Here is a 60,948-nt window from a genome sequence, read left to right on the forward strand (position 1 = left end):
TTGTTTGGTGATGGTTTGATGGATGACATTGAACAAAGTAACTTGTTACTGGTGCTCACACTTATGATTATTGTAGCATCCCCACAGTTGTGTGATCAAAATTTGAGCACTTGGCAACTGGCATTATTTATGATGATTGCAGTATACTGGTGTTATATAATATTCTGTATCTTCCTCAAGTCCACTCATCTACCAGTTTCCTTTTGTTTTTCATTCCAGCACTACCAAAAAGCAAAATACAAGTCTCCATTTCAGGAAACTTCATTCACGGGCTGTGCAAATCTTTAGCATGGAAAATTTGATCAGATCCCCTCCCCCTTCTAATCAGTCCAGACACATTGAATCGGGGTGAAATCAGGGGTGAAATGCTCCCGGTTCGGACTGGATCGCCCAATCTTGGCTGGTGGTTCGGAGAACCGGTAGCAATTGCGGGGTGAGGCTCTGCCCACCTGCCTGGCTGTCGTTACTTCCTGGTTAAAATCAGTTTTGTACCCTCTGCACATGCGCAGAAAGGTTTTGTGCATGCGCAGAGGGTATGTGCGTGGCGCGTGCATTTCCGAACGGTTAAGGAAGGTAAGTAGATTTCACCCCTGCGCTGAATACTTATGTATCTGCAGAAACAGCCTTTATTTTCAAATTACATTGATTCAATTAACTGATTCGATTCAAACGGCTGCCTTTTCTGAATGATTCAAATTGGATTCTGCCTGATTCATACAGGCTAAAAAAGCACCCCTTTATTGGAAAGCAAACCAGTACTTGGTCTTCCTAAAGCGTTTTTCACCAGCTTAGCATGAGTTAGTCTTGTTTCCTCAACGGATGGCCTTGTTTTCAATCCAGACCCACTTAGAACATTTTATTTTCTAAGATTGCTTCTGGAGTTCGTGCATGGTTCAGAAATATCCTTATACATTCAAAAAAAAAATATTTTATGTATGTATAAGAATTCCTATGAATCACATATGTATGGTTTTTGTATATATCGCACCTCCTATACGTGGGAAACCATTGACAAATGTATTCTTCTGCCTTGAATTATTCTCTTGATTTAATTTTTTACTCCCCTTAATGATTTTCCAATAATTCCTGGTACATTAATCATCTGCCTTTGCCTTTTGTTTCTCTTCTATAAAGTGCTTCTTGTGTTGAAATCATAGAGGTGTTTTCAGGCAAAGTTTGGGTTTATATCGGGGTGAAAGCCAGCAGGTTCTGACAGGTTCTGGAGAACCGGTAGCGGAAATTTTGAGCAGTTCGGAGAATCGGCAAATACCAACTCTGGCTGGCCCCAGAGTAGGGTGGGAATGGAGATTTTGCAATATCCTTCTTCCAGGAGGGGAGGGAATGGAGATTTTGCAATATCCTTCCCCCAGGAGTGGGGAGGGAATGGGGATTTTGTAGTATCCTTCCCCCGGAGTGGGGTGGGAATGGAGATTTTGCAATATCCTTCCCCTGCCATGCCCAGCAAGTCATGCCCACAGAACCGGTAGAGGGGGAAAAAATTGGATTTCACCTTGGTTTACTTGGTTCACTCCATATTCTCAATATGGAACTTCTAATAAAATGGTTTTTAGAATCCACATTGACTTTAACCTTATCCCATGCCACGATTGTGGTCTTCCAACTCTCAAAGTTTTGTTTATTTGTTTTTTAGCTTCTCCCCAACATCTTTCCTTTCATCCAACCCAAGCAACGAGCCGTAAAAAAATGTCATTTCAAAGCAGGTAAATCCAATCCCCCTTCTTTCCTTTTCATCTTATAATGCTTTATATTTAACTCCTGATTTCTTTCCCTTGCCGTACAAGTTTCATCTTTGTTTCTAAAGCAATTATTGAAGCAGGTTTTTTAATTAGCATTTCCAAAAAAGAACTTCAGAAGAGAGTGTGAGAAATCTTTTACTATTTCTTCCACAGTCTTTTCCCCACCCCCACTTTAATTAGTTTTAAATGACTGAGAAGCGATTCATGCTCTAAGAACCTGAAACCACCAGCATCGGCTGACACCAACATTCCCCGAGCCTTGTCTTCTGCAGATGCTATGACAACTCTTCCCTTTGATGTCTCCTGAAGTTTCATGGCAGTCTAACTAAGACACGAGTGGTTTTTCTACAGATGAGCATATAGCCTCAGGACAGGCAAAGATGCTGGTTTCATAAATGCGAGAAATGTGCTGGGTACTTTAAGAATGCCAGAACCAGGACTATAACTTCCTAGAAAGTATGGAGTAATCACACCCAATTCAAGAAGGAAAAGGGACTGAAATGGATGAGAAATACTCTAGATTCGTCACAACTATTTGCATAGGATTACAGATCACAGGAAACCATGTTATATGGTTTATTGATCAAACTATGACTAAATGGGCTCACCCATCACAAGGAACCATAAACTATGGTTTTCAAGTAAGAATAGAATAGAAATAGAAAGAAATAGGAATAGGAATAGGAATAGGAATAGGAATAGGAATAGGAATAGGAATAGGAATAGGAATAGGAATAGGAATAGGAATAGGAACAGAACAGAACAGAACAGAATAGAATGTAGAGTAGAATAGAGTACAGCAGAATAGAATAGAATAGAATAGAATAGAATAGAATAGAATAGAATAGAATAGAATAGAATAGAATTTTTTTTTGTTTGAATTTATATCCCGCCCTTCTCCGAAGACTCAGGGCGGCTTACATTGTGTTAAGCAATAGTCTTCATCCATTTGTATATTATATACAAAGTCAACTTTTATTGCCCCCAACAATCTGGGTCCTCATTTTACCTACCTTATAAAGGATGGAAGGCTGAGTCAACCTTGGGCCTGGTGGGACTTTAACTTGCAGTAATTGCAAGCAGCTGTGTTAATAACAGACTACTTAGCCTGTTGAGCCACCAGAGGCCCTAGAATAGAAGTGTTAGAAGGGACGTTGATGGTCTTCTAGTCCAACCCCCCCTGCTTAGGCAGAAAGCCCTACACCACTTCAGACAAATGGTTGTCCAATCTCTTCTTAAAAACTTCCAGTGTTGGAGCTTTTACAACTTCTGGAGGCAAGTTGTTCCACTGATTAATTGCTCTAACTGTCAGAAAATTTCTCCTTAGTTCCAGGTTGCTTCTCTCCTTGATTAATTTCCACCCATTGCTTCTTGTCCTGCCCTCAGGTGCTTTGGAGAATAGCTGGACTCCCTCAACAGTCACTGGATTCCCATTACAGATCACAGCTTACAAACCGTCATACGGTAATAATGTTTAGAAGCTCAAGGTTCTCTTGGAGCATTTGACCTAGCATATTTTCCTGAAAGAAAGACTATGGTTTTTTTTCCCCCAGTAAAGGGGATTATCCAAGATTTGCTGAGAATATAATAATGAGACTGTTTTTTTTTCCCTTACCAATTTTTTTCCTTTGCAGTCTTTCTGTCTGTTCTGTAAATTTTAATTGAGGATATCGTCTTTGTCAGGAAAGGAACAAAAAGAGATTAATTGAAATCCAGTACCATGGAGAGTTCTATACAGAACTAAGGGGCTATCTTCCAGAAATAATCTGGAGCATGTTGATTGCTATTCTCAGGGGTGGGCTGCTGGGGGCTCGCAAGGGTTCAGGAGAACCTCAAGCTAAGATTCTGTGCAGTTCGGAGAACCCCCAAATCCCACTCCTGGCTGGCCATGCCCACCACACCCCATAGAATAGAATAGAATAGAATAGAATAGAATAGAATAGAATAGAATAGAATAGAATAGAATAGAATAGAATAGAATAGAATAGAATTTTTTTTTGTTTGAATTTATATCCCGCCCTTCTCCAAAGACTCAGGGCGGCCCCGTCCCTCCCAGGAGTCCCCACGCAGCCTGTTTTGGATGCAGGTAAGTGCAGAGTGTGTGTGGAGGCTCAGGAAGGGTGAGGCCTACCAGAAGTGTGGGCCTGTTTCCAGCCTCTAGGGGGGCTCTGGAGCCTGGGGAGGCCATTTTTGCCCTCCTGGAAGCTCCGGAGCCTGGGGAAGGCAAAAATGCCCCCCCTCCATGGTGCAGGAGGCCAGCTAGGCCACGCCCACTGTGGCCATGCCCACCCAGCACCAAGGCAGAGAACCCCTTTCTAAAAATTTTGAAGCCCACCGCTGGCTATTCTCCAACTTGATGTCTCTTAGCCGTGCAACATTACAGTTCCCATCACTTCCAATCCATAAATCTGATGGCCAAATAGACTGGGAGAGAGGGGAACTGCAGTGCAGTAACTAGAGGGTACCAGTCAGTTTATAGTCATGGAGAGCTGCCTTACATACCCTGGCAGTGTATGATTTTTGTTGAACTTTAACTACAGTCCTTAGGCTTCTTTGAAGGAAGACAGCTCGGCCATCTTTAAATTGGAGAAATGGGTTGTCATTGTTACTTCTCCTAAACCAAGAATGGAGCCTGATCATTACAGTCAACATGGACACCTCTGCCTACAATGTGGGAAATTGTGTTTCTAATTATCTTCATGGATCCACTGAACTTTCCTATAATTAAGGAGGCTCAAAATTCACAACTGTGGCAAAATCTGAGCCTAAGAGTATAGTAACCCTCCTTTCCAAATTGCTTTACTTTAAAAGTATTTGCATATAAGGTCTATATCAAACCATGTGTTCCGACCTAAGCTTCCTAAAAAACTAAACTGCACAAACTTAGCTTACAGCAAACCTCTTTAATTCATACGGCTGTAAATTACTTTCATTTACAGTCCACAAGGCTTGATAAACAGTCTTTCGGAGGAAGGTTATCAACACCCACCTATCTCACGTGGAACGCTGCCAAAGAGCTAATTTCCAGATGCAGGGCAAGGCCAAACGTGGCACAGAGTCACAAACAGAAGTTTCAAAGATTGAATCGGCCAGATGAACTAATTGCTTCCTGCAAGAGCTCACATCCTGTTCGCTTCTCTTTTATGTCTTATGGGAGGGGCCAATCATCTCCAAGCCTTACTCCCAAGTCGACCCTGTTTCCTTAATTGTTCCTGTCTCCTGGCAGCTCTGTGCACGCACACACTGGGAACAGGCTCCCGATGTTCTTCTGTCTCACTGATGTCAGACTCCAGAGGCAGCAAAGAACTACCAGATGGCCTTAGCCTCCTCTCTGCCTCCGACTCCAGGATTGGCCCATGTTCCTCCCTAACCACTTCAGTGTCCGAATCTGCTGCCAGCTGTGCTGGCTGTTGGCGGGCCACAACACCATAAGATCCCTATTGCTTTCTTTTATAGAATAATTAAATTGATGATGCCACCACCGTTTTAACACAATAAATTAAGCTCAAATACACTTTCCAAAGAAATGGTAAAGAAAAGAGATAGGAAAACAAAAGCCACCACAGCAAGGAAAAATAAATGCCAGGACAGATTTCTATACGATATTAATCACAAACTCAACACTACGTATTTTTCCTTAGCTCCTTGAAACCTAGTCAAGTTAAGAGCCCAGATGTCCACATTCCACTATTCTACACAACCAAAATGGACACAGCCAAAACTTCCTTGATATTAAATTATACAGAAGAGCCTCCAAAATGCTCCATTAAGTTTCTTTTGAATAATTAATTATGTCTCATTGGATTTTCCATACATTCTGTATCTGTATGTGTAAACACATGTTTTTAGCATGTACGTTTTAGGCAGTGGTGAAATCTGAACCAGTTTACTACCGGTTTGCTGGCAGCGCATGTGCTCTGCACGCCAAACGCACGCTTCACACGTGCCTGCGCAGTGTGCACCACGCACCAAATTTGAGGTGCGCATGTGCGCAGTGCACGGCAAAAGGAGACATGGGGTAAGTAGAACAGCACATGGGGGGTGATCAGCTGTGGTATGCAATATATGCAATCTTTCTTTTTACTTTTAAAAGCATTTTTTACAACCTATTCGGCCCACTAGGTTGTAAAAAAATGCTTTTAAAAGTTAAAAAAAGGCTCTGACAATCATGCAGCTCAGCTGTGATCATCAGAGCTTTGTTTTTTTACCTTTTAAAAGCATTTTTACAACCTATTCCTACCATTTGGGCAGGAAAAGTGAGTGAGCCGGAAAGAAGCGGCAAGTGGGCAAACGGGCGATTGGGTGGGCATGGACGGGGGGGCAGGGATTTTTGCTGCCGGTTCTCCAAACCATCTGCTGCCATCACTACCGAATTAGCCGATCTGCTCCAAACCAAGAGCATTTCACCCCTGGTTTTAGGGACAACTGCTAGGAGTAAGGAAAAGCTTGGCCATAATGACAAGTGAGGAAAATGGAGGTGCCATTTTAATGTTTTTCTTCCCCTTCCAATGATACTTAAAAGGAGCGATAATGCTTCCGACAACTTTTAGAAAAGATGATAACAACCTAAAAACTGTACCAGTTTTCCACAGTCGTCTTTGCTTTACAAAAAAATATGATTAAAATCCCAATAAGTAATACAAATACCGAAGCAGAAGATCACCACTGCTCTCCAGAAGATTTATTATTTCTATAGCCACTTACCAGGAGAAAGGATTTTAATCAGGTCACATAACAGAAGAAAAGTACGCTCTCTGCTAAGGGGGAGAACCTCAGACGAACTAAAAGCATTTGGGGGGGTAAAAAAGCTGCAATCAGATGTGAAATGAACTGGCAGTGGAATTAGCATCTAATTGCTGATTTCCCATCTGATCTGCAAACCCATTTAAGTCTGAATGCTTTGATTGTATTTGATTTCATTCCAAAGAAGTCAATCGAATTTCTCGGGGTTACATTTGCATATGTAACTGGTTTGCCTATGGGGTGACTGTATCTGTTGTGGCCTACCGGCGGCCAGCAGAACTGGCAGCTGAGTCGGATAGTGAAGAGGTTGGGGAGGAACTTGGGCCAGTCTTGGCCGAGGGTTCTGCCTTGGAGGCAGAGAGGGAGCTAGACAGCAGCAAGGCAGAGGAACAGCTGGAGCCCATTCCCCGTGTGCGCACACGCATAGCTGCCCGAAGACAAGAATAACTCAGAAAGCGTTGACTCGGGAGTAAAGCCACACCTTGGAGGTGATTGGCCCCTCCCATAGGAAACAAAAGAGGAGCAAACGGGGAATGGGCTTTTGCAGGAAACAATTCGTTCGTTCTGTGACTCTGAGAGACTGTGCCAAGTTTGGCCTTGTACTGCGGGTGGAAACAAGTTATGTGGCAGCTTGCCAAGCAAGATAAGGGCTGTGTTGATAAATATTCCTTTGAAAAACTGTTTGGACAGGCCTTGCTGACTGTGAATGAATGTAATTCACAGTCATGTAAATAAAAGAGGGTGTGCCAGGACCAATTCCTGCCTCCCGCTTATTAAGGGAGCCTAGGTCAGAACAGTATCGTCAATGTTTCTCTCTGTTTCCAACACGGTATAAGAAATACTCAACATGTTCAGATGTATTTCCATTCTTTTTAATATCCTATTCATCGGTTTTAGAATGTCCATTTTCTCTTGTTAATAGGGCTTGCTGGGAACTGTAGTTCAGCAAATCCAGGAAGGTCTTCTGTTTCTCCTGCTGCTCTGCAGTATTGGCTTGAGGAGACTTGGATTCTCTAACTCAGGAAAAGTAGTTATTACAAGGAATGGGGAGATAAGAAAAAAAAACCTTTCTCCGTTATTGTTAGAACTTCTACGTTGCTCTATTCAAATTTATTACATTTTACAAATAAATAAGATAGGGCAGGGGTGTCAAAGGCCCGGAGGCTGGATCCTGCCCATGAAATGCTTAGATCTCGCCTGCTGGGCTGCCCTGGAAACAGCAAAGGGCTGACCCATGGTGCCTCTGCCAATGAAAATGGAGTTCGGGAGGGCCACGGGTAGGCCTCCCGAGCTCCATTTTCACTGGCAGAGGTTTCAGGAGTCGTCACAGCCAAAAACGGAGCTTGGGAGCCCATTTTCACTGGCAGAGCGCTCGGGCCACCACAGGCACCCCCAACATGAGTGACATCATGCCCACGCCCCCCCACAGCCCCCCAAAGTCAAACACAACCCTGATGCGGCAATTGCGTTTGATACCCCTGAGCGAGGGTAAAAATAAAATTAATTATTGGATCAAGAATCGACTGAATGAGCTACTGCATTTACTCAGGATTCCCAAACACCCTGGAAGGAAAATCCAGAAGGAGACTGTGTGAAGCCTTGGGTTATTTGGGTTTTCTCCCGCGTAAAATTGGAAGTGTCTTGGTGACGTTTCGACAAAGTCTCATTCGTCATCTTCAGGCTTCAGCTTTGTGTTTCTGGGAGCAATGTGTGATCGCAGCTGTTTCTTCCTTTTAACTGCTAGTGGGGGTTTGAACTGATTGGGTGGGAGCTTGGCTGATTGGATGTGGGGGGGGGGTTGTGCTCTGGTTGGCTGAGGGTGTATCCTGTTTGGGACATATATATATAAATTTTATGCACTCTGCTTAAAGGTGTTATTTGCAAGACCAGTTAAACTTCATCCTTGAGTATTTGGGGTAAACATATTGTCACTTTTCCCCTACCGATTGCCTTCCAGAGGAAATCTAATACGTTGGTGCAAGATGAAAGGAAGTGGGGAAATCCATATTGTTCTCATCTGAAAGTAAGTGTATTTTCATTTGGTGCATGAGTGTGAGTGAGTGAGTGTGTGTGCGTGTGTGCATGTGCGTGTGTGTATTGTTTTGGCTCTCCTGTCTATAAACAAATATGTATGTGTTGATTTATTTGATTTAGATACACTTTTTATATGGAATTCAAGGCAATATACATGGCAGTCTGTCTTCTCTTTTCTCCCCAGCTCGCCATGGGCAACTCATCATGGGACAACTTGCCGTGGGACAATTCAACGTGGATTAACTCAAGAGAGGCACAAGTAGAACTGCAGCTCACTGAAGCTTCGAGGACTTCTAATTTGAGAAGGTTTAAACCTAAAGCAAGACAAGGCCCACTTCAACTCACTTGCCTCTCTCTTGAGTTATCCTGTGTTGAATTGTCCCAGGGCAACTTGGCCAGGGTGAGACAGCTGGGTTAAGCTGGCTGCGGCAAGTTGTCCTTAGACCCATTCTGTGTGGGTTGAGCTGAGAAAAGTAACCCAAAAATTACCCACTGAGCTTCTGTGGCTGAAGGTGGCTTAGAATCTGGGTCTCCTCATTTCTAGTCCAGCACTTCAGCAACTACAACATGCTCCCTCTCTCTCTCTCTCTCTCTGTGTGTGTGTGTGTGTGTGTTGCACTTGGGTCTTGTAAAGATTTCTTGCAGGCTATTGAATGGATAGCAAATCAAGCAGGGAGGGTTGCCAAGAAAAAGTGGAATTATTCATTGCTAACTAGAATCAAATGCTAATGGGAGAAAAGTATCCTTGAAGAGAACCTTGACTTCAATTCATTAGAAGGAGATCAAATCAGTTTTAATTATGCAGTTTTGAAAAACTGCACTTATTAGAATCAATTCCAGCCTGACCTCTTCAAGCTTTTGATATTCCAGGGATGCCTCCCGCTTTGACACCGTTGATTTCAACATGCAAAGTCCAAAGTTGTGATACTCTATCTCACCCCTTTTCAGCTCCCTTTGGATTCACTTCAGTGGTGAAATCTTTTTTTTTTTTTACTACCGGTTCTGTGGGCATGGCTTGGTGGGCATGGTGTGGCTTGGTGGGCATGGCAGGGGAAGGATATTGCAAAATCTCCATTCCCACCCCACTCTGGGACCAGCCAGAGGTGGCATTTGCCGGTTCTCCGAACTGCTCAAAATTTCCACTACTGGTTCTCCAGAACCTGTTAGAACCTGCTGGATTTCACTCCTGATTCGCTCCCAATACAGAAATCTAATTCTTCAGCCCCTTTTGCTACATTTGAAGGCCCGGACCATGACAAAGTGACATCAATTCACCTAGACATGTGCCAAGTTGGAAGCTGGATCCGTGGACGTAATTTGTCTAGATGTTCCTTCAAGCATTGAGACAATAGCCATGATAAAGTCAACAGGGTGTAGACCAATAGATATTGACAGCAAATTGAAACATATCAAATTCAGAGGAGACTTCATCACGAAGGACCGAGAAATTGCTGCAGAGGAGATGTTGAATATTCCAAACCAAGACTCTCCAACCTTAGAAATTTTAGGACTTGTGTCAGGGTTCCAAATAACACCCCCCAATGAAAGAAAACTCCAAGGCTTGAGTTTCCTCAAAGTTTCATTTGATTAGAGAGATCATATTGGCACATCTTGGAAAATCAGAATCTGAAAATTTTCAGGTTTTCCCCACCCAAAGAAAAGCTCAAATCCCTGCCTAACACCCACATGCCACATCACATGGTCCAATAAAACATCGTTCCAACTGGAGATGCCTCCAGTTCCAGCCATCCAGGTGCAAGGCAGACTGTCCTTGACTTCTTGAAAAAGGAATGTTACTATGACTATATATCACCCCTGCTCCATACAATCCCCCCTCTCAGTTTCCCACAGTAGTAAACATGGCAGGTCTGAAGGCCTAATACAAAAGATGGCTTCCAGGCAATGGTGAAATCCATATTTTTTTACTACCAGTTCTGTGGGTGTGGCTTGGTGGGCATGGTGTGGCTTGGTGGGCATGGCTTGGTAGGTGTGGCAGGGGAAGGATACTGCAAAATCTCTATTCCCTTCCCACTCCTGGGGGAAGGATATTGAAAAATCTCCATTCCCACCCCATTCTGGGACCAGCCAGAGGTGGCATTTGCCGGTTCTCCAAACTACTCAAAATTTCCGCTACTGGTTCTCCAGAACCTATCTGAACTTGCTGGATTTCACTCCTGCTTCCAAGCCTGACAACTTGTGGGCTTCAACTCCTAGAATTCCCCAGCCAGCTTTCTGGGAATTGAAGTCCACAAGTCTTAAAGTTCCCAAGGTTGGAGACCTAAACCATTGTCTTTCCCAGAGATAGGAAGGAGATAGAGAGATAGATTGAGAAAGAGATACTAAGAGTGAGACAGAGAGACAGAGAAATCGGGGGAGAGGGGAGAGGGAGGGTAGATGGATGGATGGATTGATGGAGTTAGATATAAAGACATGAAGACACAGACAGACAGATAGACAGACAGATAGACAGACAAAGACAGACAGACAGAACCCAATATATCACTTCAGAAAATCAGAACAATGGAAAGTTCTTTACATACCAACACGTAGCTTGTTTTTACAGAAGGATTCTTTCAATATAAATATGATTCAATATAAATCATTCTTACCTCCCCCCCAAAAAAACCCACAATACACATGGAAGTCTGTTTATTTCTTCTACCCCCTCGCATCAAAGGGAAGTGGGGATAGATTGTGGATTTGGACATTTCCATTGGTACCAACAATATATTGTACCTTTTGCAACTATTCCAGAGGAAAGAGGGGAATTTCATTATGAACCTTCATAGGAAGGGACAGATACATTGTCCATTTCCAGTTTGTTGAATTCCTGATTTTTTTTTAAAAAAATGTTCTCCGTTGACATATTTTATTTTGAACATATGAAATCTGAGTTAAACGCTCCTGTATAGTGAAAAATGTTACATCGAGTCTCAACTGGGCCTCTGTGGCTCAGACTGGTAAGACAGTCTGTTATTAACAGCAGCTGCTTGCAATTACTGCAGGTTCAAGCCCCACCAGGCCCAAGGTTGACTCAGCCTTCCATCCTTTATAAGGTAGGTAAAATGAGGAGCCAGACTGTTGGGGGCAATAAGGTTGACTTTGTATATAATATACAAATGGATGAAGACTATTGCTTGACATAGTGTAAGCCGCCCTGAGTCTTCGGAGAAGGACGGGATATAAATGCAAATAAAAAAATAAAATTAAAAAAAACCTGCAGAGGGATACTTTTGGCTTCTTCCTGTGGTTGAGCTGAATAAAAAAGAACGCACGAAAAAGTATGATAAAGAATGTTCGGATCGCTGTGAAATTCAGCACAAATTATCCCCTTAGGAGGGAATGAGACGTTTCTTAACAGAATTAATTGACCATTTTATTGATTCAGTGAACAGATCTCATACTAAAACTTATGCATCAATTAACACACTGAGGTGAATTTTTTTTTTATTCAAATTGGATAACATTTTTGCTCCTATTATAATTGCACTTCAGTCAGCCATCATCTCAACTGCTGTGAAATTCCTTATTTTCAAAAGCATGTTCAGATAAGAATTGGGATTAATTTTTTTTTCTGATACAGCATTAGGATACTGAATTTTCTCTATTCCTAGAGAAGGTAAGTCGGTTGATATCGAATCAGCTGATAAAAACTCTTCCCCCACTTCAGCCACAAATTATTCACTTTTTTATACCAGGTTGCTTCATCTCATAATAAGTTTTTAATCACTTGTAATAACACTGATGTTCGTACTGTAAATTGTTTTTATTGTGCTTCATAAATTTTAAGTCACAGTAGTTGCATCTACTCAAACTTAGCTGACCTTGGAAACCAAGCAAGTCCAGGTACGGATAAGAAAGCCGTTAAGAAATATTCAATTCCATGAGCTGGAATTAAAACAGTTAAAATAATTGTGTGTATTTTAAGAACTTTTTGTGTGTGCAAGCCGTTTGAATTTATGTTTCAAAACTATATTCTGAAAAATGAGACAATTTATTCCAAACTGTAAAGAATATTCCAGATTGTTTCTTGTCCACCTGATATTTACAGTAGTGGCCAAAATTGTGGAAACCTTTTGGGAAAAGTGTCTTTTCTAAAACTAGCTAATAACAGGTTTTTTTTTTGAAGTAGTAGTATAAACTTATATAACAATGGAAAGACAATTTAATCAAGAACGTAATGCAATAACTTTTATGAAGGATTTGCTGTTCGAAAAGCAGTTACTGTATAAAGAAGAAAAGTGAAACTTGTAGAAAAAATGAGGTATACAAAAATTATCAGCATAGAAAAAACGAGATATACAAAAATTATCACCATGTCAGTTAATCGTTGGGTAACCTTTAGCACAACATCTTCCCATGGAGTGAACCAAGTCTTTTAGTTCTGCAGCTGTTATAATGTGAAACCAAGATTGAATGATGGCTTCTATTAACTGAGTTTTATTGCTGGGTCGCTTCTGATTAACAAGTTTCTTTAAACGGCTCCATAGATTTTCAATTGGGTTCAGGTCTGGGCTATTCCCAGGCCATTCCAGCAGTGGAATATAATTATCTTGAAACTCCAAAAAAAAAAAAGTGGTGTTATTAGCCATCAAACCTCAAAAATACACTTTTCCCAAAAAGTTTCCAAAATTTTGGCCACTACTGTAGTCATAAGTCTTGACCATCTATCCCTCTGTTTATGCAGTATAAAATGTAATGTTTATTATAGCCAAAAGACCTCATTCGGAAAAGTATTGATATAATCATAGAATCATGGGCCTGGAAAGGACCTTGGAGGTTTTCTAGTCCAACCCCTGTCCATTTCAGAGATCTTTATACCATCCCGGTAAAATGGTTGTGGCATCTATTTTTGAAAACCTCCAATGATGGAGCACCCCACAACTCCAGGAAGCTAGCTATTCCATGGATTAACCATTCCCAATGTCAGGAAATTTCTCCTAAATTCTAGATTGGATCACCTTCTGTTGAGCTCCCACCCATTGCTTCTTGCTATTTCTCTTCATCGGCATTTCACAGTGATAATAAACAAGCCAAATATAAACAGTGGTTTAGTACTATATAACCAGAATTGTAGGCTGTAGCCTTCTTACATTATTTTTTCGACTCCTTCAACCTATTGTCCTCCTTAACTCCCCTGTTAAATTGATTGGAATGAGAATGGCTGGTCCAAAGTTTCAATCCAAGATTGTACAAAATTTCTTTTCTTCTCCTGAAGTTACTCGGTGAATTTCCATGATTCAGTGAGACTTTTTCTTTTATTTGCATTTATATCCCACCCTTCTCCGAAGACTCAGGGCGGCTTACACTATGTTAGCAATAGTCTTCATCCTATTTGTATATTTATATACAAAGTCAACTTATTGCCCCCAACAATCTGGCTCCTCATTTTACCTACCTTATAAAGGATGGAAGGCTGAGTCAACCTTGGGCCTGGTGGGACTTGAACCTGCAGTAATTACAGGCAGCTGCTGTTAATAATAGACTGCGTTAGCAGTCTGAGCCACAGAGGCTTGAATCTGATACAATACCTTCACACACTAGATCTCACTGCTTTCCACTGAATCTAGAGAGACTTATTTCCATGAAGGATGATATGGTGATAAGAATGTCACATCAGTTACAGTGGCGATGAGTGAACCGTTTGGGGTCTCTAGAAGTTAAGGATAGATGATCATGGAGGGGAAAAAAATCTATTTTTGCGTATAGTGGGATATAAACTGATGTGAGGGCAGCTAATCAATCAACCAAGAATGTCACTGCAGTCTGTACCTTTCTGAAAACTTAATTATATGTATAAAAAACTGCATCATAAATCTCTGTCTATGGGATTAGAGCTAGAATTCGATAGGTGTCAATGGAAGAGTAATCCAATGCAATATGAAGCATGGTTAATTCTATTTTTATTGTGGGACTTTATTGCAATAGGCCAGCTAAACCTTGCTTTGCTTCATGTGAAAGGGTTGGTCCACTCAAGCTTAGGATATCATACTGACAGCTCAGTTTCCAAATCAAAGTCTTATTTTTATCGTATCTCACCAGGCTCAAGGTTGACTCAGCCTTCCATCTTTCCGAGGTGGGTAAAATGAGGACCCAAATTGTTGGGGACTAGAGGCTGACTCTGTAAATCACTTAGAGAGGGCTATAAACTACTGTGAAGTGGTATATAAGTCTGTGCTATTGCTATAGTTAACTCTGCCCACTGCCAGCAGTTCGATCCTGACTGGCTCAAGTTTGGCTCAGCCTTCCATCCTTCTGAGGTGGGTAAAATGAGGGCCCAGATTGTTGGGGGCAAATATGCTGACTCTGTAAACCGCTTAGAGAGGGCTGGAAAGCACTGTGAAGCAGTATATAAGTCTACATGCTATAGCTACTTTCCTTCCTTCCTTCCTTCCTCCCTCCCTCCCTCTCTCTCTTCCCTTCCCTTCCCTTCCCTATCTATCCATCCATCCCAGTTTATGCTGACTCTGCTTAGAGAGGGCTGTAAAGCACTGTGCTTAGAACTGCTTAGAGAGGGCTGTAAAGCACTGTGAAGTAGTATATAAGTCTAAGTGATATTGCTATTGCTATTATTTTTGCCTCCGCAAACAGGACCTCTGTTCACACAAGCAAGAATTCCTTCTTTTTTATCTTCCCGACGTAACGCGATGCATAAAATATTTAAAAGATATGCTAAAACTATCCTTTTATATTAGAATGGCTTTTAAAAAAAATCAATTAGCATTTACAAATAGTGCTAATAGCATACATCAGCCCAGTCGGATCTGATTGCACTTAACAAAACCAAAAAAAAAACCAAAAACACCCCAAGATGATACTTAAAATTGAATACTTATCACTATGCTTGAAAGAAATTTTGAAAACAAAACCAACTTTTCAACCAATCTGCCATCAGGAACAATTTGTGTCTCTTCAAGTCACTTCACATTCATACATGTGCTTCAGTTCAATTTCAATCAGGCCAATTATTATAAGCATCTATTATGTCATTTTTTTCCCCCTTAGCTATTCCATCCCTATGAGATTTTGGCTATTCCGAAAGCCAAGAGAACATAAATTCTGTTGTGAAGAAGAAGGCACAAAGGAGAATATTTGTAGCTCAGGGTTGAAATGAGGGACCCTTGGTATTCTCTGAGCTTGGTTGTTTTCTTGCAGACATCTCATTACCCAACTAGGTAACATCATCAGTGCTTCAAGAAAGCAACCAAGCTAGACAATGATTGCTTGGGGGAAGAATTTTGGCCATGGGATAGATCTAGAAGCCTGGCAGAAATTATGGATGTATAATTATAAAATGACAATGCCTATAGCATATAAAGAAAATTTGTGTAAGATGTCTTATAGGTGGCATCTATTGCCAGAATGTTCAAGGATAAATCTGAAAAATGCTGGAAGTGTCATCAGACATCTGGATCATATTACCATATGTGGTGGACATGCGTTGAAGCAAAAAGATATTGGACTAAAATACACACATGGTTGGAGAAAATGATTAAAAAACATATAGATTTTAAGCCAGAAGTCTTTCTGTTGGGAATTATTCCTGAGATATATACTAGAGATGTAAAATATTTGTTTGTGAATATTATTACAGCAGCCAGGATTGTGTTTGCTAAAAACTGGAAAAATGAGAAATTACCTTTGCAGGATGAAATAATCAGGAAGATGATGGAATGTGCAGAGATGAGTAAATTGACATTTGAAATTAGAGACCAAGAAGATAAGCAATATCATGAAATATGGAATTTATTTTACCATTGGTTAGAAGGAAAGATATTTATTTATTTATTTATTTATTATATTTGTATACCGCCCTTCTCCCGAAGGACTCAGGGCGGTTCACAGCCAATAAAAAACACAATACATAGAATACAAATTAAAAACTATATAAAAAACTGATTCAATAACTGCCTAAAAATTTAGATACAATTTAAAACCCCATTTAAACCCCCAATTAAAACCCATAAATTTAAAAAACTAACCCAGTCCTGCGCAGATGAATAAATGCGTTTAAGCTCGCCACGAAGGTCTGGAGGTCCGGAAGTTGACGGAGTCCCGGGGAGTTCGTTCAGAGGCGGAGCCCCACAGAGAAGGCCCTTCCCCTGGGCGTCGCCAGACGACACTGTCGCGCCGACGGCACCCTGAGGAGTCCCTCTCTGTGAGAGCGCACGGGTCGGTGGGAGGTATTCGATAGCAGTAGGCGGTCCCGTAAATAGCCCGGCCCTATGCCATGGAGCGTTATGTTAGAAAAGACAATATATGTATATGAAAGAGATGTTTAATTGGAGATTGCACAAGAAGATATTTATTATTTATTTATTTTTATTTATTAATTAGATTTCTAGACCGCCCTTCTCCCGAAGGACTCAGGGCGGTGTACAGCCTTATTAAAACACATAGGTACACAATAAATTTAAAATACATTTAAAATGAAATATTTAACCGGCCAATTTAAAACTAAAACGGTCAAACGACCGATATAAAACCCTAAACTATAAAATCACCATTAAAAACCCATAACTTAAAAAACTAACCCAGTCCAGCGCAGATAAATAAGTAAGTTTTGAGCTCATGCGAAAGGTTCGGAGGTCCGGAAGTTGGCGAAGTCCTGGGGAGCTCGTTCCAGAGGCGGAGCCCCCACAGAGAAGGCCCTTCCCTGGGTGTCGCCAGACGACACTGTCGCGCCGACGGCACCCTGAGGAGTCCTCTCTGTGAGAGCGCACGGTCGGTGAGAGGTATTCGGTAGCAGCAGGCGGTCCCGTAAGTAACCCGGCCCTATGCCATGGAGCGCTTTAAAGACGTTCACCAACACCTTGAAGCGCACCGGAAGGCCACAGGTAGCCAGTGCAGCCTGCGCAGGATAGGTGTCACTCGGGAGCCACGAGGGCTCCTCTATCACCCGCGCAGCTGCATTCTGGACCAACTGCAGCCTCCGGATGCCCTTCAAGGGAGCCCCATGTAGAGAGCATTGCAGTAGTCCAGGCGAGGCGTCACAAGGGCGTGAGTGACTGTGCACAAGGCATCCCGGTCTAGAAAGGGGCGCAACTGGCGCACCAGGCGAACCTGGTGGAAAGCTCTCCTGGAGACGGCCGTCAAATGATCTTCAAAAGACAGCCGTGCATCCAGGAGAACGCCCAAATTACGCACCCTTTCCATCGGGGCCAATGACTCGCTCCCGGCAGTCAGCCGCGGACTCAGCTGACTGTACCGGGATGCCGGCATCCACAGCCACTCCGTCTTGGAGGGATTGAGCTTGAGCCTGTTTCTCCCCATCCAGACCCGTACGGCTTCCAGACACCGGGACAGCACTTCGATAGCTTCATTGGGGTGGCCCGGTGTGGAAAAGTACAGCTGGGTGTCATCAGCGTACAGCTGGTACCTCACACCGAAGCCACTGATGATCTCACCCAGCGGCTTCATATAGATGTTGAACAGAAGGGGCGAGAGAATCGACCCCTGCGGCACCCCACAAGTGAGGCGCCGCGGGGTCGACCTCTGCCCCCCCGTCAACACCGTCTGCGGCCGGTCGGAGAGATAGGAGGAGAACCACCGATAAACGGTGCCTCCCACTCCCAACCCCTCCAACCGGCGCAGCAGGATACCATGGTCGATGGTATCAAAAGCCGCTGAGAGGTCTAATAGGACCAGGGCAGAGGAATAACCCCTATCCCTGGCCCTCCAGAGATCATCCACCAACGCGACCAAAGCCGTCTCAGTGCTGTAACCGGGTCGGAAGCCGGACTGGAACGGGTCCAGATAGACAGTTTCCTCCAGGTGCAGGGGAAACTGATATGCCACCATACTCTCTACAACCTTCGCCGCGAAGCGAAGGTTGGAGACCGGACGATAATTACCTAAAACAGCCGGGTCCACGAAAGGCTTCTTGAGGAGGGCCTCACCACCGCCTCTTTCAAGGCGGCCGGAAAGACTCCTCCAACAAGGAAGCACTCGTAATCCCTGGAGCCAGCCTCGTGTCACCTCCTGAGTGGCCAGCACCAGCCAGGAGGGCACGGGTCCAGTAAACACGTGGTGGCATTCAATCTACCCAGCAACCTGTCCATGTCCTCGGAGTCACAGGGTCAAACTCATCCCACACAACATCACCAAGACCGCCTCAGATACCCCGTCTGAATCGCCACAATTTTGGTCCAGACCGTCCCTAAGCTGAACGATTTTATCGTATAGATAACCGTTAAACTCCTCAGCACGTCCCCGCAACGGGTCATCCCGCTCCCCCTGGTGAAGGAGGGAGCGGGTCACCCGAAACAGGGCAGCTGGGCGGTTATCTGCCGGCGCAATGAGGGGGGGGGCGTAGGAACGCCTCGCTTCCCTCAGTGCCACTAGGTAGGTCCTGGTATAGGATCTAACTAGTGTCCGATCAGCCTCTGAACGGCTGGACCTCCAGGAACTCTCTAGGCGTCTTCTCCGGCGTTTCATCCCCCTCAGCTCCTCGGAGAACCAAGGAGCCGGTTGGGATCTGCGCCGGGTCAGAGGCCGCAAAGGCACGACACGGTCTAAAGCCCCAGCCGCAGCCCGTTCCCAGGCTGCAGCTAGTTCCTCTGCCGTGCCGTGAGCCAGACCCTCAGGAAGTGGCCCAAGCTCCGTCCGAAACCTCTCTGGGTCCATCAGGCGCCTGGGACGGTACCACCGTAATGGTTCCGTCTCCCTGCGGTGTTGGGTAGCGGTCAGAAAGTCCAGGCGAAGAAGAGTGATCTGACCATGACAAAGGTTCAGTGACTATTTCCTTTAAGTCCAGATCTCTCAACCACTGACCAGAGACAAAAATCAGGTCCAGTGTGCCTCCCCCGATGTGAGTGGGGCCATCCACTACTTGAGTCAGGTCCAAGGCCGTCATGGAGGCCAGGAACTCCCGAGCTACCGTCGATGACGAGCCGGCAGATGGCATGTTAAAGTCCCCATGACTAAAAGTCTGGGGTCTCCACTGCCACCGGGGCAAGCACCTCCAGGAGCTCGGGCAGGGCAGCTGTCACGCAGCAAGGAGCCAGGTACGCGACCAGCAAGCCCATCTGACATCTATGACCCCACCTCACAAAGAGGGATTCACACCCGGCAATCTGAGGTACAGTGGTCTCCCTCGGCTCTAGACTCTCTTTAATAGCAACCGCCACCCCTCCACCCCTACCCTGGGCCCTCGGCTGATGGAATGCACGGAAACCCGGTGGGCACATCTCGACCAGGGGCACACCCCCTTCAGTGCCCAACCAGGTCTCCGTAACGCCTATAATATCCGTGGCACCCCCCTGTATCAGATCATGTATTAGGGGGGCCTTATTGGCCACGGACCGTGCGTTGCATAACATCAGACGAAGGCCCAGGCTCTGAGGGTCTTGACCATCCGGGGAACGGGAGAAGTCAGGGGATCGGGCACGCGATCGCCTGCAGACATCGAACGCGTGACCCCTATGTCGATCGATCCCCTTCCGCCATATCTGCCCCTCCCACTTACCTTGCAAATAGACTCACCTCACACAAAGGAACACACTCCCCCATAACCTCCGAACCCATTTGATAGTCGCCACGAGCATGCGCTGGAACTGGTTTCCTCCCGACGGGCTACCCCTCATCCGCCCTAACCTCCCACCCCACCCCACCCTCCTCCCCAACCCAAGCCCGCCGATTTCCACCCTCCCGTAAAGTCCCATTAAAACTCCCTTAAAAATCGGTTAAAACAATTAATTAAAATCCCTAAGTCTCCTATTCTTGGCATGCCATCTCGGGTTCCAAAACCCGTCCTCAAGATAGGCCCTCGATAACGAGGGCCAGACCCACGAGAGAGGGAATCAGAGGGCAAGAAGGTCCGCCGCTGAAAATGTCCGCATGATGAAAAACACGGCAAGCAGACCCATCCTGGTCGGTCAGGATATCTCCGGGTGGGAAAAGTCGATGGAAATCCATCTCAGTCTCAGTCTCGGGCAGTAGATGAAATAGTCACCGCCTTATACAATCACTCAGCACTGCAACGGCTCACCCCCGTCCATCGAATTTCGGAAATTGCAGCCCGATTTGGCTGCCGATGGTAACAAACTGAGGCTCGATGATGTTCTATGGACAGTCCAAGGGTGGTCGGGGGGGGGAGGAAAGGGCGAGTCCTCCAATTTCACGGACTCCATGGGCTCCATCTCGGCTCCACCTGGGGGAAACTCCACTGCCAACGTCCGAGCGTCATCTTCATCCACGACCGATGTCAGGGCCGTCAACACCGTCAAGGCCAATGTCAGGGCCGTCAACGCCGGCGCCACCTAACCAAGCCAGGGCACCGCCGGAACAGAAACGCTCTAGTTGGCCCCCCGACGAGGCCGTCCAGAGTCCTCCTTACTCTCCAGGCTGGGGGGCGTTCTCACCCAAAGTGGGGGGGGACCCAAGATCTCCACAGGGTCCCCACCCCCTGGCTCAAGCCGCCAACGCCGCCAACGCCGCCGCCGGCCACCGAACCAGGCCAGGCCCCCGCCAGGCCAGGCCCCCGCCAGGCCAGGCCAGGCCCCCGCCAGGCCAGGCCAGGCCCCCGCCAGGCCAGGCCAGGCCCCCGCCAGGCCAGGCCAGGCCCCCGCCAGGCCAGGCCGCCGCCGTCGGAAAGAGGCGCCACCGGAGAAAACGCCACCAGAGAACACTCTGGTCACGCTCCCCGAGGCCCCGGCGGGGGACCCAAGATCTCCAAGGGTCCCCCAAGCCGGCCTAAAAGGCCTGCTGCCTGCCGCCGCCGCCGCCGCCGCCGGCCACAACGCCGCCGCCGCCGGCCACAACGCCGTCAACGCCGGCATCACTCCTCCGGCTGCCAAGACGCCGGACCAGGCCGGGCCGGGCCGGACGAGGCCGGACCAGGCCGGACAAGGCCGGATCAGGCCGCCGGCGCCGGCGCGGGAAATGGAACGACGCCGCCGCCGCCGCGATGGGAGACCGCCCTGGGCTGCCCTAGGCCGCCCCGGGCCGCCCCAAACCCACCTCAACACCCCCGGGCTGAGGAGACACTCATCCACCCGGGCGGGGGGACCCAAGGTCTCAAAAGGGTCCCCCCTCATCCAGAAACGTCCAGGAGGCTCGCCGCCGCATCTCTCAGTCAGCGGCGCGACGCCATCTTGGACATGCGCAAATGTGTAAACACCCCTTCAGCACATGTAAACACCCCTTCAGCACATTGTAATTGTTTGATGAGAATGTTGTTGTTTTTTGTTATTGTTGTTGTTATGGAAAAATAAAAACTTTTATAAAAAAGTCTGTCATCTGTACCTCTATAATTGTCTGGTTTGGCTCTGCAACCCAACAAGACAGACACAGACTTCAACGGATAATTTTTTTTATCCGTTGAGCCGGTGTGGCTCAGGCTGTAAGAAGCCTGTTATTAAAACACAGCTGCCTGCAATTACTGCAGGTTCTAGTCCCACCAGGTCCAAGGTTGACTCAGCCTTCCATCCTTTATAAGGTAGGTAAAATGAGGACCCAGATTGTTGGGGGGGCAATAAGTTGACTTTGTAAATATACAAATAGAATGAGACTATTGCCTTACACACTGTAAGCCGCCCTGAGTCTTCAGAGAAGGGCGGGATATAAATGTAAACAAAAAAAAAAAAAGAAAGAAAGAAAGAAAGAAAGCAACCCAGCTCAGAAAGCACTAAGGATCTCTCACTTCAACCCTGAGCTACAAATTTTCTCCTTTATTGGTAACAACTTTGAAAGGAATCGATTTTAATTTGGGAAAATTCAGTACTTTCTTATAATTGTACGAGTTTTCAAGAAAACAAGTACAGGCAGTTTTTGACTTACAACCACAATCGAGCCTGAAATTTCTGTTGCTAAGTGAGTTTTGCCCCATTTTACGACCTTTTTTTTTTGGCCGCAGCTGTTAAGTAGAATCATCGCAGCTGATAATTTAGCAACCTGGTTGTTAAGCGAATCCAGCTTTCCCATTGAACTTTGTGAGAAGGTCGCAAAAGGGGATCCCATGACCTTGGGACACAGCCACGGTCATAAGTATGAACCAGTTGCCAAGCATCTTTATTTTGATTCATGTGATCATGGGGATGCTACAGAGGTTGTTAACTGTGGAAAAGCGGTAACAAGTCACCTCTTCCAGTGACGTTGTAATTTTGAATGGTCACTAAACAAACCGTTGTAATTTGAGAACTACCTGTGACCCAATGGTGAAATGTAAAATTTGTTACTACTGGTTCTGTGGGTGTAGCTTGGTGGGGGGTGGGTAATGTGACTGGGTGGGCGTGGCCAACTTTTTTTCTTTTTTTTTACTTTTAAAAGCATTCTTTCTACAACCTCTTCGGCCGAAGAAGTTGTAAAAAAATGCTTTTAAAAGGCTCTGACGATCCCAGCCGCGAGATCATCAGAGGCTTTTTTTATTATTTTTAAAAGCATTTTTTTCAGCCGAACAAAAAATGCTTTTAAAAGTAAAAATAACAAAAAACCTCTGATGATCGCGCGGCTCAGCTGGGCATGGCGGGGAGCAGGGGTTTTTGCTACTGGTTCTCTGAACCACCTGCCACCATCGCTACTGGATCAGGCAATCCGGTCCGAACTGGGAGCATTTCACCCATGCTGTAACCCATTTAGAAGCTAGGATGCACGATATCATCATCAGTCCAGTGTATTGAAAGGTCTGCAAGAAAGCAACTAAGCTCAGAGAGCATCAAGGACCCTTCAAAAGAAGCCATACATAATCTTCTGATAGATATGGATTACTCAGAGACCTGTTGTGTCTTGCCCGCTCTCACCGCAGCCGGGGTCTTCTTATCTGCTTCCGAACGCTGAGGAATGTCCTAGTATGCCTCCCGGCCCCAGCCCTGGCTCCATGCCCAGACAGGCTGCGGAGGAGGGAGCATCTCCCGGCCCCAGCCCTGGCTCCATGCCCAGGCAAACGGAGCAACTAGACCCCTCCCCCTCCCCCACAGGATGTGAGCCTGAGGGAGGCCAATTACCAACAGCTGCCGACTGGAGTGACCCTCGCTTCAGAAGAATTGATAGGCAGCGGCGTCAGAAGGAAGGGAGGGGCAGGCCTGGATAAGTGCTGAGTCATGGAGCCACACCCCATGGCTTATATAAAGGACCTGCTTTCTGGCATTCTCTGAGTCAGGCAAAGTCTAAACATATCTTGCTGAAGTCACTTTCTGGTCTCCTGCCTGCATTGAGGACTTTGCTAGGACTTTGGCAGAGCTGCAGAGGCACGCCTGATTCGGATTTCCCTGACCCGGCCGTCAGCGGAGGAGTGGGACACGACAAGACCGGAGAACTGAGTCAGGGCATAGATTGGCGTCATCAGGAACCCATCAATTCTCGCAGTCTTTGTTTCATGCCTCATTGCTAACGCAGGTTCATCTGCTCTCATCTAAGCAGTAAGAGGGACATGGAAAAGTAGACAGATCACTTTCATATTCGTTTGTTGTTGTTAGTTGCGAAGTCGTGTCCGACCCTTCGCGACCCCATGGACAACGTTCCTCCAGGCCTTCCTGTCCTCTACCATCCTCTGGAGTCCATTTAAACTCATACCTACTGCTTCAGTAACTCCATCCAGTCACCTCATTCTCTGTCATCCCATTCTTCTGTTGCCTTCAATCTTTCCCAGCATTAGGCTCTTCTCCAGTAAGTCATATTCTAGAGAGGGATAACAATTGGGATTGCAAGGCAAGGACCCAGGAAATGTGATGGAACCCTGGGATATATCCTGAATCTCTCAGGATATATCTAGTACAGTGGTCACCAACTGGTGGTCCATGGACCACCGGTGGTCCGCGAGAAAATTTTGGTGGTCCACAGAAAAATTATTTGCATTTTTTATATTGCACTAAATTAGGGGTCCTCAAACTATGGCCCCTGGGACAGATACATGCAATGAACATTTGTGTTGCTGCAGAGTGTCCCCTTTCAGGGTCTTTTTGTGTGGGTCGGAGGGGGACAGAAATTCTTACTTGGGGTCTGCTTCGGCCTGCTGGTGCAGGGCTTTGGGCAAAGGCTGGAGGGAAGCGCCAACGGTGATGAAGAGCCGGAGGATCTTGTTCCAGTGGGACTGCATCATGGCCTGGAACTGGCTGACCATCTCAGCCCGCTGCGCCTCCAGGCACCAGTACCTGGCCTTGCACTCCCGCAGGTCTTCCCTCTGCTTGGAAAGCCTATGCTCCTAGTCCTGAGTGAGGTGCTTCTACTGAGCCTCCTTCTTAGTCACATCCAATTTGAACTGAGCTGTTTTGCCAATCGTTTCTCACGTTGGCTGCTTAGCTCCAGCAACTGCTTCCTGTTGGGGCCCTAATAAGCCTGGGGAGAGAGAAGTGGCTGGGAGGGGAGGGGTGAGTAGAGGCTGATGAGGTGCCCCTCCACATGAGTGACATCTAGTTGGCCATGCCCACCCAGTCACATGACCGCCTTGCCACGACCACCCAGCCAGTCATTAGTGGTCCACGGGATGAATTTAGTGGGATGAATTCGGTCCCTGAGGTCCGAAAGGTTGATGACCCCTGATCTAGTAGGTTAGACAAAAGCTATCATGCTTTGGCCATGTCATGTGAGCTAACTCACTTAAAAAGTCAATCATGGTGGGAGTGATCAACAGAAAAAGGGGAAGGGGGCTGCCCTAGGACCCACTGGCCAAACACTATAAAGCAGGAGTGAAATCCAGCAGGTTCTGACAGGTTCTGGAGAACCGGCAGCGGAAATTTTGAGCAGTTCGGACAACTGGCAGCAGTAAATTTGAGTAGTTCAGAGAACCAGCAAATACCACTTCTGGCTGGCCCCAGGAGTGGGGTGGGAATGGAGATTTTACAATATCCTTCCCCTGCTACGCCCACCAAGCCACACCACGCCCACAGAAACGGTAGTAAAAAAAATTGGATTTCACCACTGCTATAAAGGAAGACACTGGGATGGCCATGGAGGATCTGAAGGAGGTAATGCGAGACATGAGGATGCTGATCCATAGAGTGGCCAAAGGTCAGACCTGACTGAATGGCGGCTGCTGCTGATAAGATGGTTGTAGCTTAAGGTTGGCAAGATTGATGTCAGGTCAAGGCCAGAAACAATATCACAAAATCCAGTAGGATTCAATCCTTTATTTGCTCACACCTAAAGGACAGAAACTTTTTTTTTGAAGGCAAATTGATGGAGCATCAATAACCGAAGCCTCCAGTCTCCAGCCAAGAAGTCCAGGAACCCATGAGTTCAATGGGTTTTGATAGTTCCTAGTTGGAAATCGCAAATCCACAGGATAGGATAAGATAGCATAGGATAGGATAGGATAGGATAGGATAGGATAGGATAGGATAGGATAGGGTAGGGTAGGGTAGGGTAGGGTAGGGTAGGGTAGGGTAGGGTAGGGTAGGTAGGGTAGGGTAGGGTAGGGTAGGGTAGGGTAGGGTAGGGTAGGGTAGGGTAGGGTAGAGTAGAGTAGAGTAGGGTAGGTAGGGTAGGGTAGAGGAGAGGAGAGGAGAGGAGAGGAGAAGAGAAGAGAAGAGAAGAGAAGAGAAGAGAAGAGAAGAGAAGAGAAGAGAAGAGAAGAGAAGAGAAGAGAAGAGAAGAGAAGAGAAGAGAAGAGAAGAGAGCTGGAAGGGACCTTGGAGGTCTTCTAGTCCAGCCCCCTGCTCAAGCAGGAGAACCTATACCATTTCAGATAAGTGACTGTCTAGTCTCTTCTTTAAAACCTCCAATGATGTAGCGCCCACAATTCCTGGAGGCAAGCTGTTCCACTGGTTAGTCGTCCTCACTGTTAGGAAGTTTCTTCTTAATTTCAGGTTGCTTCTCTCTTGGTTCAGTTTCCAACCATTATTTCTTGCCCTGCCCTCTGGTGCTTTGGAGAATAATTTGACATAGAAAGCAGCTTAGAAAATTGCGTACTTACGTGGCTCAGAAACATAGAGCCATGGAAATCGACCATTAAAAAAAACAACCCAATGACACAAGGTAAATATTAGAATCTGTGTGTTTAATCTACTATTTGCCACTTGGGAGATTCCACAGCATCACTTAATACCCCTGGCACAATATCACGCGTTCTAGAAATAAATAAGTAAGAAGACAGTTCTCCTTCCTAGGCGGTAGCTAAGGTGCGACCTCCTTCCCTTTACTCGAGCTCCTTCAGGATGCTGTGTCCAACCAGATAGAAGAGAAGACCGGACAGGAGCACTAATGGGATCCCAGCAGCCGCAAACATGAAAGACCAGCCGTAATAGACAGACAGAGGGGTGTCATCTGAGCACCTTTCGCTTCTTTCCAGTAGTATGTATTTACGGAGATCGGCAGCAAATTCTTTCCACACCACAAACATAAATATGAGCAGGGTAAATAAACATCCTGTTCGACGGAATGAGAGAGAAAGAGAGAGAGAAAAGAAAAATGAGAGAGAAGAAAAACTCTATTTCAGTGATGGCTAGCCAAAAGCAGGGGAAGCGGGAGGGCGCTGTTGTGTCTGCGCCCCCCAAGCCGGGCCCCCTGCCAGAAAAGTGACTTGGAAAGTGAGGGGGAAGGGCCATCAGGACTTACCTTGGGAGCACCAGCTTCCCTGGCTCAGCTCCAGGAGCCAGAGGCAGGCCAGGTGGAGGAGATAACGAGGCTTCTGTCCCCTGACTCTTCCCCCCCCCCAGGCCACACCTCCAGACCCAGCTGATGGCAATAAGGCCTGGCTGGACCCTAGGTTTCATAGGCAGGAGAGGCGGGAACAACAGAAGCAGTGGTGGGGCAGGCCTAGGAAGTGCTGAGTCATGGAGCCACACCCCACAGGATATAAAAGCAGCAAGGGCTGCAATGCCTCTTCGTAGCAGGCAAATCAACTGCTTGACTAGAGCTGAAGTACCGTTTGTTGACTCATTGGCATCAAGGGAGATAACAGAGACACTTGGAAGACGCTCGCTAGTTTGCTGCCAGAGCTGATAGTGCCGGCTAATTAAGGCATCGCTCAGACTGAGGCGAGTGGGACAGAACAGGCACACACATGCATACTCACACCCATAATGTAATGCCCCCTTGCATGCCTCACCTCTGTATGTGCACATGACTCTCCCCGCGCATGTGTGCGTGACCCCCTGTATTCCCCGACCTCCCACACATGTGCGTGTGACCTCCCACACACACTCCACCCACCCCCTGCACAAGTGCACACAACCCCCTGTGGCCTGTTTTGGGCCTGGGAAGCCTCCCTGAAGCCTCCTGGGACCTGCCACCACTCCCCCCCCATGCCCCCCACCCCCGTACATGCTCACAATGCCCCTTCCCAGCCCCGTGCATGCGCCCGAGACCCCCTGCACATGCGTGCATCTCCCGCATGCGTCCCATCCCTATGCCTCAAATAAGTGCTAGATGGAAAGAAGATCAAAAAATTGGTATAATGCAAAGGGAGGAAAATTTAATAAAGCAAATTAGAAATCAGACCCAGGAGCATATAAAGAGATTGTATAATGTGTTGCTTGAAATAGATTCGGAAAAGGATTTGGTAAAGGATTGTATGATAAAATGGGCACAGAATATTCAGGAACCAATAATGTTGGAAACATGGGAGAAAATTTGGGTTAGAAATGTTAAGTTTACACAAGCACAGAATTTAAGGGAAAATTTTTATAAGATGTTTTATAGATGGCACTTAGATCCCAAAAAATTATCATGTATGTATCCTAATATCCAAGCGAAATGTTGGAGATGTGATTGTGATGATGCTACATATTTTCATATTTGGTGGACTTGCAAGAAAATTAAGGTCTTTTGGATAAGAATTTGGTGGATTATTCAAAATGTACTGAAGAAGAAGATAAAGTTCCTGCCACAATTTTTCCTTTTGGGAATTATAACGGATTGTACAGGGATTGAGACTAAATTGATTCTGAATTTAATAACAGCAGTACTGTTATTACAATACTGGAAGAAAGAAGAGATACCTACAATAGAAGAATGGATACTGAAAGTTACTAATTTGGCTGAGATGGCTAAAATCTCAGCTTTTTTAAAAGACAATACCCAGGAAAGATATTTAATTGAATGGAAAAAATGGATTGATTATCTACAAAACAGATATCAGATTAAGAAATATCAGATTGCCTTTGAATAATTAGAAAGTTATTTTATGTAATGGGGAGGGGGTTGGGAGATGAAAAGCTTTGGATGTGGTTATTTGGATTGGAAGGGAAAATTTTATTCTATGTTTGGTTTATGTATAACAATACCTTGTGATTGACCCGGGAAGCCGGGGAGGGAGGGGAAGGGGTTTTGGGAGGAGGGGAAAAAGGGGAAAATGTTTTTGTTTTTTAAAACTCTTTCAATATTGTTTTAATTGTTGTGTTACTGTTTTATTCTGGCTGTACACCGCCCTGAATCTTCGGAGAAGGGCGGTATAAAAATATAAAAATATAAATAAATAAATAAATAAATAAATAAATAAATAAATAAATAAATAAATAAATAAATAAATAAATAAATAAATAAATAAATAAATAAATAAATAAATAAATAATTGTTTCCCTCATCTGCTGAAATGGATATGGCGTTAATTTCTACATTTAAGTCTCCAGTGAAACAAGGAATCCACTGCTGAATTTGTAGGGGTCCTTGTTGCTCTCTGAGCTTGGTTGTTTTCTTGCAGATGTTTCACTACCAAACTAGGTAACATCATCAGGGCTAGTCACTGCTGAAGGTTCTATAGCAGGGGTGTCAAACTCAAGGCCTGCAGGCTGGATCCAGCCCATGGGATTCTTATATCTAGCCCGCGGGACCACCCTGGAAACAGCAAAGGACCGGCCCAAGGTGCCTCTGTCAGCGAAAATGAAGCTCAGGAGGGCTGCACTCCATTTTTGGCCGTGACAGCATCCTGCAACCCTCTGTCAGTGAAAACGGAGCTTGGGGAGCCACATTCGCTGGCAGAGGGCTGCAGGCGACTCTCACGGCCAAAAACAAAGCTCGGTCAAGCCACGCGTGACTTCCCCGAGCTCCGTTTTCACTGGTAGAGGGCTGCAGGAGGTCATCGCGGCTGAAAACGGATCCTGGGAGGGCCGCATGTGCCCCCCCAGGTTCCATTTTTACTGACCGAAGGCTGCAGGAGGCTGTCGTGGCCAAAAACGGACCCTTGACTAATGACATCGAGCTGGCCATGCCCCACGGGCCCCCAAGGTCAGACACAACCCTGATGCGCCCCTCAATGAAGTTGAGTTTGACACCCCTGTTCTATAGTCACTAGCTTTTAGCATAACCTGGCTTAAAGAGTCATTGGTGAAAGGGTAAAATGAACCTATAGTGGGTTCTTGAACCTATAGTGGAAGGGTAAATAAATCAAATCAGGATGGCTTATCTCACACAACTTTTTATTTGCTGCAAAGCTATAGATGCGCAAATGACCTCTCATTAAAAAAAAATTAGAACAAATAAAATGCCAAAGCACACAAAAATAGCAGGAGAAACAGGTGGCCAAAGCAAAGGGTTTTTTTTTTTTTTCATGATCGAAGGTAATTGTCAGCTAATCTTTTGCACTTAAAAATAAAAGCTTCCTTCAGAATTTCAGCTGAGTGGCAGAATGATCAAATGAAGAAAATTCCACAGAGATTATAAAACGAGCTTATAAATACGAGCCGTATAAATTCATATTTCTGCACCTTTGCTTGTCCTCATTTTTTTTTCTTCATTTGAACCACGTTTCTTATTATTGTTGTGAAGCAATCGGGATCATTCTAAGAATGATTACGTTATCTTAAATCTTAGTTCTTTTTCATTGCCAAAATCCCTGATCCCTGCATAGAATCCGGTTTTTACGTTTCTTATATTGGTATCTTTGTAGCTTTCTGATTTCTGAGATAGATTTTTATACATATATACATACAATGGTGAGATTCAACTGGTTCGGGCTGGTTCGGGCGAACCGGTTATTAAATTGCTGGCTGACCTCACCCCGCCCTGCCCCTTCCCCGAGTCTCCTACTAGGCCCATAATGGGACACAGGGGGGTGCAGCGCGGCTCCCCCATGGTCCGTTTATGCTCCCAGGAGGCTGCAGGGAGGCCTACTAGGCCCAAAACGGGGCATGGGGTGGTGCCCCTCCGCGGCCCATTTTTGCTCCCAGGGAGGCCAAGTGCTGCTTGTCACATCCCTTGGCCATGCCCACCAAGGCCACACCCAGCCCACCGGTCATTCGGGCAGAGAACCAGTTGTTAATTTATTTGAATCCCACCACTGCGTTGCATCCATATATGCATACTTACATACATACATACATACATATTCTTCTCCAAAAGACTGCATTGGAACTTGTTGATCCCAGATAACTCACAATTTTCCCTCTCCTTTGTCATTTGCAAGATAGATGTTGCTCTACAAAATATTGGACCAACTGGATGTTGTCACAATTTTAAATTTTTCTTTTTTTATTTAGTGTATCGATTGGTCGTCTCCATCTCACCTTGCATTTTTTTTCCTTCCAACCAGAAACATTTTAAAAACTTGCAAAGCAGGGACTTCCGCTTGGCGCCACCTTTCTCACTGGGTGCTAATTTATGGCACTCCGCACTGGATATTGTAAAAGCCAGTGTAAATAGCTACGAACAGCTGTTCCCGACTTAATTTTCCCTCTCTGGTTGAGAGAGCAGGGGAAAGAGCAGGGGGGAGAGAGGTAGATTCCCCTAGGGGCTTTGTTTTTGTTATGCAAAGTCCCGAAAGGTCGAGTCCCTTTGAATTCCTCCTACCTCCATTATCCAGCGCGTCTCCTGCAACAGCAGGAAAAGAGGAAGGTGTCCAAGTTCTGCTAACAATTGATTTCTTTTTGTGGATTTCTATAAGCAGGCGGAAGAAGCATGAGTGAACAATTATTGGTTTGCAAGTATTGTTGATTTCCTGACTTCCTCCTTTTTTAAAGAGAGAAATTTTTTTTCCCCCCTTCTCTTAAAATGGCGTTTTAGACTAACTGCAAATAGACCAGCCTTGCTGTGAAATCGAAACTGAATGGAGACATCATCTTATTGTGTTGGATTCTGGATTGTTGGATTATATTACGTTGTTTAAGTATTTCATAAGGGGATTTTCAGCAAGAACTTTGCCATGAAGGTTCTTTCAGAAGAATGGATTCGTGACTTTATACAGGATTACACAGAAAGAATGTATTTAATTATTCAAAAATACGAACTGAAACAGGACTTAAATGCAATGGATGAAGATATGATCATGAATAAACAAGTTGATGTAAAGAAGTTTCCTTTAAATAGTTTGGATGAAATGTCAGAATTTGTGCTACAGGAGGCTGCCTCCCGAACTGAAAAAATTTACAGGCTTAATGCTTTTCAAGAATTCTCTCTTTGGATTGATGGAATATATGGTAGTAATTTGTGGATTTTTGAACATAAGGATCTATTAGGCAATATTGTGACTGACTTTTCAAAAGGAGAAATGAAGGAAAGACAGAGATTAATGCATCAAAAAAAATGGCAAGAGACAAAAGTATTATCCTTTGAATTATTAACAGACAAAAATATTACTGTCCCTGAAAGACAATATGTGAGGAAGATCTGGAAGAAATGGGTTGATTATATGTTTTATATCTATTATAAAAGACTAGGTATTTGGATTTATACTGGATTTTGATGAGGATGGACTAAATTTGAATAGCTACTGTAATTCTTGGTATTGAAATTTTATAATGTGTTGTATTGTATTTTGAATAGAATATTTTTGAAAGAGTTTATGTAAGAAAGACCTGGGGGGGAAATTATATGGTTATAGAAGCTATAAGGGAGATATTCTTTGAATTGGATTGGATTGTTATGTTTTAGTTGGTTTTAAATACTTTAGGATTAATATTATTATTATTATTATTATTATTATTATTATTATTATTATTATTATTATTATTATTATTATTATTATTATTATTATTATTATTATTATTATTTATTTGTTCAAATTTATATACCGCCCTATCTCCCTAGGGACTCAGGGCGGTTCACAGGCAATTAAAAACAAACATATAAATACAATTTAAAATCAGACATAAAAAACTTATTCAATAGCTTATTAACTTATAAAAAACTTATAAAAAACTTATTCAATTTGTTTTATTGATTTACATATTTTGTTATTCTTAATTGTTAATTTTTTTATTTTTATTTTTTTTTCTTGAAGGATTTTGGTTGTGTTAGGAGGAAGTCAGAGCTAGAGAGGGAAAATTGGTATAATAGTTTTGGGGGAAAAACTTCTTAGCATATGTTTGTTTTATTTTTAACTATACCTTGTGCTTCATCCAGGAAGTCAGGGGGGAGGGGGGAGGGATTAGTGAAGGGAGGGGGGTTGGGGGGAAAAGGGGGGGGGATATTTTTTTTTGTAAAACATTTTGAATAAAAAAAAACTTGCAAAGCAGGGCAAAGATAAGGAAAACCTTCTTTTTAACAAAATCTGGTTTTCTGTAGACATGAGATCAAGTTTTTTTGGAAGCAGGAGACTTTGGCCTCAGGGACTCGTGTCCTTATCTTACTACTAGTAGTACTACTAGTAAGAAATACTACTTACTAACTTATCTCTGAACTACTGTAATTGGCTTACACCGACTGCTTCAGTGACTCCATCCAGCCATCTCATTCTCTGCCGTCCCTTTCTTCTTTTGCCCTCAATCTTTCCCAGCATTAGGCTCTTCTCCAGTGAGTCCTCCTTTCTCATTAAGTGGCCAAAGTATTTCAGTTTCATCTTCAGGCTTTGGCCTTCTAAGAAGCAGTAAGAGTTGATCTCCTCTAGGACTGACTTGTTTGTTCGCCTTGCAGCCCAAGGGACTATCTATCTATCTATCTATCTATCTATCTATCTATCTATCTATCTATCTATCTATCTATCTACTTTAATAAATACATAAATATCCTGCCAGTGACCTTAAATTCACCTAATTCTCCTGGTTGATATTTCAGGGCAGAGTAAGTGAGAACACTTTGAGACTGGAAGAGTTATTTATAAAACTAATAAAGGCGGGATAAAAATAAACCTATAAAAACAGAAGACCGATACGTTGGGGCAGATATATAGGGAACAAGGGGAAGGGTGAGATATGTCTTCCTTTGTCCTCCCTGTTCTTTCAGAAGCCCCCACCAAAAATGACCCAAACTTTCCCCAAATTTTGATTTGCAGCCCACCGAGACGCAAAGCATGGATTCAACTTTGCTTTGTGACATCAGCCAAACAGATCCCATTCTTGTTCCCCTCCCACCATTTTTTTCCCCCTTTCCAACTCTGTTCTGCCTGTATGTATGAAACAAAACGTATGAGATTAAACTCTATTATTTTGTATCTCAGTGATGATTCAAGTTAATTGTCTCTTCTGGGCAAAACTTAATGGTGAGAGAATTGAACCATGATATGAAACTTTTCTCCTTCCTATTCTCATCGCAATCGTCAAGGGGCTAACCAGAAGGCTTTCCAACTTCCAGGGACGCAACACCTTCATTTTGTGTAAATCGCGCGACTCAACTCTCCTTGCCTTCCTTCTGCGGTTCACAGCCTCGCGAAACCTCATTGGCTAATTGCAGAGGGAAACGGGTGAACTCCTGGCTTGCTTTAGAACTCGCGGAATTTATCTATAATTTGCTAATTATAGGGAAATGAACCTCAGTCCCCTTTCTTCCCACCTCCGTGCCTAGCAGAAACTTCAAAACTCTAATAAAAAATAATGAGATGTTGAGATCTTTCTGAGCAAATTTCGAGAGCGCAAAAGCACGTGAAATACGAAGAGTTTACAGCTGTCACAGTATGGAACTTTTAACTTGTAGAGAACAGCTTTGAATTAAAATGGTAGGCTGTATTTTTCTGCTGATCCCATTTAAACAACCTCTATTCTTGAGCTGGAAAGAGTAATTGAAGAGCGAGTTAGTCATTACCATTCAGCCTACTGAGAAGGCTGCCTTATTGAGAACACACAAACTACTTTCCACTGGGATTGTTACAGTGGTGGGATTCAAGTAATTTAACAACTGGTTCTCTGCCCTAATGATTTCTTCCAACAACCAGTTTGCCAAACTGTTCAGACAGTTAACAACCGGTTCTCCTGAAGTGGTGCGAACTGGCTGAATCCCATCACTGTTCTTCGAGGCATATTCTTGGAATGCACAAGAATCCATCACAAATTTCCAGAAAGGGTATCTTCAATATTTTGCTAATTGAGACAATGGATTTATAAATCCCTGACTTTCACAATGGAGCTTAAATATGGCATCCTTTTGACTTAGGAGCATCCTTGACTTAGGAGCACAATTGAGTCCCAAATGTTGCTAAGCAAGATGCTTTTAAATGAGTCTTGTACCGTTTTATTGCCAGAGTTGTTAAGTGAATCATTGCAATTATTAAGTAAGTAACACATTTGTTAAGTGAATCTGGCTTCCCTATTGACTTTGCTTATCAGAAGGGCGCAAAAGGGGATCTCGTGACCCCCGGGACACTGCAACCGTCGTAAATGTGAGTCAGTTGCCAGGCATCCGGATGTAAATAATATGCCCATTGGGATGCTGCAATGGTCATATGTGTGAAGAACAGTATCAAGAATAGAATAGAATAGAATAGAATTTTTTATTGGCCAAGTGTGATTGGACACACAAGGAATTTGTCTTGGTGCATCTGCTCTCAGTGTACATAAAAGAAAAGATACCTTCATCAAGGTACAACATTTACAACACAATTGATGGTCAATATATCAATATAAATCATAAGGATTACCAGCAACAAGTTATAGTCATACAGTCATAAATGGAAAGAGATTGGTGATGGGAACGATGAGAAGATTAATAGTAGTGCAGATTCAGTAAATAGTCTGACAGTGTTGAGGGAATTATTTGTTTAGCAGAGTGATGGCCTTCGGGAAAAAACTGTTCTTGTGTCTAGTTGTTCTGGTGTGCAGTGCTCTATAGCATCGTTTTGAGGGTAGGAGTTGAAACAGTTTATGTCCAGGATGCGAGGGATCTGCAAATATTTTCACGGCCCTCTTCTTGATTCGTGCAGTATAAAGGTCCTCAATGGAAGGCAAGTTGGTAGCAATTATTTTTTCAGTAGAGACCTTCAAATTTCTAGGTTCTACCATATCGCAAGATCTAAAATAGACAGCTGAGTTGGGAACGACAAGCACATATGTGCGAGGAGAACCTTTACCTTTGCCTTTAATATACCTTATTTTAATTGTGATGCTTCCAACACAAACAAACATCGGCTCTTGTTGCGTATGTGTGTGCACATGGGTGCGAGAGAGAAAAAGACAGAGAGACAAAGAATGCGAGAGTTTGGAGAAAAAAAGCTGAAAAAAATCCCCTGGAATACGGTTGAATTCTTGAAAGCCACCTCAGATAGTTCATGGCCTTGGCTTAGACATCTCTCCTTGACATGTGGAAATTAGCCTTTAATGAGGCTGTTTCCCCACCCCCACCCCCTCCTGGATATACAAGCCAAAAGGAAATCCTTGCAAGTTAAGCATCGTATGTCAAACATGGTTAAGAACATTTGGCAGAAGAGCCACTGCTGGGTCGCTGAGTTACACTGCTTTGCAAGGCAAGTTGGCAAGAAAGACAACGAGGAACTTGGTGAAGGAAATGAACCAGAAGCAATCAATATCGAACAGCTTCTTTCAGCTGAATAACCACCTCTGACTACTCCGAGCAAGATGGTCATTTTTTTTCCTCCCCCTTTACTTTTCTTCTTCTTTTTCACCCTGAAAGAGTTTCTCCGAAACAATCTCCTGGCAAGATTTGTTAAAGGTAGCTGGACAACTGCCAGATGGATGTGCTTAAAATAGCACAAATAATTGTGGTCCATTCTTACAAAAGAAAGAATCCAATGCAATCAAAACTGCTTAAAGGGAAGGAGCACAGTGCGATGACATCTGAAATCCGCTATTTGCTGACTGATCCAATTTAACGACTTGGAACATGAAGTTCCACAAGTTTTAAAGCTCAGTGGGTTTTTTTTTCCCCTTCTCCCTCCACATTTTGGACAGAGAGGAGGGCTAGTTTGAAAGGCAGGTGGGGTGGGGTGAGAATCCATTTATGTTAGAATTGAACACCCCTCCCTCAACAGAGGGGGAGGAATAAGACACCACTTATCCAGGGGTGGCCGCTGAGGGTTTGCAGGAGTTTGGGAGAACTTCTAGCTAAGATTCTGTGCAGTTTGGAGAACCCCTAAATCCCACTCCTGGCTGGCCTTGCACAACCCACCCCACCCCTCCCAGGAGCCCCCACGCAGCCCATTTTGGATGCAGATAAATGCAGACCGTGCGCCAGTGGTGGGTTTCAAAAAATTTTACTACCGGTTCTGTGCGTGTGGCTTGGTGGGCATGGCTTGGTGGGCGTGGCAGGGGAAGGATACTGCAAAATCCCCATTCCCTCCCCACTCTAGGGGAAAGATATTCCAAAATCTCCATTCCCACCCCACTCCAGGGGAAGGATACTGTAAAATCTCCATTGTCTCCCCAATCCAGGGGAAGGTTATGGCAAAATCCCCATTTCCTCCCGATCAGCTAGGACTCAGGAGGCAGAGAATAGATGAGGGTGGGGCCAGTCAGAATTTTTACTACCGGTTCTCCGAACTACTCCAAAATTCCACTACCGGTTCTCCAGAACTGGTCTGAACCTGCTGAAACCCACCTCTGGCGTGCGCAGAAGTTCAGGGAGGACAAAAAACTGGCCTACCAGAAATTTGGGAAGGCCGCAAACGGGCTTGTTTCCAGCCTCCGGAGGGGCTCCAGAGCCTTGGGAGGCCGTTTTTGCCTTCCCAGAGGCACAAGGAAAGCCTCCGGAGGCTGGGGAGGACAAAGACACTCCCCCACCATTGTGGTGCAGGAGGCCAACTAGGCCATGCATACCATGGCCACACCCACACAGAAACTGGACAGAGAACCCCTTGCTAAAAATTTTGAAGCCCACCCCTGCACCCATCTCCAATCTACAACACAGTCCTTGTAGCGGTTCCCAGAAGATTCCACAACCAATTGCACCCTGATTCAGGTGACCCTGAGGGCACAGATTAAACCGCCAAGGGGCCTTAAGAGCTCTCAGGGAGAGTACTAATGACCAGATGACTGCAAAGAAATACAGTATTCCCATCTCACCATCCGGTCTCAACTGGTACCTATCCTTCCATTCCTCCCCCCGCCGCCCCCGCCGCCATCAGAACTGATGAAGCTTCTTGGATGAGAAGCAAAATGTTTTCTTGTTCTTCCTCAAAGAAAAAGAAAAATCAGACCTTTCGAAGGTGGGGGGAGCACCTTTGAAACCTTCTTGAAGAGTTATCCCTCCGATTTGGACAGAATCTGGTTATTAGCGGTGACTTGTACCATATCTATGCCAACTCCTGCTTCAGATCAATTTGTGGAGCCTTCTTAATTAAAATAAAATAAAACAAGGGGGGGATGCTATGAAATATTGCTCACCTGCTCTGCATCTCTGAGGGATAACACAAATAATCTCCTTAAGTTTTAATTATTGTATATTTTGGATTTCTTGTAAAGAAGCCTTGCAAAATGTTTCTAGATTGTTTATTTTATGTTCTAGATTGTTTATGTTCTTTCTGTGCCAACTCAGAAAGCTCAGACTGCCCAAGGAGCTGCTGATACAGTTCTGCAGAGGAATTATTGAGTCTGTCATCTGCACCTCAATAACTGTCTAGTTTGGCTCTGCAACCCAATAAGGCAGACACAGACTTCAGAGGATAGTTAGAACTGCAGAAAAAACAATTGCTACCAACCAGCCTTCCATGGAGGAACTGTATACTGCATGAATCAAAAAGAGGGCAGTGAAAATATTTACAGACCTCTCACATCCTGGACATAAATTGTTTCAATTCCTACCCTCAAAACAACGTTACAGAGCACACCAGAACAACTAGACACAAGAACAGTTTTTCTCCGAATGCCATCACTCTGCTAAACAAATAATTCCCTCAACACTGTCAAACTATTACTAAATCTGCACTACTATTAATCTTCTCATTGTTCCCATCACCCATCTCTTTTCACTTATGACTGTATGACTGTAACTTTGTTGCTTGTATCCTTATGATTTATATTGATATTGATTGGTTCCTGATTGCTTATTTGTACCCTATGACTATAATTAAGTGTTATACCTTAGAATTCTTGATGAACATATCTTTTCTTTTATGTACACTGAGAGCATATGCACCAAGACAAATTCCTTGTGTGTCCAATCACACTTGGCCAATAAAAAATTCTATTCTATTTATTTGTTCATTGATTCATTTTTATTTATTTCTTTATTTGCCTCCCATGTTTTAATGAACAACTCTGGGTGGTTTCCGGCATGAAAACATTAAAATTCTAATAAATACATATATTTAAAAGAATAAAAATAAAAGTCCCAATCAAGATAAATATAGTTAAAAGATGGGGTAGGAGGAGAACAGGATGAGTAGGGGGGGGAGGTGGGATTGCCTCTTAATTCAACAACACCTCCAATGTGATGTTCCCCTGTTAGAACCCCAATCCAATTTAATTTAACGACATTTGGGCAGAGAAGAGATATAGGTTAAATCTGGAATTTTGAATAGGCAACTTCATAAAATGGCCATTGGGTGTGGCAGCCATTTTCCTTGTATAGACCACTCTTTCAGCCAAAAACCAAGTTGACAAGTGTGCTTTTCACCATCCTTTCTAGTCATCCAGCATAGTCTCTATGACCCCAACAAATTTATTTCTCCTGGGAAAACACTGATTTAAGAAAAATGACTGAGATAACCCCATTGTCAGGCCTGGAAACCATACTAGACTTTAGGGTTCCAGACGCTGCCACATTTTTCCCCTGAGGGGAAGAAGGGGGGTTGAGGGGTATGGTAGCATTCTTCAAGCGGTCAAGGTCGGATGGTGTTCACATCTGCAGGAAGAGTGGCGAGAAGATATTCGAATGAACTGGGAGAACGTGGGACCATGTGACCAGCAAAGGGGTTAGGGGGGTGGGACTCTTGGGGTTTGTATAACTGGGAAAAGAATCCGGAAGTTCAGTTTTGGAATTTCACTCATCGTGTGCCAGTTTCCTCATGCTAGTAAAGAACTCTGAAAGACAATGGCTTCTGAGTTTTTTTTATGCAGAAGAGGTTTTTCTGGAACCTTGACACCCATTCATATTTACTTTAAAAAGTTAACAGTTTTTTGTTCCTTTCCAAAGTTTCTGTGTGTGTGTGTATTTTTTTTTTTAACTAAAATCATGGGCATCACATTTCCGATTCTCTAATGTAGAGACACAAGCAATAAGTAAACTTAGAAAGCATGTAGAAGACATGCCTTGGTCCTCTCCATGGTCATGTGGCCAGCATGACTATACGCCAAGGTGCACAGAATGCTGTTACTTCCCACCAAAGTGGTACCTATTTATCTACTCGCATTTGCATGCTGTTGAACTGGTAGGAGGGCAGGAGCTGGGGCAAGGAACGGGAGCTCACCCCATCCCATGGCTTTCGGGTCTCAAACCCAGGTTTTTAGCTTTCCAGCTGACAAGCTCAGCACCTTTAACCACTGAGCCATCGCACCCCTTCTTCCCTCAACACACTGATCCACAAATAACCAATCATAACAAAGCATCTTGGGAAAACCTGTTCAAAGGAATTAAAAAGCATCCCAGGACAAAAATCTTCTGGGCAACAAAGAAAAAAGACGACCGTAACTGAGATTGGGAAGATCACTAGTCAGGTTGAAACTCCAGAGTGCTCAAAGATTAGCAGCTTTCATTATTTTAAACATTTGTATGAACTTTGCCTTTGTACATCTGGTTTTTACCCCGAAGGCTTAACCCCCATCCCTGTTAAAACAGTCTGATAATGAGGCCACCAAATTATGGGAAGAACATTCCAGAATATTATTTCAGTGCAGAAAGCTTTGCTTCGGGACATCAAAGGACAGCCTCCTGATTTCTTCCCTCAGAACTTTCTCTCCAGACAAATTTCCCTCTTGATGAATTATAAGCACTTTCACCTTTCTCCCGAAGAACAATTACTGGGATACAAAAGTTAATTACAGCCGATCTGCCATCCATAGCAGATGACAAATAAGGCTCTCCCATTGCAACTACTATAGCGGATGAGAATATAAAGACAGACAGACAGACAAAATAATTAGCAAAACTACAGTATTTGCTCAGAGGCCTAAAATGTGGAGAGCTGTTTAGTCTGTCTGCTAAATATTACCTTGTTGCTCCGATTTATTTATTTGCTTTATGGTGTGCGGTGCAAAAGAAAAGCATGGAAAGATACATGCTCGGCACTAGGAGACAAAATAGAAAGACCTGAACATGGACTAGAGCAGGGGTCACCAACCTTTCAGACCTCAGGGACCACTAAATTCATAATTTTAAATCCCGCGGACCACTAATATGATCTGCCTAATGACCAGCTGGGTGGGAGTGGCTGGGTGGGCATGTGACCGGGTGAGCATGGCCAACTTGACATCACGCACATCAAGGGGTGCCTCACTGGCCTCTACTCACCCCTCCTCTCCCAGCCACTCCTTGCTTCCCCGCCCGGGCTCCTTAGGGCCCCAACAGGAAGCAGTTGTTGGAGCTAAGCAGCCACCGTGAGAAAGAGTTGGCAAAACAGCTGCTCAGTTCAAATTGATCTGGCCAAGAAGGAGGCATAGGCTTTCCAAGCGGAGGGAAGACCTGCAGGAGTTCAAGGCCTGGAGGCTCAGCGGGCTGAGATGGTCAGCCAGTTCTCATTGTATCCCACTGATACAGTCCCACTGGAACAAGGCCCTCCGGCTCATCACCACCAGCGGCGCTTCCCTCCAGCCTTCACCCAAAGCCCCGCACCAGGAGGCTGAAGCAGACCCCAAGTTGGAAATTCTGCCCCCCCTCGACCCACAGAAAAAGACCCCGAAGGGGGAGACACTCTGCAGCAACACAAGTGTTCATTGCACGTATCTGGCTGAGGGGCTGTAGTTTGAGGACTCCTGATTTAGTGCAATATAAAAAATGAAAATAATTTTTCTGCAGACCACCAAAATTTTCTTGTGGACCAGCAGTGGTCCACGGACCACCGGCTGGACTAGACCGCTGGACTAGAAAACAGATGAAAATATATGATATCATTAAGAACAGGAGTGTCAAACTAAAGGCCTGCAGGCCACATCCGGCCCATGGGGTGTGCAGAAGACTAACTCCATTTAAATCAAGGGTGTCCACTCTTAGCAACCTTATGACTTGAGAACTTTAACTCCCAGAATTTCCCAGCCAGAGGTTGAACACCTGAACATCATCTGATTTAAATAATTCTCCTTGTAAGGTCAACCTGAATCATCAGACTGATGGTTCAAATTATTCCGACTCCAATTCTCTTGCAAGGAACCCTGATCAAGCAAAACCAAACTAAAGGAGATTGTGTTCCACTGTTCTCCAATAACCATCTTCTTTTAACAACCCCATAATCCCTTGCGGGGTGGAGTCTGGGCAATTGAATGGGGCTAGCGGAGTGTTTTAATGGCCGGATGCCCTTCCTGTCACCAATATGGAGTTTTGTTCACCATAGTGATGGGTTTGAAAAATTTTTACTACTGGTTCTGTGGGTGTGGCTTGGAGGGCGTGGCAGGGGAAGGATACTGTAAAATATCCATTCCCACCCCACTCCAGGGGAAGAATACTGTAAAATATCCATTACATCCCCAATCCAGGGGAAGGTTACTGCAAAATCCCCATTTCCTCCCGATCAGCTGGGACTTGGGACGCAGAAAATAGATGGGGGAGGGGCCAGTCAGAATTTTTACTACCGGTTCTCCAAACTACTCAAAATTGCCACTACCGATTCTCCAGAATTGTTCAGAACCTGCTGAAACCCACCTCTGGTTCAGCAGATATTTTGTTCAGTAGGCCTCGAACTACGCCATCTACGTTCTGTCCTATGCTTAGTTCATAAGATTATTTATCAAAGCGTCCTACCTATAAATGAGTACCTTAATTTCAACCATAATAACACAAGGGCTATCAATAGATTCAAACTCAGAGTAAATCACTCTAATCTTGATTGTAGGAAATATGACTTCTGCAATAGAGTAGTAAATGTCTGGAACACTCTACCTGATCCTGTTGTTAGTCTCTCTAATCCCCATACCTTTTACCTTAAACTGTCTACCGTGGACCTTTCATGTTTCTTAAGAGGTCCCTGAGGGGCGTACATAAGCGCACCAGCGTGCCTACCGTCCCTGTCCTACTATCCCCATTTATATGTAATCATTCTATGTGTTTATGGCTATGTTTTACCTATTTATATCCTCTTTTTGTGCCAATTCTTTTCATGTGTCCATGTCTATACTGTTACTTGTTTCCTTATACTTGTTGATTGATTGATTGATTGAATCCTCAGTATGCCCAGAAAGAGAAATATCTGCCTCTACTCAGGATCGAACTCACAGCCTCCTGATTCTGAGGCGAGAGCTCCACCTCTTGGCCACCTCACCACTCTCCTGTTATCCAGTAACGTTCTAACACAAATATCAGCTTGGTGCCCTCCAAAAGGACAGAAACTTTTCTCAAGTCAAACACTGTTGTCCGTGTCTCTGCAGGCTAAAAATGTCTCCAGCTCTCCTTCTTAAGAATTTTGGAAGAGAAACAATCTAAGCTCTTCAATCTAAGTCAGATAATAAATAAATTAAAAAATAGTGCATTCCCTTTTAGTAGCAAACAAGCATTATTAGGCAAGTGAGTTAAGATTCAAAGCCAACTCTCCATCTATGGAAGGATTCCAACTACTTCCTTGAAACATAGCTGCCCAAATGCACAAGAACTAGTCTAGAATGCCAGAGTTTTTAATTCCAGCACTTCTTTATTAATTAATAAAATTAATAGAAACATGCAACTGCCTTGGTTATTAAGTGCACATTTTGTTTCAAGATTTTTTCTCAGGCACATTTGCATTCTGTTATTCATGCTTTTTCAGGATTTTAGCATTCCAAGTCACTAAAGCAATGAACACTGGTCACTTACCAGCAGCCATAAGAAATCCACCTCCGACTTTATAGAATCTCGCATTGACAAAGGGCACACCGCACACCAACAAAAACACACCTACAAGGCTGGCAGTGATGGCCAGGACTATCAGCGCCGTCCAGAATCCCCTGTACACTGTGCAGAGAAGAAGAGACACACCACAAATTGAGTCAAGCTACACAATCAGAGCACGTGTAAAAAAAAAAAATGTCAGTGCAAGGAGACCTAATTTTACCCACAAATGTTTGAAAAGGAAAAGAGGCAAGCTGACATGCATTCTAGTTGTCTCATAAATAATTTGGGATCGCATTATGTTGGATGTGAAGTTCCAACATGTAGAGAGCTTCACATACTTGTACCTTTTAGCCAGTGGTGGGATTCAAATAATTTAACAATTAGGCTAGAAACAACACCAGAATGTTTCCTTCCTGCCTTCCTTACAGGATTAGCCCTGTAAAGTGGGGAAAAAACCAAAATAAGACTTCTTCCAACAACCGGTTCTCCAAACTGCTTAGAAAGTTAACAACCGGTTCTCCCGAATAGATGCGAACTGGCTGAATCCCACCACTGCTTTTAGTGCTCATCGTTAATTCAGATAGTTCAGAATATATAATGTGGTCAATATAATGCTATAAATGCTGGGCAGATCATAGAATCAGAGAGTTGGAAGGGACCTTGGAGGTCTTCTAGTCCAACCCCCTGCTTGAGCAGACGACCTTATACCTTAAGAGGGCCTTTCCCTTGTGTCTTGATCCTCTCCCACAAGTAGGGATAATTAGAGTGTTCTGACCCAGTCTTCACAAATAATGATAAGCTGTTTACTTGCAAGTAAAGTAACCCCCTTTTTATAACCGGGCAGTAACAGTCTTTTAGTCAAGTGGATAAACAAAAAAAAATGTGATTAATCCCAACAAACCTGATTCTGGCCAAGGAATCCAAATTGCTTAACAGTAACAGAGTTGGAAGGGACCTTGGGGGGGTCATCTAGCCCAACCCCCTGCTCACGTAGGAAATCTGTACTAGGGATTCAAACCACCAAACTGCCGACCTTTCTGATCGACAAGCTCAGTTCCTTAGCCACTGAGCCACCTAGTCAGGCTTGCTGTATACTAGTATGCGTGCTGTATACTAGAAAATGAACTGTTGTCTGCGATAACCCATTACTCCCAACCCCCTACTATTTATTTCCCAGCCAGAGAGGGGTTGGTTAGCGTCTATGTCTTCTTTTTCCTGAGAGCCGGCTTATTGCTTTCCGTTGCTCTCCTCTCCTCTCCTCTCTATGCATATATGCATCTGGGATGGGCATCATCTGTTCCTCCCCCTCACTCAGCTCGGACCCCGAACACAGCTGCCTCGCCATCTGGGGGAGGATGTAAGGCCCAGGCTCTGCATCTGCCACTGATTATGCTTCCTCATCACCAAAGGCTCAGAAGCTGGCCCTAGGTTTCCCCTCCTCCTTCTCCTCCTCCTCCTCCTCCTCCTCAGACTCTGCTGCTAGCTCTATTGGCAGCCAATGGGCCACAACAGAGAGTTTGCATATAGCGATACACAGGGGTGGGCTTCAAATTTTTTAGCAAGGGGTTCTCTGCCTGGTTGCTGAGTGGGCATGGCCATGGTAGACTCTAGTCGGCCTCCTGCACCACAGTGGGGAAGAGCGTTTTTGCCCTCCCCGGGCTCCGGAGGCTTTCCTCGAGCCTCCAGGAGGGCAAAAACAGCCTCCTCAGGCTCCGGAGGCCTTTTGGAGGCCAGAAACAGGCCCATTTCTGGCCTTCCCAAACTTCCAGTAGGCCCGTTTTTTGCCCTCCCCGAGCCTCTGTGCACCCCATGCACTTACCTGCATTCAAAACGGGCCAGGTGGGGACTCCTGGGAGGAGAGGGGTGGAAGGGACCAGCCAGGAGTGGGATTTGGAGGTTCTCTGAACTGCACCGAATCTTAGCTAGAGGTTCTCCCCCAACCCCTGCGAACCCCCAGCAGCCCACCTCTGGCCATACATCTGATCGTACATCTTAGCAGCATTAATGAGGCCCAGGCATGAAGAACATATTATGGATTCAAGTTTTCCTCAGAACATACCTGCAGTTGCGTCATAGGAGGGATGAGGATGAGGCCCAAACACAATAGGCATTGGAAACAGGTAGGCGTTCATACAGTGCTTAGGGTGGGCTTGGCTGGCTGGAGAAGAAACGAGAAATCTCTCTGAATCTGTTTTTGCATAGCGTCGAACAACTACATTCCAATTCTATACATACAGGTAGTTCTCAACTTACAGCCATTCATTTAGTGACCGTTTGAAGCACTGAAAAAAGACATCCTCATGGTCCCATGGTCAGAATCCAGATGTTTAGCATTTATGACCGTTACAATGTCACACGATCCCTTTTTGCGACCTTCTGACAAGAAGGTCGCAAGCCAGATTCACTAAACAAGCAAGTCATTCACTTAACAACGGCAGTGATTCACTTAACAAACGTGGCAAGAAAAGTCGTAAAATGGGGAAAAGCTCAACAAATGTCTCACTTAACAAATGTCTCACTTAACAACAGAATTTTTGGGCTCAATGGTGGTCATAAGTCAAGGACTACCTATAGGTTAACACCAGGCTTGCTTCTGTAAGGCAACCCAACTGTTTTCATATTAGGCCTAATTCTTCCTTCCAGCTTTCGGACATTCTTTTTCACTGTTTTTGCCTGGCCTCCTGGGAATTTCAAAATCTTTTGATGGCAACAATGGATGCCACCTCTTTATGTGTTATAATATTACCTCTCTAATACTCTGCAGCTGCCTTGCTCTTCCTGGCTTCCTCATCTGTAAAGGTCCTATTGAAGTACCATCCATGTACCTTGGAGTAACAGCTTTCCCAGGGACTCAACAGTTGGGAAGCGAAGACAGGTGCAGCTTGTGAGATGATCGCCTCATCTATTTAGTGATTGCCACCTTCACAAACCTCCTTCAAGAATCTCACAATTAAGGTACAGGTGAGAGCAAGTAACTGTCTTGATACTACAATGATAGTATCTTCTAAGGATCAACTTAGATCAACCCTCTTAAATCTCTTCTTACACAGGCTTGAACCTTTTCCTTTGACACAAAATTATCAAATAAAATAGGGATATGGAATATGGAATATGGAATATGGAATAGAGTAGAGTAGAGTAGAGTAGAGTAGAATAGAATAGAATAGAATAGAATAGAATAGAATAGAATAGAATAGAATAGAATAGAATAGAATAGAATAGAATGTAGAGTAGAGTAGAGTAGAGTAGAGTAGAATAGAATAGAATAGAATAGAATAGAATAGAATAGAATAGAATAGAATAGAATAGAATAGAATAGAATAGAATAGAGAGTAAATAGAAATAGAATAGAGAGTAAATAGAAATAGAATAGAAGAATAGAATAGAATAGAATAGAATAGAATAGAATAGAATAGAATAGAATAGAATAGAATAGAATATAGAGTAGAGTAGAGTAGAGTAGAGAGTAAATAGAAATAGAAATAGGAAGAGAAGAGAAGAGAAGAGAAGAGAAGAGAAGAGAAGAGAAGAGAAGAGAAGAGAAGAGAAGAGAAGAGAAGAGAAGAGAAGAGTTGGAAGGGACCTTGGAGGTCTTCTAGTCCAGCCCCCTGCTCAAGCAGGAGAACCTATACCATTTTGGGCAAGTGGCTGTCCAGCCTCTTCTTAAAAAAACTTAATAATAAAATATAATAATAAAAATATTAATTAATAATGAAATAGAGTAGACATTTGTCCTCAGGGGAGCTGAGCTTCTCATGTCACCATTTTCATTTAAGTAACAATATAGTTCAGAATACAGTCGTGTGGCCACGGATGTTCAGTGTGTAAGGAATTACAAGAGAGCCTTTGTCATATCTCTGAGCTTACTGTGTGAGATCCAACCTGTGAAAAGCCACTAGAGGAGAAGCCCAAACATCTGCAAAAGAATACATTAAACATCTTGAAAACTATAGATTTGCTGAAGCTCTTCTGGATCTCCTGAACGTGTGGAACTGCAAAATCAGCCTTTTGTAGAACTTGAATACATTTAGTCCTTGACTTACAAACGTTTATTTACTGCCCAAAGTTACAGCGTCACCTAAAAAAGTGATTTGCGACCATGGCAGCATCCCCGCGGTCACATGATCAAAACTCAGATGCTTGGCAACGGGTTCATATTTATGACGGTTGCAATGTCCCGAGGTCATGTGACCCTCTTTTACGACCAGCAAAGTCAAGGAGGACATCAGAGTCGCTAACAACCATGTTACTAACTTAACTGTAAGATTCACTTAACAAATGCATAAAATGGGGCAAAACTTATTTAACTGTCTCGCTTAGCAATAGATATTTGGGGCTCAGTTGTGGTCATAAGTTGAGGACTGCCTATAGTTTGTTTTTTGTTTTTTTAGGTTCTACTTTTGTGAAGCAATTAGCTAGGTGAGGGTCTTTATTTGTCTTCACTAAACCTGTTATAAGTGGGAGCAATAAAGGAGAATATTTGTTGAAATGGCGCTTTCTGAGCTTGGTTGTTTTCTTGCAGATGTTTCATTACCAAACTAGGTAACATCATCAGTGCTACAAGGAGTAGTGTTTGTGGAGGAGGAGGAGGAGGACTGTGGCATCCTTGGTGCTCTCTGAGCTTGGTTGTTTTCTTACAGCTGTTTTATTACCAAACTAGGTAACATCATCAGTGGAAGAAGGGGGTAGAGCAGGGGTGTCCAAACTTGGCCCTTTGGAGAGTGGTGGACTTCAACTCCCAGAATTCCCCAGCCAGCATGAGCTATAAATTTAAGCAAGTTGCTAGTTGGAGAATTCTGGGAGTTGAAGTCCACCACTCTCCAAAGGGCCAAGTTTGGACACCCCTGGGGTAGAGTTTGCTTTCTGTTTATTTTATATAAACAGTTCTAATTGCAGAGAACTGCTGTATGTAAGCAGAGAGCAAAACCCACTCCCTTCTAATCCTGATGATATTACATAGTTTGGTAATGAAGCATCTGCAAGAAAACAACCAAGCTCAAAGACTACCAAGAACCCCTCATTTCAACCCTGAGCTATAAATATTGCTATCAAATATAATAGGTTTAGTGAAGAGACCTAAAGACTCCTCATTATAACCGAGTTCACTTGCCATGGTAAGCTGTAGTTTGCTTGCTTGTATCATTTCTTGGCTAAGGAACATCCTTAGCCACAAAGCATAGTTTACAAACCATAATTCACCCAACTTGTCATGAGACATTATGGTCTAGGAACTTACTTACATTGGCCTATGGCTCAGTTTGGCAAGCAGTGAATTTCCAAGTCGTCCTTCTTTCCAGAGCATAACTTTCTATAGCACATCCATGCAGTTCAACCACATGTTAATAACCACGTTGCAGGCTAAGAGAGAACAGATGCTTGCTTTCTGCACATTTGCTAAGGAAGCTTGCAATTACAGACCTAATTCAGAACTGATGACTTCGTTGTTCCTTGCATGTGTGAAGCATTAAGCGTCACCTACGCCTTAATTTTCCCAAGAGAAGCAAAATGAAGAATAGAGCCAAAACCTGCTTAATGAAAACACTTTGTACAGATTGCAAAACGTAACCCTTTTTTTTCAATAGGGAAACTTAAGATAGGATTTGGCAGAAAGTTGATTTCTCAGCATAACCTGCCACATTACATTGTCTCTTTTCTAATTGCTGCTCCTTATGTAGCTTACCATGAAACCAACACAAAAACAGAACTGGATTATCAGCATGTTCAGAAAACTTCCAGAAATGAGGGGGGGGGGGAGAGAGAATATGCCTATGTACCCTGGTGATCAATTGAAGAGGAAAGAATATGCATGTATGTATGTAGTATGTATGTATGTAGGTAGGTAGGTCTTTGGTTATTCGGGTTTTCTCCCACGTAAAATTGGAAGTGTCTTGGCGACATTTTGACGAAGTCTCATCCGTCATCTTCAGGCTGGTGTTTACAGCTTCGTGCTTCTAGGAGCAACGTATATATGTGTGTATATATAATACAGTTAATGTTGTGGCCCGCCAGCAGCCAGCGGATCTGGCAGCAGATTCGAACAGTGAAGAGTTTGGGGAGGAACACAGGACAGTCCTGGAGTTTATCAGCTACCTTTGGAATCAGACATCAGTGAGGCAGATAAACAGCTGAAGCCTGTTCCCAGTTTGCGCATGCGCAGAGTTGCCAGATGAAGGGAGCAGCTACAGAACAAGGGTCAACTTGGGAGTAAGGCCACAGGTGGATGATGAATGGCCCCTCCCAGAGGGAATAAAAGAGGAGCAAAAGGGGAGTGGAGTTTGCAGGAGACACTTAATTCATTTCTGCATTCTTGCCAAGTATTGCGGCATCTGAAAGATATCGGCCTGGCCACTCTCCAAGTCTGATAAAGGTCAATAAGTGTGAACTATCTTGAAAGACCGTGGGAGAGGAAAGACTTTGCTGGAGAGGAATTCACTATAAATTAAATAAAAGAGGTTTTTGTCAGGACAAGGATTCGGCTTCGTGTTTCTGGGGAAGCCTAGGTCAGAAAAGTTAATCCTTGATTTACAACAGTTTATTTAGTGACCGTTCAAAATTACGACATTGAAAACAGTGACTTATGACTATTTTTCAGACTGATGATTGTTGCAGGATCCCTATGGATGATCAAAATTCGGACGCTTGGCAACCGACTCGCGTTTATGACGGTTGCTATATCCTGGGGTCATGGGATCCCCTTTTGCCACCTTCTGACAAGCAAAGTGAACTAGACACGACTACCGTCATAAATGTGATCAGTCTGCCAAATTGACATAAGTCATTTTTTTTTCAGTCCCGTCGTAACTTTGAATGGTCACTAAGTGAACCGAGGACTACCTCGGTAATAATAATATTGCACAGATTGAGTTTTCCTCATTTCATCCCCAAGTCAGCCTAGTTAATGTTGTATCCACCGCACAACCACGGCTACTATTTCAGTTACTGACAACCTTCTAGGAACAGGATTCCCACTGGTATTAATGGCCCCAAAGCTTATCGTGACGAAAAGTAATAGGATGAATGTTAAACAAATTAATTAATGATTATCCACTTTGCTTTAAAATGCTTCCCACCAAACGAGAGCCCTTCATAATAAATGGACATTCGTTCGTGCAAAGTGACTAATGAAATTTCTACTGCATTAATTATTGCGACGGCAGGAAGAAGGAGAGGGGGGGAAGAAGAAGAAAAAAAGTCCAGCCAAATGAATTTGCTCTGATAGGTCTCATTAACACAGACACCAAGAGTAATAAAAGATCTCCTCGTTATCTCGTCTATCTCAAGCCATGGGAATGCGTCTCAAGTGAGGTTTAATTTGATCATTTGACTTAAGGTAATATCCTGTTAAACAATGCATTCTAATAATTAGGCTTAGAAGGGCCTCCATTATTACATTAATGTGCAATCCAGCATTATCTGCGCTTTATCAGCTCTCTCGGAAACTTCGAGGTAAGGAATCATCTTAGGCTCTGTTGCTATGCTTTGCACATTGAGTTATGTTGCGGGGGGGGGGGTCTATGACAGGGGTTTCAAACTTGATTTCAATGAGGGCCACATCAGGATTATGTTTGAATTTGGGGGGGGAGGATGGGGGTGTGTGGCCAGGGTGGGCATAGCCAGGTCGATGTCACTCGTGTTGGGGGTGTCTTTGGTGGCCTTGGCGGGGCTGGGGGGTCCATTTTTGGCTGCCCCAGCCTCCTACAGCACTCTGCCAGTGAAAACAGAGCTTGGGAGGGGTGCATGCAGCAGAACCTGAGGCAAGTAATGGGAGCTCACTCCATCATCAGTGGCTTCGGTGTGAGGTACCAGCTGTACGCGGATGACACCCAGCTGTACTTTTCCACACCGGGCCACCCCAACGAAGCTATCGAAGTGCTGTCCCGGTGTTTGGAAGCCGTACGGGTCTGGATGGGGAGAAACAGGCTCAAGCTCAATCCCTCCAAGACAGAGTGGCTGTGGATGCCGGCATCCCGGTACAGTCAGCTGAGTCCACGGCTGACTGTTGGGGGCGAGTCATTGGCCCCGATGGAGAGGGTGCGCAACTTGGGCGTCCTCCTGGATGAACGGCTGTCTTTTGAAGATCATTTGACGGCCGTCTCCAGGAGAGCTTTCTACCAGGTTCGCCTGGTGCGCCAGTTGCGCCCCTTTCTAGACCGGGATGCCCTATGCACGGTCACTCACGCCCTCGTGACGTCTCGCCTGGATTACTGCAATGCTCTCTACATGGGGCTCCCCTTGAAGGGCATCCGGAGGCTGCAGTTAGTCCAGAATGCGGCTGCGCGGGTGATAGAGGGAGCCCCTCGTGGCTCCCGTGTGACACCTATCCTGCGCAGACTGCACTGGCTACCTGTGGCCTTCCGGGTGCGCTTCAAGGTTTTGGTAACCACCTTTAAAGCGCTCCATGGCATAGGGCCAGGTTACTTACGGGACCGCCTGCTGCTACCGAATACCTCTCACCGACCCGTGCGCTCTCACAGAGAGGGACTCCTCAGGGTGCCGTCAGCTAGGCAGTGCCGTCTGGCGACACCCAGGGGAAGAGCCTTCTCTGTGGGGGCTCCCACCCTCTGGAACGAACTCCCCCCAGGACTTCGTCAACTTCCGGACCTCCGAACCTTCTGTCGCGAGCTTAAAACACATTTATTCATCTGCGCAGGACTGGATTAGATTTTAAATTTATTGGTTTTAAATGGGTTTTATTATTTATATTGCTTTTAATAATTCGGCCTTGTAGAATAAGTTTTTTAATTGTTATTTTAATCTGTATTTATATGTTTTTATTTGCCTGTGAACCGCCCTGAGTCCTTCGGGAGATAGGGCGGTATATAAATGTGATTAATAAATAAATAAATAAAATAAATTATGCGGCAGTAGGGATTTGAACCACTGAACTGCCGATCTTCTGATAGACAAGCTCAGTGACCGAGCCACCACGTCCCTATATTGACAAATGTAGGGCATTAGCAAGGCTATTGCTTCCTTCTCCCAAGTCGATTGGACTACAGGTAGTCCTTGACTTACGACCACAACCGAGCTCGAAATTTCTGCTGCTAAGCAAGACACTTCAACCGGCTTTGCCCCATTTTATGACCTTCCTTGCCACCATTTTTAAGTGAATGACTGCTGTTGTAAAGTTAGTAACATGGTTACTAAGACTCTCAGGTCTTAGGTTTTTAGACGTTAAAAGAATTTTAAAAGTAGTAAGGTGAGGAGATGGGCACCTTCCCAACCTTCTCGACCACAATGATGCCAAAATGCCAAAGTACCTTGGGACATTACAATGCAAATTCCACCTTTTCGTGCTTGTACAGATAGTCCTCGACTTACGACCCACAATTGAATCCAGATTTTTAGTTGCTAAGCAAAACATTTGTTAGGTGAATTTTGCCCCATTTTGCAACCTGTATTGCCACAGTTGTTAAGCGAATGACTGCAGTTTGTTAAGGTCATTAAATGAATCTGACTTCCCCCATTGACTCTGCTGGTCAGAAGCTTGCAAAAAGCGATCACATGACACTGCAACCATCCTAAATATGAGTCAGTTGCCAAGCGTCTGAATTTTGAGCGCATGAGGATGCTGCAGTGGTCGTAAGTGTGGAAAAAGGGTCATAAGTCACTTTTTTCAGGACTGTTGTAACTTTGAACAGACACTAAATGAACTGTTGTAAGTTGCGGACTACCTGTAGAGTGATATTTCTTTCCTTGCCCCTCCCAGAATGCCAATTGGGGAACAGTACAGTAACAGTAACAGAGTTGGAAGGGACCTTGGAGGCCATCTAGTCCAGCAAAACTGGCTGAGGAACTCTGGGAGTTGAAGTCCACAAGTCTTAAAGGGACCAAGGTTGGAGACCCCTGTTCTAAACTCCCAGGAGGCTGCTGGCTGAGGAACTCTGGGTGTTGAAGTCCACAAGTCTTAAAGGGACCAAGGTTGGAGACCCCTGTTCTAGACTCCCAGGAGGGAGGGGCTGCTGGCTGAAGGACTCTGGGAGTTGAAGTCCACAAGTCTTAAAGGGACCAAGGTTGGAGACCCCTGTTCTAGACTCCCAGGAGGGAGGGGCTGCTGGCTGAAGGACTCTGGGAGTTGAAGTCCACAAGTCTTAAAGAGACCAAGGTTGGAGACCCCTGTTCTAGACTCCCAGGAGGGAGGGGCTGCTGGCTGAAGGACTCTGGGAGTTGAAGTCCACAAGTCTTAAAGAGACCAAGGTTGGAGACCCCTGTTCTAGACTCCCAGGAGGGAGGGGCTGCTGGCTGAAGGACTCTGGGAGTTGAAGTCCACAAGTCTTAAAGAGACCAAGGTTGGAGACCCCTGTTCTAGACTCCCAGGAGGGAGGGGCTGCTGGCTGAAGGACTCTGGGAGTTGAAGTCCACAAGTCTTAAAGAGACCAAAGTTGGAGACCCCTGTTCTAGACTCCCAGGAGGGAGGGGCTGCTGGCTGAGGAACTCTGGGAGTTGAAGTCCACAAGTCTTAAAGGGACCAAGGTTGGAGACCCCTGATTTAGTCCAACCCCCTGCTCATGCAGGAGACCTATACTAGGGATTTGAACCACTGAACTGCCAACCTTTCTGGCCAGCAAGCTCAGTGTCTTAGCCACTGAGCCACCTAGCCGGGGAAGTGTGGTGGGGTGAATGGAAAGTTCCAAGATGACCTACTGAGAGAAAAAGAAAAGCATACAAATGGAGTCCTAAAGCAAGACAACCCGGACAGATGAGCGAGAACCTGAAACAAAAGAACCCCCCCCCCATTTGAGAGAATATATGATAATGCTGACCAGGGGTGGGCTTCAAAAATTTTAGCAAGGGGTTCTCTGCCTGGTTGCTGGCTGGGCATGGCCTAGTCAGCCTTCTGCACCACGGTGGTCGTGGGGGGTTGTTTTTGCTCTCCCCAGGCTCTGGAGCAGCAGTCACCAACTGGTAGTCCATGGACCACGGGTGGTCCGTGAGAAAATTTTGATGGCCTGCAGAAAAATGATTTGCATTTTTTATATTGCACTAAATACTGTTTATTTTTTTAAAAAAACTCATATTAGTGGTCCGCAGGATTTAAAATTATGAATTTAGTGGTCCCTGAGGTTTAAAAGGTTGGTGACCCCTGCTCTGGAGGCTTTCCTCAAGCCACTCGGAGGGTGAAAATAGCTTCCCCAGGCTCTGGAGCAGGGGGTCTCCAACCTTGGTCTCTTTAAGACTTGTGGACTTCAACTCCCAGAGTTCCTCAGCCAGCTTTGCTGGCTGAGGGACTCTGGGAGTTGAAGTCCACAAGTCTTAAAGGGACCAAGGTTGGAGACCCCCTGCTTTGGAGGCCAGAAACATGTCTGTTTCTGGCCTCCTCGAACTTCTGGTAGGCCTGTTTTTCACCCTCCCTGAGCCTCTGCGCGCACCCTGCACTTACCTGCATCCAAAATGAGCCACGTGGGGACTCCTGGGAGGGACGGGGTGGGGTGGGAGGGGCCAGCCAGCCATGGGATTTGGGGGTTCTCCGAACTGCACAAAAATCTTAGCTAGAGGTTCTCCCGAACCCCTGCAAACCCCCAGCAGCCCACCCGTGAAGCTGACGTTGCTTCCACTCGGTACTCACTAAACCAGAAGTTCCATATGGTCTCTCTGTAATCTTCACCAAAGAACCAGCATCTCCAAAAAAAGCCTTCATGATGGAAGGTCAGGATCCCTTTACCGCCGTCTTTCCAGATTTGCTTCCCATCCTGTTTTCAAAACAAACCAGAACCGTTTAGAAATATAAATGCATAATGCGTGCATAAGAGCACAAGCGTGCCTACCGTTTCCTTTCGTTATATCCCATTAATATAGTTATTACATACTTATACTTATATATATGCTCATATATTGTATAGTTATTTCATGCTTATGCTTATATAAACTGTGTGACAAAATAAATAAATAAAAATAAAATAAATATGGTGCAAACCGTTGAGTTTCACTTGGCACACAAGCTACAGCCGTGGCCAAAATTGTGGAAACCTTTTGGGGAAAGTGCATTTTTGAGGTTTGATGGCTAATAACGCCACTTTTTTTTTTTTTTTTGAGTTTCAAGATAATCCTATTTCACTGCTGGAATAGCCTGGGAATAGCCCAGACCTTAACCCAATTGGAAATCTATAGAGCCAACTAAAGAAACTTGTTAGTCAGAAGCGACCCAGCAATAAAACCCAGTGAATAGAAGCAATCCTTCAATCTTGGTTTCACATTCTAACAGCTGCAGAACTCAAAGACTTGGTTCACTCCATGGGAAGAGGTTGTCAGGCCGTAATTGATTGTTTCCTGATTGCTTATTTGTCCCCTATGACTATCATTAAGTGTTGTACCTTAGAATTCTTGTTGAACGTATCTTTTCTTTTATGTACACTGAGAGCGTATACACCAAGACAAATTCCTTATGTGTCCAATCACACTTGGCCAATAAAAATTCTATTCTATTCTAATTCATGCTAAAGGTTACCGAACTAAGTATTAACTAACATGGTGATCATTTTTGTATATAATCTCATTTTTTCACTTTTCTTCTTTATACTGTAATTGCTATTCTAATAGCAAATCCTTCATAAAATCTATTGAATTACGTTCTTGAATAAATTTTCTTTCCATTGATATATAATTTTATGGTACTACTCCCCCAAAAAAGTGGTGTTATTAGCTAGTTTTAGAAAATACACTTTTCCTAAAAGGTTTCCACAATTTTGACCACTTCTGTACATGTTCCTCGTCTTCCTCTTTTGCTGGGAAAATAGTGAAGATGTCAAAGAAGAGGCAAAGGTTTGGAAGGCGAGACAGCTGTTTAGCCATTTGTTTTCTGCAGGAATGTCCCTAATTTTTTTAAATAAAGCAGTGCGTGAATTAATCCACTGACCCTTAAAGGATCGATCAATTAAATCTGCAATATTTCATACGCAAGATTTACAGATTACACACTCCGCAATACAACTGCTTAAGAAAGCATTCTATCTCACGGGTACATAAAGTGTATGTAGTTTCTATTTACAGTATACAGATTAACAGAGTTGGAAGGGACCTTGAAGGTTTTCTAGTCCAGGGGTCTCCAACCTTGGTCCCTTTAAGACTTGTGGACTTCAACTCCCAGAGTCCCTCAGTCAGCAAAGCTGGAGCTGAAGTCCACAAGTCTTAAAGGGACCAAGGTTGGAGACCCCTGCTCTGGAGGCCAGAAACATGCCCGTTTCTGGCCTCCCCGAACTTCCGGTAGGCCTGTTTTTCGCCCTCCCTGAGCCTCTGCGCGCACCCTGCACTTACCTGCATCCAAAATGAGCCACGTGGGGACTCCTGGGAGGGACGGGGTGGGGTGGGAGGGGCCAGCCAGCCATGGGATTTGGGGGATCTCCGAACTGCACAAAAATCTTAGCTAGAGGTTCTCCCGAACCCTTGCGAACCCCCAGCAGCCCACCCGTGAAGCTGACGTTGCTTCCACTCGGTACTCACTAAACCAGAAGTTCCATATGGTCTCTCTGTAATCTTCACCAAAGAACCAGCATCTCCAAAAGAAGCCTTCATGATGGAAGGTCAGGATCCCTTTACCGCCGTCTTTCCAGATTTGCTTCCCATCCTGTTTTCAAAACAAACCAGAACCGTTTAGAAATATAAATGCATAATGCGTGCATAAGAGCACAAGCGTGCCTACCGTTTCCTTTCGTTATATCCCATTAATATAGTTATTACATACTTATACTTATATATATGCTCATATATTGTATAGTTATTTCATGCTTATGCTTATATAAACTGTGTGACAAAATAAATAAATAAAAATAAAATAAATATGGTGCAAACTGTTGAGTTTCACTTGGCACACAAGCTACAGCCGTGGCCAAAATTGTGGAAACCTTTTGGGGAAAGTGCATTTTTGAGGTTTGATGGCTAATAATGCCACTTTTTTTTTTTTTTTGAGTTTCAAGATAATCCTATTCCACTGCTGGAATAGCCTGGGAATAGCCCAGACCTTAACCCAATTGGAAATCTATAGAGCCAACTAAAGAAACTTGTTAGTCAGAAGCGACCCAGCAATAAAACCCAGTGAATAGAAGCAATCCTTCAATCTTGGTTTCACATTCTAACAGCTGCAGAACTCAAAGACTTGGTTCACTCCATGGGAAGAGGTTGTCAGGCCGTAATTGATTGTTTCCTGACTGCTTATTTGTCCCCTATGACTATCATTAAGTGTTGTACCTTAGAATTCTTGTTGAACGTATCTTTTCTTTTATGTACACTGAGAGCGTATACACCAAGACAAATTCCTTATGTGTCCAATCACACTTGGCCAATAAAAATTCTATTCTATTCTAATTCATGCTAAAGGTTACCCAACTAAGTATTAACTAACATGGTGATCATTTTTGTATATAATCTCATTTTTTCACTTTTCTTCTTTATACTGTAATTGCTATTCTAATAGCAAATCCTTCATAAAATCTATTGAATTACGTTCTTGAATAAATTTTCTTTCCATTGATATATAATTTTATGGTACTACTCCCCCCAAAAAGTGGTGTTATTAGCTAGTTTTAGAAAATACACTTTTCCTAAAAGGTTTCCACAATTTTGACCACTACTGTACATGTTCCTCGTCTTCCTCTTTTGCTGGGAAAATAGTGAAGATGTCAAAGAAGAGGCAAAGGTTTGGAAGGCGAGACAGCTGTTTAGCCATTTGTTTTCTGCAGGAATGTCCCTAATTTTTTTAAATAAAGCAGTGTGTGAATTAATCCACTGACCCTTAAAGGATCGATCAATTAAATCTGCAATATTTCATACGCAAGATTTACAGATTACACACTCCGCAACACAACTGCTTAAGAAAGCATTCTATCTCACGGGTACATAAAGTGTATGTAGTTTCTATTTACAGAATACAGATTAACAGAGTTGGAAGGGACCTTGAAGGTTTTCTAGTCCAGGGGTCTCCAACCTTGGTCCCTTTAAGACTTGTGGACTTCAACTCCCAGAGTCCCTCAGTCAGCAAAGCTGGAGCTGAAGTCCACAAGTCTTAAAGGGACCAAGGTTGGAGACCCCTATTCTAGTCCAACCCCCTGCTCAGGCAGGAAACCCTCTAACGTTTCAGACAAATGCTTGTCCAATCTCTTCTAAAATAAACTTCCAGTGTTGGAGCATTTACAACTTCTAGAGGCAAGTTGTTCCACTGATGAATTTTTTCTCACTGCCGGGAAATTTCTCCTTAGTTCTAGGTTACTTCTATCCTTGATTAGTTTCCACCCATTGCTTCTTGTCCTGCCCTGAAGGTGCTTTTGAGAATAGCTTGACTCCTTCTTCTTTGTGACAACCCCTGAAATATTGGAACACTGCTATCATGTTTCCCCTAATCCTTCTTTTCATCAAACTACACATACCTAATTCCAACGACTGTTGTTTGTATGTTTTAGCCTCTAGTCCCCTAATCATCTGAGAATTAAATTCCCGACTTCTGACTTTTCCTCTTGTTTCCAGCAATATCTTTCAAATCATGGTCCGTCCGTCCATCCCCCACTCCCAAACTCCCAATAATGATATTCTGGAGTTACAAGGTTTGGAGTGCTTTTTTCCTTTACCTCTTCAGAGGAGTTGTTCTTCGCTTCAAATCCTCCACACTTTTCCGTCACCAGCAGCCAGTAATCGGTTCCAAAGGCTACTAGAAAAAGGAAGACGCCGAGGACTCCCAAAATTGCAGCTAAAAGGGCTGCTATTTTGATCTTCATGGCGGAAAAGGAAAGGGGAAGAGGGGCTTGAGCCAAGGAGCCTAGAAGGGTGAGGCTTTTTAAAAAAAATAAAGAAAGAAAATATGCAGGGGCTGCTAGGAGCTGGTGAGGAGACCTATTTTAAGAATGGGACTGGCAGCATTTCCCGAGGGTATGCATTTCACAAGGCAGCAAGGAGACAGCTATGGGTTGAGTTTCCAAACAGCTGAGGCATTGCAAGCAGGGTTAGGAATGAGGGCTGGATGGAGATGCTTCACTCCAGAGAACTGGGGTTCTCTGCTTCGTGCATCCAGCTAGACGGTCTGTTTCAGGTTACAACACAACTGACCTGGCTAGACAGGCACCACTGCTACTTGCTGTCTGACAGGCTAGGATTGGCATGAACGTAAAGGCCAGCGGTGAAATCTAAAAATTTTCCCTACTAGTTCTGTGGGCGTGGCTTAATTGGTGGGTGTGGCTTAGTGGTCAGGTGACCAGGTGGGCATGGCCAATAACAATAAATAACAAAAATAATAAACAAAGTACACAAAACAATAAGAGGTACCAAAAACCAACTTTCACACTTTACACACACACAACACAACACAACTGACTCACACACAATGTAAAAGCAGCTGCACTTCACCCAAAATGGCCCCTGCAACAAGCAGGAACCTCACACAGCCACAAAAAGCTCAAAACCCAACTTTCACACTTTACACACACACAACACAACTGACGCACAACACACACACAAAATGCCACATACAGCTTTGTGAGATTTTGTGTGTTTGTGTAGTTAGAGTGAAACACTACAGAAACACAGCAAATCTCAGAAAGGTGCACAAATATTTTATTTTATTATTTTATTTTATTTGTATTTTTAGATAAAGGCAGCTAAATTTAAAACTTCCTTAACTTTAAATTGCTATGTATATAAAAAAATAAAACTCCTAAAAAAAAACCAATTAACTATTTTTTTAAAGGTTCCCCCACCCCAAAAAAACCCAGTTACTTACCCAATTCAAGGGACAAGGCAGGCAGATTGAGTTGCTCACCAATGAGATGGATTGCAGGTAGGCAGATTGAGTTGCTCACCAATGAGATGGATTGCAAGCAGGCAGATTGAGTTGCTAGCTGATGCAATTGATTGCAGCAGCCGAAGCAAGGCAGGAAAAGCGAGCGAGCCTGAAAGAAGCAGGAAGCTGCCAAGTAGGCAAGTGGGGACCGGGCGATTGGGTGGGCATGGACGGGGAGGGAGGGATTTTTGCTACCGGTTCTCCGAACTACCTGCCCCCATCGCTACCGGATCACCCGGTCCGGTCCAAACTGGGAGCATGTCACCCCTGGTAAAGGCCCTTTTGCCAAATGCAAAGAGGTTGGCAAATTGAACCTGGGATGGGTGAATCTATTGAGTCTTTGGCTCCTCCCATTTTTGCAAATGTGTCTAGTTTAGTTTGTCAACTGGATGCTTTTTTAAAATATACATATAAAAAAAAAACCAGCCAACCTTTGTCTATTTTTTAGTACTGACTTTTACAGATGTCTTTGTGGTTTCTGCTCACCTTTCGGCATGAAACAAATATTGATGGTCGCAGCCAGGAGGCCCTTCGCGCAACTGCGAGTTGTGTGCCAGTTACTCCTTTCCTGGACCGGCAATCCCTCCCCACAGTCACTCATGCCTTTGCCACTTCCCATTTTGACTATTGCAACGCGCTCTGCATGGGGCTGTCCTCGAAGAGCATCTGGAAGCTCCAGTTGGTGCAAAATGCAGCGGCCCGCACGATTTGGTGCAGACCCCGGTGTGCACA

The 60,948-nt window shown here is 44.3% G+C and overlaps 1 protein-coding gene across 1 annotated transcript; it reads right to left on the reverse strand.

Moving 5' to 3' along the window:
- Positions 1 to 26,447: 26,447 nt before the first annotated feature.
- On the reverse strand, positions 26,448 to 59,263 carry LOC131183901 (transmembrane protein 182-like). Its single transcript, XM_058154648.1, has 5 exons — positions 59,012 to 59,263; positions 56,895 to 57,018; positions 45,517 to 45,615; positions 43,440 to 43,577; positions 26,448 to 26,834 (listed from the first exon to the last, which is right to left on the reverse strand). Exons 1-5 carry the CDS (start codon positions 59,156 to 59,158, stop codon positions 26,605 to 26,607), a joined length of 738 nt encoding a protein of 245 aa, XP_058010631.1. The 5' UTR covers positions 59,159 to 59,263; the 3' UTR covers positions 26,448 to 26,604.
- Between the last annotated feature and the right edge of the window lie 1,685 nt (positions 59,264 to 60,948).

Source organism: Ahaetulla prasina, chromosome 11 (genome assembly GCF_028640845.1).
Source record: "Ahaetulla prasina isolate Xishuangbanna chromosome 11, ASM2864084v1, whole genome shotgun sequence".
NCBI classification, from domain to species: Eukaryota; Metazoa; Chordata; class Lepidosauria; order Squamata; family Colubridae; genus Ahaetulla; species Ahaetulla prasina.

Excerpts from the sequence above, each read along its gene's own strand:
- LOC131183901 (XM_058154648.1), bottom strand. The coding sequence starts at position 59,158 with ATGAAGATCAAAATAGCAGCCCTTTTAGCTGCAATTTTGGGAGTCCTC. Across the intron at positions 45,616-56,894 it reads CATATGGAACTTCTGGTTTA|CCAGCCAAGCCCACCCTAAG; the intron begins GTGAGTACCGAG and ends TTTCTTCTCCAG. Across the intron at positions 43,578-45,516 it reads CTCCTATGACGCAACTGCAG|TGTACAGGGGATTCTGGACG; the intron begins GTATGTTCTGAG and ends TTCTCTGCACAG.